Below are 72,089 nucleotides of genomic sequence, written 5' to 3' on the forward strand. Positions count from 1 at the left end.
AGGTTACTTCGCTAACACTTGCCTCCCGGTTGCCATGGCGACGTGGCAGCACAGAGCAGGAGATCCTAACATACAGTAGTACTGGATGAGTGTGTCTATACAATGTATAAATGTCATGTAAGTCCAAATAAAAATGATTTTGTAAATGGTATAATAGATTCTAAATTATAATGAGGACAAAAACTTGAACAATAATGTAGCATTGACCCCACACACACACAGACACACACATACACAATGGCCAGTATTTACTAAAAATCCGAGTTTGGCCGATTTGTGTTTTTTTTTCTAAGTCCCAATCCGGGAATTCACTAAGCACCAATCTCGGCAGTGTCTGGTCTATTCGTAATGGTTTGAATGACAACGTTCCGAAATACGAATGAATAGACCATCGGTAAGACACGGCTGTTATTTCATAGAATACGGGAATTCACTATTCATTCGTATTTGGGTGTTAGTCTTTGAGTGCTCAAATGTGGTCGTAATTTTTTGCGATTCGTTAAAAAAAGCGGCAAAAAAATAGACCTGCTTTTTTCAGTCGTGTTTACATGTGTTGCAAATAAAAAATCACTCACACCTGAATTAGGATGCCTATAAAAGGTTGTTAGGCCCATTTCAATACACCTACACTCAGAAATGGCAGCAGGACTGTGGGCCAGTGATCTTTTGTGTCCTGTGGGATTCCTCAGACTCAGACATCAGCCTGTAAGTACCCAGGGCCAAGAAACTGAACATGGTCAGCAGGTTGTACAGGTTCCGCGGAGGCCTCGTTTTTTTAGGGGGCGTTTAAACTTGAACGCATTGTCCGATGATAAGGTCATACAGATGTTCCGTCTAAATCGTAACAACATTTTCCGTCTGTATGACCTTGTCAAACTGGGCCTAGACCCTGAGACAGCACGCTCTCGCCCTGTCTCAGGCCTGCACAAACTCCTGGCTGTGTTGCACTTTCTGGCTACTGGCAGCTTTCAGGCTGTGTCTGGGGATGTCATAGGAATTTCACAGCCCTCATTTTGCAGAATCTTAACACAGGTGATGTATACCTAACTACCTCTTCTGTTTTGTGTTTGTTTTAATTTCTCGGTGGCCAGTTCTGTCCTACAATCTCATGTTTATTGTTCTTTAAAATGTACACACAGGTGTTGGCTGTTTTGCAGCCCCACATCGAGGCCTCAATCTGCTTCCCTACCCAGGAGTCTCAGTGGCATGCCGTCAGGGTAGATTTCTATGAGCTGGCTGGCATGCCCAATGTGCTTGGAGCCATAGATTGCACACACATTAAGCTGAGACCACCTAGGGGCAGGCAGCACATATATACAAACCGCCATTTCGAACTCTCCACAAATGTGCAGGTGGTTTGTGATGCAAATCTCAAAATAATGAGTGTTGTTGCTGGTTACCCTGGGGGCTGCCATGACTCCTTCATCCTCAGTCAGTCATCCCTCTTTGATAAGTTTGAGGATGGACAAATGCCAGATGGATGGCTGCTGGGTATGTCATTTGATATGTGTAGGCCTGCTGTCAAAGTCGAAAAATATCGTGATTCACAATGCCTTGTACTAACCCCAATGCACATGCCCGCTGCTCGTGTACCCACTCCCCCGTGCGTACGCATCCCCTCAGTTTGCGTAAGGGACGCTCCGCCGTCTCCTGCGCATGGAGATGTGTATTTACGGCGGAGTTTGTGAGTGTCTAGCGAGCGACTCGATCGCTACATATTTAACCTAAATAGTGTGTTTTATAGATAGTATCTCCCTTAACAATCTCATAAAGTATGTTTAGTATAAACGGTTCTTGGACAGAGAAATTCCTCTTTGCATAATATGAAGGGTCAGACAAAGGTAGAACGGTGATGTCTAGTATCCAGCTGTAGAGTATTTTAAATGTAACATTTCGGTGTTGGTTAGGAAGAGATTGTTCGCTCCTGCGTATAGTTATGTTTAAAAGTAGTTTCTAGACATTTACTGTATTTACTGTTCATTATCCATGCGGCGGGAATCCTGAGGATACCTCCCACCTGAGCAGTTGGAAATAGACACAGCCCACCTGTTCGAACCCACCTATGACCTTTTGTTATAATGCAGAGACACATTCCTGTGTCCAATGAACAATGAGATTGTAGGGACCATTGTATCGTACTGTATGCTGTGTATATAAAAGCCACCATTGCTGGACCAGCACTCACTCTCTCTACAAAGGTTTTCACACTGAAGGCTGAGGGCTGGTCCAGGACGCGCTTGCGAATCATTCCCACTTGTGTAAGTTTCTCTGTAGCCATTTTGTTATTCCTTGTGTACGCCATTCGTTCTCATTCTGTTATCCTTTAAGTGTTTGCCATTTTATTCTCTTTGTGTTTATTCTGTTTGCTATCGTTCGCTATTGTTCACATATATTTCTTGTTATTCTGTTTAGATATTGATGTTAGGTCTGTAGTGTATAAGCTGTAACTGTTTTTCCCCTTTTTATACTAAAGTATCTTCTACGAAGGTGTTGGAACCTTACCAGGTCTTGTGTGTTTCACCAGTTATTATATAGGGTTTCTGAGCGTCTCAATCGCTCAAACAGCTTTTATATTATCAAGGTCAATAAGCGTTACATTGTGGTAATATTACAGTACTAAGGTTTACAGTATAAGCATACCCTTACAGTGTGTTGTTAAACAAGGTTTACAGTGTGTCATTCAGTGAGCGTCAGCGCCGCTCGTGTCTCACTCTCACGGCACAGCGTCCGCTACGCCAACAGCGTAGCAGTACGGTACTCGGACCGCCTATAGCGTGCTCGATACCAAGCGTAAGCCCGTGAGCGTACGTGCCGCTCGTGCGTCGCGCCCACGGCTTAGCGTCTGCTACGCTAAGTGCGTACCCTTACGGTACTCCGTGCGCCAATTGCGTACTTAGTCCACAATAAGTATATAGCTTATTTTCAAAGGTAAATATTTGACTTTATCACTGCGTATACTTTGTCCAAATACAGGTGCAGATGTATTAACCTGTAGAAGGCATAAGGAAGTGTGAAACCAGTGATCTGTGCAAGGTGATAAAGGCACCAGCCAATCAGCTCCAATATGTAAATTAACATTTAGGAACAGATTGTCTGCTGCCTTTATTACCTTGCACATATCACTGGTTTTTCACTTCCTTATGCCTTCTACAGGTTAATACATCTGCCCCACAGTGTGTTACTTATGTGTTGCTGTGTCTTAACATGAATCACGTTACTATATCTGTCTTTTAGGTGATGGAGGATATGGCTGTTTCTCTTGGCTTCTAACTCCATTGTCCCGACCTGATACCCCTGCTGAACACAATTACAATCATGCACATAAGTCCACGCGGAATGTGATAGAAAGATGTTTTGGTGTGCTGAAATCTAGGTTTCGTTGTCTGGATAAGTCTGGTGGCCTTTTGTCGTATAGTCCCTCCAAGGTGACTCAAATTGTGTTCTGCTGCTGCTTTCTTCATAACATGTGTTTGCAACAACATCTGCCACATGTTGAGGAGGAGGAGGAGGAGGAGGAAGAAAGCAGCCAGCAAGCAGGGGAATTAGAGACATCTGGTGATACTTGGAGTACTGATGTAGGGAGGCAGGTTAGGCAACAGATCATCAATCGCTATTTCTAAGGTAAGCTTGGTTTGCTTATTTCATTTGTTGTGTAATCATAAATAGATGTTTTGCCTTTTTAACCAAAAACCATTACTCAGAATGTGTCTGTCTCCTTGACACATACAAACATACCCTCGCTATATGAAAAACAAATGTCGTATGTGTATTGTTTGTATTTTTAATCTCAAAACAACAGATTATGAGTGGCATGCATTAAGTCTGGATAAGTGATCGTAAACTTGCAGTGCTAATTTCTTACAAGCCCACATCATCCATTTAGTATGTCACTTTATCATTGTGTGTAACGTCCTAATGCACAGGTTCACAAACTCGGCCCTCAGGACCATACACAGTGCATGTTTTTCACGTAACCCAGTAGAAGCACAGGTGTATGAATTACTCACAGACATATGTTAAAAGGTTCACAGGTGGAGCTAATTATGTCACTTGTGATTCTGTGAGGAGACCTGCAAAACATGCACTGTGTGGGTTCCTGAGGGCCGAGTTTGAGAACCTGTGTTCCCAAAAAAACACTCCTCAACATATAATATGTTAGCCTTGAGGAATACATGTGTCCCTATGTGTGATGCACCATCATATTTAAGACTCACAAACTTACTGTAATCAGGAATAATTTATTTCCTAATGTTTGATGCTGTAAACTTGATGATGTGTAAGTACACAGTTTGCCACACATATACATTATTATACAGAGTTTGTGTTTTTTGTTGTAAAATTACATATTTGTTTGTTTCAGCATCACGTGTAAAAACATTCTTAATAATTTTTAACACACACAAACATGTCCCAACAATACTGACATTCATTTGGACAATGTTTTTCAAACAAAACAAAGGCAACATATTACAAGCTTTTTACGCAACTCAATTGTGTTCTTCTTGTAATGTTGTATAGATTAGATAGCTAAGATATGTATCACTAACATTGTAATTTGGATTGTCTGCAGGCAAAGAGAATGATTGGAATCTAGAAAGAGTAATGATTAGAAAAAAATCAAGTGGTCAGTTTACTTCCTGCTAAAGACATTCTGCCTGGCTTGCAATTATTGTATCTGCAGGCAAAGAGAATGATTGGAATCTAGAAAGAGCAATGATTAGAAAAAAATCAAGTGGTCAGTTTACTTCCTGCTAACACGTATGTGTGGCTCCATCAACATTTCCCTCCTCCAATACAAAAATAAAATGGTAATGAATAAATGTGCGTACTAAATTTATGGTTTTTTTTGGCCCACTTATAATTAATGATGTTGAAAAAAGGGTCAAGGAGCTAAGTGTTATATTATTTTAGCAACAAAAACACTTGCTAACTATTTTGAGTTACTTATCACAAATGTCTAACTTGTTTTTTTTCACGTTTTTTTGGGTGGCTGCTTGTCCTGCCCTTTGCCTTTAGCACTGTCATGTTGTCGTGCTCTGGTGGACCGTCTTGGTGGTGATGAGACTGGCGTGATATTTGGAGTAGTCGTACCAGAACTGCTGCTTGTTTGCTGTTGGTGCATGCATCTGAGTGTTTCATTCAGGTTAGTGAGGGTGGCATTGAGTTCACGTGTAGCAGCATTTTGATTGTCTACTATTTGGAATAAACTTTCATTAATCTTTTGATTGTTTTGAAAAATGCTCATATAACTTTGCTGTTGTCTGTGCTGTTCTTCCATTATGCGCTGTAAGTTGCCCATGACCTGTGTAATATCTGTACGCATGAGTTCCATGGTATTGCCTATTCTGGTTGTTTGTTCATTTTGTTTACTCAAATTTCTTGATATTCTTCTGAGGTGAGATGGTAGGCTTGCAAACATTTGTGTCTGCTTATGCAGGCAATCTTCATTAGTGGCCTGCTGTCTAGCCCAAATAGTCCAAAACACCTGATCAGGGCCTTGTGTTCCTGGTGTTGTTGGGCTGTGTTGTGGTCGTGGTGTGCTTTGCTGTGGGGGTGTACTCACAGGTGCTGGGGGACTCATTCCTTGCATTAATGGCTGCATTTCTAAGATGTTTGTCTCCTCCATGTCACTGTGTTGGTGTTGTTGCGTAGGGATGCTGTTCCCAGTACTCGAAGCTGAAATGTTAAACAAATCTCCGTTAGCTATCCATATGTTTGTGAAATGTTTAAAAAACACTACACATGGAACACATGTCATTCACTGTTGCTTTCAACTATTCTGGCTAGCAACATCATCACTCATAGCTTAAATACATACATATGCCTGTTTGAGGCAAATGTGTCTGGTTACTTAATTGGGAAAGCAAACACTTTATTTTTATTGTAGCTCACACATACTCCACCATAAAAACACATTGGAATACATAATGTGTTACCTTATAGCTTTGTTCAAACAAACATAATAATGTTTTTATATGTATTTTGCAATGTTACCTCAAGCACACGTGTGATATATGGAAAAACAACCTTACTTTTTGCAAACAAACCAACATGCTTTTTTTGTTGCAGCATCTTACACCCAATGTCATACTGTATGGCTCAAGTGGACATACATATCTTTACTGGATGTGGACAAGGCCATTTAGCTTGGATTCCATTTCAGCTTTTACGTACTGCGGTAAGTATTTTAGTTTTTGATGTGTTTTGACTTAATGCGGTTATGACTGATTTTGATTATGTTCTAACATTTAACACATTTTTTTCAGTTTGATACTCACAATCAAGATGAGGGGAGTGTGGATGACGTCTTGGAGGTGTGTCCAAAATTTGGAGTGGGGGTACAGAGCATACGGACGATAATCTTTGTGGCGGGGTAACCTGCTGTGTTTGTGCCGGGACATACGACCTTGCTTTCTTTTCGGCCACAGGTTTTTTTGTGGTGATGTCTTACAGAAGTGCCACTTCTGCTGCTCCATACTTCTTTTGATGGACCTTTTAATGAAAGTGCAATTTTGTTATGCCCATTCCTTTACAAGCATACCCTATACTACAATGGACACTTTACCTGCTTCTGCAGCGTCATCATCATCAGATGTGATAGGAGTTACTGGCCGACGAGTAGTACTGCTTTTTTCAGACACTGTATAAAAAAAATAAACAAAAAAATCATGCTATTGTGTATACATCCACCCATTATGCTTATAAACATTTATTCTTTTAGAAATGCTTGGTTTTTATTTAAAACAAACATAAGGACCAGAAATAATAAATAAAATAAAAACAATGACCAAAACACATATGCACTATGGCAACATCAACACAGGAAAACATGTACAGGACACTGACATAGGCCTGGTGATGAGCAGTGCTTGGTTTCCTCCAAACATGACTCCTGGCTTTCATGCCAAAGAGTTCAATCTTTGTCTCATCAGACCAGAAAATTTTGTTTCTGCTGCGGGGTACACTGGGATCCACAGGGAATGACATTGGGGTGTAGAGTAGGATCTTGATCCGAGGCACCAACGGGCTAAAAGCTTTGACTGTTCCCAGAATGCATAGCACCGCCTCCTCTATTACCCCGCCTCCGTGCACAGGAGCTCAGTTTTGTAGTTGATGCCATGCAGTGCAGGCATACAACAGGGGGGCTGCTCCAGCAGCCCTGAGAAAAGCTTTTAAAGTGAAAAATGAAGACTTCGAGGGCTGCAGCAGAGGCACTGTAAGTGTTAGATGTCAGTCAGACATCTCCTGCTGCAGCTCCATCACCTTCCCCAGCGGTGCTGTACACTCCCACGCCCTGGTTGCCGGGTACCTACAGCAGAGGCTCCGGTTTCTCTCAAGTTAGTCACACACACCACCGCTGCTCTCCAGGATCGCGTGGCTGCACTCAGGGAGGAGGTAAGTGGGTTCCTCAGATGGGACCCGTTGGAAATCGTGATCCCACGCGGCCGGTGGGAGGCGGGCCGTGCGCACTGGCGTGGACACTGTGGCAGTACAGAGACCCCACTAGACCACCAGGGCAAGGGCACAGGTCGGTTTTGATAAAAAAAACATTTATTATATAGCCCACAGTACCCGGTGGTGAAGTCCAGCAGGGGGATAAGGCTTTGACCTGTATCCCCTCCCCCAGCCCTAGGGCGCCATTTAGAGTAAATGTTCCCTCCCTGGAGCTGCATATATCTCTCTCCCTCACTCCCTGTCAGCGTTTGGGCGCCATTAGTACAAGCTGAGCTGGTTCTGGGACTGTTTGGGCAAATCCTCCTCTGTAAAGCCGCCTGCATGTCAGCGCTGTGCATTTTACAGGACACTTAAGTATTCTACATGTCTGCTGACAGTGTTAGTTTAGAAAGAGTGCATTTAGTCAGGGTTATATAGTACAAGTACCCTGTGATATTCATCCAATCTTTACTGTGCATTGTTATATCTACTGAGTGTATAGCTATACTTAGTACTACTTTGTATTGCTAGTCCAATGCAGTTTTATTGCATGTCATAATTTCTGCATTGTATAATGTGACTATGTGTGTGTGCATATAGCTGCTGTGTGACCTCCATTTCGTGTATCTCACTCAGATTGCTATCCCTATATTCTATAACCTGAGGGGGCTAAGTGCATCAAGTTTAACATTTAATATAGGTTTTTCACAAGATATACTCAGTGTGTATTTTTCTCTGTGATTTTTAGTCACCATATACCTCTTGAATTCCCTGTTTGTGCTGTTACACTGCACAGGGGGTTCTTGTCAGGTATTGTGCTGCTGATATTGTACTGGGTTGCCCTGCATTGAGCTTTTGAATATGTCAGCTACAAAGGGCAATGGTTCTGGGGCTGATCCCACATTGTGTGGTGGTGACGCTGCAGACATATTTGAGGAAAATATAGCAGCTGAAGGTTCTGGTTCTGGGGGCTCCTTACCCCCCAGTGGGATTGTAGCAAAGGGGGTTCAGAATGACTCACCTTGGACTACTTTCTCCACGCTATTGAATACGCTGGTAACTAGACTAACGCCCCCTATGGGACCTCCTGTGCTGGTACAACCGCTTATGGTCTCCGCGGTTAACCCGCCATGGGCAGATCAACTGTCTGCTCAGTTACAGCAATTGAACCAATCACTGACTACTCAGAAGTCTAACCCTCACCCGCCTAAGACCAAGGGGTCCTCTAAGTGGGCCATTACTTCCTCACAATCCACCAACGTCCCAGACACCTCGTCTGATGAGTATGGCATTTATACTGACCCCACAGATTCTGATCCTGATGCTTCTGATAGGCAATCTGTTTCACAGGTGGATGTTCCTGACTTGTTGGAGGCTTTAAGGCTCATTCTTCAAATTACTGATGACCCGGAGCCTGATGCTGCCCCTAAGAAACCGGACAGATTTAAATGTCAGAAAGTGGTTAAACAAGGTTTGACTCATTCTGATCATTTAGTTAACATACGTCAGGAGTTCTGGGAAAATCCAGGAAAGAAATTCATGCCTCACAAGAAGATGCTGGCTCGCTATCCCCTCACTGCAGAGCTAAATAAAATTGGGAAACACCCCCACCAGGTGACGCGGCTAGTGGTATTCTCAGCTCTGCCAGTAACTACCGTCATGTCTCTGAAAGAACCGACAGATAAGCGCGTGGAGGGTTGTTTAAAGGCGATTTACACCCTAGCAGGTGCTGCGCATCTGCCCACCATTGCAGCAACATAGGCTGCAGAAGCTATTGAAGCATGGGCTCAGAAGTTGGAAGCTGAGATGTCTTCCAATGCTTCTGATCATGCTAGACAATGCTTATTGTATATTGTCACAGCTTCCCATTACATTGAAGAGGCGGCTTCTGATGCTGGTATTCTGGCGGCCAAGGCTTCTACTGCGCCCATACTGGCTCGATGGATTCTATGGTTGCGGTCCTGGTCCGTGGATCTGGACTCTAAGAAAACCCTGGAGGTACTCCCTTTTAAGGGAGACATCTTTTCGGAGAAGACCTCAACAACATAGTGGCTGACTTAGCTTCTGCTAAAACAGCTTGTCTACCTAGTACTGCTCCTTCGGTACCGAAGGCTAAGAGTACTTCCTTTTGCTCCTTTAATCCTTCAGGGAAAGCAAAGGGTCAGGCGTACCTGAAACAGGCTTGCACTTCCAAACCCAATAAGCCCAAACGGGCCTGGGCTGCCCATCAGCCTGCTTCCAAGACTGATAAGCCTGCCGCATGATGGGGCAGGCCTCCCTCTGGGCGATCCCAGGGTGGGGTCCGACTTCTAGGGTATACCAAGGAATGGTTGAAGACCACTTCCGATGCCTGAGTACGGGAAGTCGTCACTCGAGGTTACGCCACATCCTTCAAAAATCGTCCCCCTCATCGATATTGCCTGACAGACGTCCCTTCAGATCAGGTGAAGGAAAAAACTCTTCATTCAGTGGTACAGTCCCTCCTGGACACAGGAGTGGTAGTACAGGTGCCTCTGGCTCAGAGAGGCAAGGGGTACTATTCACCGCTGTTCCTAGTCCCGAAACCGAATGGGTCATCTCAGCCCATTCTCAACCTCAAGTCCTTGAACAAATTTTGTATGGAAACTCTTCGCTCTATTGTTCTGGCATTGGAACCTGGGGATTATATGGTCTCTCTGGACATACAGGATGCAGTATCGCATCAGCAATACTTGAGGTTTGCGGTTGGCAACCTCCATTACCAATTTCGGGCACTACCTTTTAGTTTGACCACGGCTCCGCGAGTCTTCTCCAAGGTCATGGCGGTAATGATGACTGTGCTCCGCCATCAAGGGGTCAGGATCCTACCGTACCTGGATGACTTGTTGATCCTGGCAAATTCCCCAGAAATTCTCCTACGCCATCTGGATCTGACTATCCAGTTTCTGCAAGCCCACGGGTGGCTCATCAACTGGAAGAAATCTTCCCTGGTCCCTGCTCAGAGCATGGTGCACCTGGGGGTGTTGTTGGACACTCACAACCAGTGGTTGTTCTTGTCTCAGGAGAAAGTCCTGAAGCTTCAGGACAGAATTCGATGCTTCCTATCTCGTCCGCAAGTGTCGATACATTCTGCATTGCAAGTGCTAGGTCTCATGGTGTTGGCTTTCGACATGGTGGAGTACGCTCAATTCCATTCCCGCCCTCTGCAGAAGCTGATTCTTGCCAAATGGGACGGCCTGCCTCACCGAATCAGGTCTCAAATGATCTCCTTGTCTCTGGAAGTCCATCTGTCACTGAGCTGGTGGCTTCAGGACCAACGATTGAGCAGGGGTCGTCCCTTCTGAATCTCCAACTGGGTCCTTCTGACGATGGACACCAGTCTGAGAGGTTGGTGCGCGGTGTTGGAGCAACATTCCCTTCAGGGTCGGTGGAACAGGGAGGGGTCTCTCCTCCCGATAAACATTCTGGAATTGCGGGCGGTGTTCAACTCATTGAACTTGGCCCAGCATTTAATACAGAACAGACCTGTTCAAGTACTGTCGGACAACGCCACCATGGTGGCATACATCAATCATCAAGGCAGCACTCGAAGCTGCATGGCAATGAGGGAAGTATCAAGGATTCTTCAGTGGGCGGAACGCCATCTTCCAGCCATAATGGCAGTATTCATTCCAGGGGTCCTAAACTGGAAAGCGGACTTTCTCAGTCATCAGGACGTACACGCCAGAGAATGGTGCCTCCTTCCAGAAGTGTTTCAACTCCTCGTGGACAGGTGGGGCCTTCCAGATGTGGACATGATGGCGTTTCAACACAATCACAAGGTTCCGGTCTTCGGAGCAAGGACTAGGGATCCTCTAGCAGCGTTCGTGGACACACTGGCAATTCCATGGAACTTTCAGCTGCCATACGTGTTCCCTCCGGTGTCACTCCTCCCCAGAGTAATAAGGAAGTTCAAGCAAGAAGAAGGATTCCTACTTCTGATCGCTCCCACGTGGCCCAGACGGCATTGGTTCTCAGACCTTCAGGGTCTCTCGATAGAGCGTCCCCTTCTACTTCCACAGCACCCAGATCTCCTCGTTCAGGGCCCCTGTGTATATCAGGATTTAGCCCGGTTGGCATTGATGGCGTGGCTCTTGAAGCTTCCATCTTCAGGGCCAAAGGATCTTCTGAGGCAGTCATTCAAACCATGTTGAAGGGCCGGAAACTGGCTTCTGCTCAGATTTACCATAGGGTCTGGAATTCTTACTTTGCTTGGTGTGCATCTAACAATCATGACGCTTACAAGTTTAGTACGGCCAAACTTTTGGCCTTTCTACAACAGGGCCTGGACTTGGACCTTCATCTGGCCTCCATCTAGGTTCATATTTCTGCCTTGTCGGTTTGATTCCAGAGAAAAATTGCGACGTTACCTGATGTACATATGTTCACTCAGGGTGTGCTGCGGATTCAACTTCCCTATGTCCCGCCTGTGGCCCCTTGGGACTTGTCGTGGTTTTGGAGGCGTTGCAAGGGTCTCCGTTTGAGCCTCTTGAATCTGCAGACCTTAAGTGGCTTTCTCTTAGGGTGTCGTTTCTGCTGGCTATTGCCTCTGCTAGATGGGTGTCGGATTTGGTTGCCTTATCTTGTAGGTCACCATATCTGATTTTTCACCGTGGTCGGGCAGTTCTTAGAACACGTCCTGGGTATTTGGTTCCGGCCTATGCCTCTCCTGAATTGTCTTCCAGAGAGCGGTCTTTGGATGTGGTACAGGCTCTCCGTATCTATCTGAAGAGAACTGCCTCCATCAGGAAGTTGGATTCTCTCTTTGTTCTGTTTGGTTTTCGCAAACGTGGCTGGCCTGCTCACAAGCAGACCCTAGCCAGATGGATTAGAATGATGATTGCACATGCTTATGTACAGGCTCACTCCTGCTACCATAAAGACCCATTCTACTCGGTCGGTTGGACCTTCTTGGGCGGCCCACCGTGGTGCAACCCTTGAACAATTGTGCAAGGCGTCTACGTGGTCCTCAGTGAACACGTTCATAAGGTTCTATGCCTTCAATACTTCCGCCTCCCAGGATACTTACTTTGGATGCCGGGTTCTTGTGCCCGCTACAGTGCGTCCCCTCCCATAAGGAACTGCTTTAGGACATCCCCAATGTCATTCCCTGTGGAGCCCAGTGTACCCCGCAGCAGAAAACGAGATTTATGGTAAGAACTTACCGTTGTTAAATCTCTTTCTGCGAGGTACACTGGGCTCCACAGGGCGCCCACCCTGACGCACTTTGCTTCTTTGGGTTGGTATGGCATTAGCCGCTGACACTTTCTCTTGTTGTGAGAGTGTGGTGTATGTGGCTACTAACAGTTGTCGTCTCTTTTGCCTGCTACTGCATTGGACTGGATTACAAAAACTGAGCTCCTGTGCACGGAGGCGGGGTTATAGAGGAGGCGGCGCTATGCATTCTGGGAACAGTCAAAGCTTTTAGCCTGTTGGTGCATCGGATCAAGATCCTACTCTACATACCAATGTCATTCCCTGTGGAGCCCAGTGTACCTCGCAGAAAGAGATTTAACAACGGTAAGTTCTTACCATAAATCTCATTTTCTCATGGTCTGAGAGTCCTTCAGGTGCATTTTGGAAAACTCCAAGCGGGCTGCCATGTGCTTTTTACTAAGGAGTGGCTTTCGTCTAGCCACTCTACCATACAGGCCGTATTGGTGGATTGCTGCAGAGATGGAAGGTTCTCCTTTCCCCATAGAGGAATGCTGTAGCTCTGACAGAGTGACCATTGGGTTCTTGGTCACCTTCCTGACTAGGGCCCTTCTTCCCCAATCGCTCAGTTTAGATGGCCAGACAGCTCTAGGAAGAGTCCTGGTGGTTCCAAACGTCTTTCATTTACGGATTATGGAGGACACTGTGCTCATTGGGACACTCAAAGCAGCAGATATTTTTCTGTACCCTTCCCCAGATTTGTGCCTCGAGACAATCCTGTCCCGGAGGTCTACAGACAATTCCTTTGACTTCATTCTTAGTTTGTGCTCAGACATGTACTGACAAGTGTTGGACCTTATATAGCCAGGTGTGAACCTTTCCAAATCATGTCCAATCAACTGAATTTACCACAGGTGGACTCTAATTAAGCTGTAGGAACATCTCAAGGATGATCAGTGGAAACAAGATGCACCTGAGCTCAATTTTGAGGTTCATGGCAAAGGCTGTGAATACTTACGTACATGTGATTTCTTAGTTTGTTATTTTTAATAAATTTGCAAAAAACTTTTTTCACATTGTCATTATGGGGTATTGTGTGTAGAATTTTGAGGGACAAAATTAATTTATTCTATTTTGGAATAAGGCTGTAACATAACAAAATGTGTAAAAAGTGAAGCACTGTGAATACTTTCCAGGTGCACTATATATAGAGTATATATATATATATATATATATATATATATATATACACATTGTATGTATATATATATATATATAACAATTCAGAGCCCGGCACTCCAAGTAGAGTAAGATAGCTGCATTGGTGCCCTCATGAATAATTTGTATAATACATCAAACCTTGTGTTTGTACTACAGGTTGAGTATCCCATATCCAAATACTCCGAAATACGGAATATTCCGAAATACAGACTTAGTGAGATAGTGAAACCTTTGTTTTTTGATGGCTCAATGTACACAAACTTTGTTTAATACACAAAGTTATTAAAAATATTGTATTAAATGTAGTGATGAGCGGGTTCGGTTTCCGAGAAACCGAACCCCCCCCGAGCTTTACCTTTTTTACACGGGTCCGAGCAGACTCGGATCCTCCCGCCTTGCTCGGTTAACCCGAGCGCGCCCGAACGTCATCATCCCGCTGTCGGATTCTCGCGAGATTCGGATTCTATAAGCAGCCGCGCGTCGCTGCCATTTTCACACGTGCATTGGAGATGATAGGGAGAGGACGTGGCTGGCGTCCTCTCCGTTTAGTAGAAGACAGTTGATTTGATTGCTTGTGCTTGTTTATTACTATAATTATGGGGAGGATTGAGGAGCAGCTGTTAGGAGGAGTACAGTGCAGAGTTTAGTTTTTATCCGTTCTCTGCCTGAAAAAAACGCTCCATACCATATCTGTGCTCAGTGTGCTGCATGATATATCTGTGCTGAGTGCTCACACTGCTTAATTGTGGGGACTGGGGAGCAGCTATAGCAGTAGTACAGTGCAGAGTTTTGCTGACAGTGACCACCAGTATACGTTTGTCTGCCTGAAAAACACTCCATATCTGTGCTCACAGTGTGCTGCTTTATTGTGGGGACTGGGGACCACCAGTATAATTAATATTATATAGGAGGAGTACAGTGCAGAGTGCACTGCTGTACCTACCTCTGTGTCGTCATCCATTAAGTATACTATCCATCTACATTCCTATACCTGTGGTGCATTTTAGTTTAGCAGTTTGCTGACAGTGTCCACCAGGTCCAGTATACTATATATAGCAGTACGGTAGGCCACTGCTGTACTTACCTCTGTGTCGTCACTCATCATCCATTAAGTATACTATCCATCCATCTACATTGTATACCTGTGGTGGCTTTTTTTTAGACTAGTTTAGCAGTTTGCGGACACTGTCCACCAGGTCCAGTATACTGTATATAGCAGTACGGTAGGCCACTGCTGTGTACCTACCTCTGTGTCGTCACTCGTCATCCATTAAGTATACTATCCATCCATCTACATTGTATACCTGTGGTGCCTTTTTTTTAGACTAGTTTCGCAGTTTGCTGACAGTGTCCACTAGGTCCAGTATACTGTATAAAGCAGTACGGTAGGCCCCTGCTGTGTACCTACCTCTGTGTCGTCACTCGTCATCCATTAAGTATACTAGTATCCATCCATCTACATTGTATACCTGTGGTGCCTTTTTTTTAGACTAGTTTAGCAGTTTGCTGACAGTGTCCACCAGGTCCAGTATACTGTATATAGCAGTACGGTAGGCCACTGCTGTGTACCTACCTCTGTGTCGTCACTCGTCATCCATTAAGTATACTATCCATCCATCTACATTGTATACCTGTGGTGCCTTTTAGTTGTGCGCAGTAAATATAGTAGTAGGCCATTGCTATTGATACTGGCATATAATTCCACACATTAAAAAATGGAGAACAAAAATGTGGAGGTTAAAGGGAAAGATCAAAATCCACTTCCACCTCGTGCTGAAGCTGCTGCCACTAGTCATGGCCGAGACGATGAAATGCCATCAACGTCGTCTGCCAAGGCCGATGCCCAATGTCATAGTAGAGAGCATGTAAAATCCAAAACACAAAAGTTCAGTAAAATGACACAAAAATCAAAATTAAAAGCGTCTGAGGAGAAGCGTAAACTTACCAATATGCCATTTACGACACGGAGTGGCAAGGAACGGCTGAGGCCCTGGCCTATGTTCATGGCTAGTGGTTCAGCTTCAAATGAGGATGGAAGCACTAGAAAAAAGAAAAGACTTAAGCTGGCAAAAGCACAGCAAAGAACTGTGCGTTCTTCAAAATCACAAATCCCCAAGGAGAGTCCAATTGTGTCGGTTGCGATGCCTGACCTTCCCAACACTGGACGGGAAGAGCTTGCACCTTCCACCATTTGCACGCCCCCTGCAAGTGCTGGAAGGAGCACCCGCAGTCCAGTTCCTGATAGTCAAATTGAAGATGTCACTGTTGAAGTACACCAGGATGAGGATATGGGTGTTGCTGGCGCTGGGGAGGAAATTGACAAGGAGGATTCTGATGGTGAGGTGGTTTGTTTAAGTCAGGCACCCGGGGAGACACCTGTAGTCCGTGGGAGGAATATGGCCATTGACATGCCTGGTCAAAATACAAAAAAAATCAGCTCTTCGGTGTGGAATTATTTCAACACAAATGCGGACAACAGGTGTCAAGCCGTGTGTTGCCTTTGTCAAGCTGTAATAAGTAGGGGTAAGGACGTTAACCACCTCGGAACATCCTCCCTTATACGTCACCTGCAGCGCATTCATCATAAGTCAGTGACAAGTTCAAAAACTTTGGGTGACAGCGGAAACAGTCCACTGACCACTATATCCCTTCCTCTTGTAACCAAGCTCCTGCAAACCACACCACCAACTCCCTCAGTGTCAATTTCCTCCTTACCCAGGAAAGCCAATAGTCCTGCAGGCCATGTCACTGGCAAGTCTGACGAGTCCTCTCCTGCCTGGGATTCCTCCGATGCATCCTTGAGTGTAACGCTTACTGCTGCTGGCGCTGCTGTTGTTGCTGCTGGGAGTCGATCGTCATCCCAGAGGGGAAGTCGGAAGACCACTTGTACTACTTCCAGTAAGCAATTGACTGTCCAACAGTCCTTTCCGAGGAAGATGAAATATCACAGCAGTCATCCTGCTGCAAAGCGGATAACTGAGGCCTTGGCAGCCTGGGCGGTGAGAAACGTGGTTCCGGTATCCATCGTTAATTCAGAGCCAACTAGAGACTTGATTGAGGTACTGTGTCCCCGGTACCAAATACCATCTAGGTTCCATTTCTCTAGGCAGGCGATACCGAAAATGTACACAGACCTCAGAAAAAGACTCACCAGTGTCCTAAAAAATGCAGTTGTACCCAATGTCCACTTAACCACGGACATGTGGACAAGTGGAGCAGGGCAGACTCAGGACTATATGACTGTGACAGCCCACTGGGTAGATGTATTGCCTCCCGCAGCAAGAACAGCAGCGGCGGCACCAGTAGCAGCATCTCGCAAACACCAACTCGTTCCTAGGCAGGCTACGCTTTGTATCTCCGCTTTCCAGAATAGCCACACAGCTGAAAACCTCTTGCTGCAACTGAGGAAGATCATCGCAGAATGGCTTACCCCAATTGGACTCTCCTGGGGATTTGTGACATCGGACAACGCCAGCAATATTGTGCGTGCATTACATCTGGGCAAATTCCATCACGTCCCATGTTTTGCACATACCTTGAATTTGGTGGTGCAGAATTATTTAAAAAACGACAGGGGCGTGCAAGAGATGCTGTCGGTGGCCCGAAGAATTGCGGGCCACTTTTGGCGTTCAGGCACCGCATACCGAAGACTGGAGCACCACCAAACATTCCTGAACCTGCCCTGCCATCATCTGAAGCAAGAGGTGGTAACGAGGTGGAATTCAACCCTCTATATGCTTCAGAGGATGGAGGAGCAGCAAAAGGCCATTCAAGCCTATACATCTGGCCACGATATAGGCAAAGGAGGTGGAATGCACCTGACTCAAGCGCAGTGGAGAATGATTTCAACGTTGTGCAAGGTTCTGCAACCCTTTGAACTTGCCACACCTGAAGTCCGTTCAGACACTGCCAGCCTGAGTCAGGTCATTCCCCTCATCAGGCTTTTGCAGAAGAAGCTGGCGACATTGAAGGAGGAGCTAAAACAGAGCGATTCCGCTAGGCATGTGGGACTTGTGGATGGAGCCCTTAATTCGCTTAACCAGGATTCACGGGTGGTCAATCTGTTGAAATCAGAGCACTACATTTTGGCCACCGTGCTCGATCCTAGATTTAAAACCTATGTTGTATCTCTCTTTCCGGCAGACACAAGTCTGCAGAGGTTCAAAGACCTGCTGGTGAGAAAATTGTCAAGTCAAGCGGAACGTGACCCGTCACCATCTCCTCCTTCACATTCTCCCGCAACTGGGGGTGCGAGGAAAAGGCTAAGAATTCCGAGCCCACCCGCTGGCGGTGATGCAGGGCAGTCTGGAGCGAGTGCTGACATCTGGTCCGGACTGAAGGACCTGCCAACGATTACTGACATGTCGTCTACTGTCACTGCATATGATTCTCTCACCATTGAAAGAATGGTGGAGGATTATATGAGTGACCGCATCCAAGTAGGCACGTCAGACAGTCCGTACGTATACTGGCAGGAAAAGGAGGCAATTTGGAGGCCCTTGCACAAACTGGCTTTATTCTACCTAAGTTGCCCTCCCTCCAGTGTGTACTCCGAAAGAGTGTTTAGTGCAGCAGCTCACCTTGTCAGCAATCAGCGTACGAGGTTACTTCCAGAAAATGTGGAGAAGATGATGTTCATTAAAATGAATTATAATCAATTCCTCCGTGGAGACATTCACCAGCAGCAATTGCCTCCACAAAGTACACAGGGACCTGAGATGCTGGATTCCAGTGGGGACGAATTAATAATCTGTGAGGAGGGGGATGTACACAGTGAAAGGGGTGAGGAATCGGAGGATGATGATGAGGTGGACATCTTGCCTCTGTAGAGCCAGTTTGTGCAAGGAGAGATTGATTGCTTCTTTTTTGGTGGGGGCCCAAACCAACCAGTCATTTCAGTCACAGTCGTGTGGCAGACCCTGTCGCTGAAATGATGGGTTCGTTAAAGTGTGCATGTCCTGTTTATACAACATAAGGGTGGGTGGGAGGGCCCAAGGACAATTCCATCTTGCACCTCTTTTTTCTTTCATTTCTCTTTGCATCATGTGCTGTTTGGGTACAATTTTTTGGAAGGGCCATCCTGTCTTGATTGACACTGCAGTGCCACTCCTAGATGGGCCAGGTGTTTGTGTCGGCCACTTGGGTCGCTTAGCTTAGTCACACAGCGACCTTGGTGCGCCTCTTTTTTTCTTTGCATCATGTGCTGTTTGGGGACTATTTTTTTGAAGTGCCATCCTGTCTGACACTGCAGTGCCACTCCTAGATGGGCCAGGTGTTTGTGTCGGCCACTTGGGTCGCTTAGCTTAGTCACACAGCCACCTTGGTTCACCTCTTTTTTTCTTTGCATCATGTGCTGTTTGTGGAGTATTTTTTGGAAGGGCCATCCTGTCTTGATTGACACTGCAGTGCCACTACTATATGGGCCAGGTGTTTGTGTCGGCCACTTCTGTCGCTTAGCTTAGTCACACAGCCACCTTGGTGCGCCTCTTTTTTTCTTTGCATCATGTGCTGTTTGGGGACTATTTTTTTGAAGTGCCATCCTGTCTGACACTGCAGTGCCACTCCTAGATGGGCCAGGTGTTTGTGTCGGCCACTTGGGTCGCTTAGCTTAGTCACACAGCTACCTCATTGCGCCTCTTTTTTTCTTTGCATCATGTGCTGTTTGGGGCACTGTTTTTTTGAAGTGCCATCCTGTCTGACACTGCAGTGCCACTCCTAGATGGGCCAGGTGTTTGTGTCGGCCACTTGGGTCGCTTAGCTTAGTCACACAGCGACCTTGGTGCGCCTCTTTTTTTTCTTTGCATCATGTGCTCTTTGGGGAGTATTTTTTGGAAGGGCCATCCTGTCTTGATTGACACTGCAGTGCCACTCCTAGATGGGCCAGGTGTTTGTGTCGGCCACTTGGGTCGCTTAGCTTAGCCATCCAGCGACCTCGGGGCAAATTTTAGAACTAAAAAAAATATTGTGAGGTGTGAGGTGTCCAGAATAGACTGAAAATGAGTGGAAATTATGGTTATTGAGGTTAATAATACTATGGGATCAAAATGACCCCCAAATTCTATGATTTAAGCTGTTTTTGAGGGTTTTTTGAAAAAAACACTCGAATCCAAAACACACCCGAATCCGACAAAAAATTTTCGGTAAGGTTTTGCCAAAACGTGTCCGAATCCAAAACACGGCCGCGGAACCGAACCCAAAACCAAAACACAAAACCCGAAAAATTTCCGGTGCACATCACTAGTTTCGACACAATCACAAGGTTCCGGTCTTCGGAGCAAGGACTAGGGATCCTCTAGCAGCGTTCGTGGACACACTGGCAATTCCATGGAACTTTCAGCTGCCATACGTGTTCCCTCCGGTGTCACTCCTCCCCAGAGTAATAAGGAAGTTCAAGCAAGAAGAAGGATTCCTACTTCTGATCGCTCCCACGTGGCCCAGACGGCATTGGTTCTCAGACCTTCAGGGTCTCTCGATAGAGCGTCCCCTTCTACTTCCACAGCACCCAGATCTCCTCGTTCAGGGCCCCTGTGTATAACAGGATTTAGCCCGGTTGGCTTTGATGGCGTGGCTCTTGAAGCTTCCATCTTGAGGGCCAAAGGATCTTCTGAGGCAGTCATTCAAACCATGTTGAAGGCCCGGAAACTGGCTTCTGCTCAGATTTACCATAGGGTCTGGAATTCTTACTTTGCTTGGTGTGCATCTAACAATCATGACGCTTACAAGTTTAGTACGGCCAAACTTTTGGCCTTTCTACAACAGGGCCTGGACTTGGGCCTTCATCTGGCCTCCATCTAGGTTCATATTTCTGCCTTGTCGGTTTGGTTCCAGAGAAAAATTGCGACGTTACCTGATGTACATATGTTCACTCAGGGTGTGCTGCGGATTCAACTTCCCTATGTCCCGCCTGTGGCCCCTTGGGACTTGTCGTGGTTTTGGAGGCGTTGCAAGGGTCTCCGTTTGAGCCTCTTGAATCTGCAGACCTTAAGTGGCTTTCTCTTAGGGTGTCGTTTCTGCTGGCTATTGCCTCTGCTAGATGGGTGTCGGATTTGGGTGCCTTATCTTGTAGGTCACCATATCTGATTTTTCACCGTGGTCGGGCGGTTCTTAGAACACGTCCTGGGTATTGTCTTCCAAAGAGCGGTCATTGGATGTGGTACAGGCTCTCCGTATCTATGTGAAGAGAACTGCCTCCATCAGGAAGTTGGATTCTCTCTTTGTTCTGTTTGGTTTTCACAAACGTGGCTGGCCTGCTCACAAGCAGACCCTAGCCAGATGGATTAGAATGATGATTGCACATGCTTATGTACAGGCTCACTCCTGCTACCATAAAGACCCATTCTACTCGGTCGGTTGGACCTTCTTGGGCGGCCCACCGTGGTGCAACCCTTGAACAATTGTGCAAGGCGTCTACGTGGTCCTCAGTGAACACGTTCATAAGGTTCTAAGCCTTCAATACTTCCGCCTCCGAGGATACTTACTTTGGACGCCGGGTTCTTGTGCCCGCTACAGTGCGTCCCCTCCCATAAGGAACTGCTTTAGGACATCCCCAATGTCATTCCCTGTGGAGCCCAGTGTACCCCGCAGCAGAAAACGAGATTTATGGTAAGAACTTACCGTTGTTAAATCTCTTTCTGCGAGGTACACTGGGCTCCACAGGGCGCCCACCCTGACGCACTTTGCTTCTTTGGGTTGGTATGGCATTAGCCGCTGACACTTTCTCCTGTTGTGAGAGTGTGGTGTATGTGGCTACTAACAGTTGTCGTCTCTTTTGCCTGCTACTGCATTGGACTGGATTACAAAAACTGAGCTCCTGTGCACGGAGGCGGGGTTATAGAGGAGGCGGCGCTATGCATTCTGGGAACAGTCAAAGCTTTTAGCCTGTTGGTGCATCGGATCAAGATCCTACTCTACACACCAATGTCATTCCCTGTGGAGCCCAGTGTACCTCGCAGAAAGAGATTTAACAACGGTAAGTTCTTACCATAAATCTCATTTTCTCATGGTCTGAGAGTCCTTCAGGTGCATTTTGGAAAACTCCAAGCGGGCTGCCATGTGCTTTTAATAAGGAGTGGCTTTCGTCTGGCCACTCTACCATACAGGCCGTATTGGTGGATTGCTGCAGAGATGGAAGGTTCTCCTTTCCCCATAGAGGAATGCTGTAGCTCTGACAGAGTGACCATTGGGTTCTTGGTCACCTTCCTGACTAGGGCCCTTCTTCCCCAATCGCTCAGTTTAGACGGCCAGACAGCACAAGGAAGAGTCCTGGTGGTTCCAAACGTCTTTCATTTACGGATTATGGAGGCCACTGTGCTCATTGGGACCCTCAAAGCAGCAGATATTTTTCTGTACCCTTCCCCAGATTTGTGCCTCGAGACAATCCTGTCCCGGAGGTCTACAGACAATTCCTTTGACTTCATTCTTAGTTTGTGCTCAGACATGTACTGACAAGTGTTGGACCTTATATAGCCAGGTGTGAACCTTTCCAAATCATGTCCAATCAACTGAATTTACCACAGGTGGACTCCAATTAAGCTGTAGGAACATCTCAAGGATGATCAGTGGAAACTAGATGCACCTGAGCTCAATTTTGAGGTTCATGGCAAAGGCTGTGAATACTTACGTACATGTGATTTCTTAGTTTGTTATTTTTAATAAATTTGCAAAAAACTTTTTTCACATTGTCATTATGGGGTATTGTGTGTAGAGTTTTGAGGGAAAAAATTAATTTATTCTATTTTGGAATAAGGCTGTAACATAACAAAATGTGTAAAAAGTGAAGCGCTGTGAATACTTTCCAGGTGCACTATATATATATATATATATATATATATATATATATATACACATACACACATTGTATGTATATATATATATAACAATTCAGAGCCCGGCACTCCAAGTAGAGTAAGATAGCTGCATTGGTGCCCTCATGAATAATTTGCATAATACATCAAACCTTGTGTTTGTACTACAGGTTGAGTATCCCATATCCAAATATTCCGAAATATGGAATATTCCGAAATACAGACTTTTTTGAGTGAGAGTGAGATAGTGAAACCTTTGTTTTTTGATGGCTCAATGTACACAAACTTTGTTTAATACACAAAGTTATTAAAAATATTGTATGACCTTCAGGCTGTGTGTATAAGGTGTATATGAAACATAAATGAATTGTGTGAATGTAGACACACTTTGTTTAATGCACAAAGTTATAAAAAATATTGGCTAAAATTACCTTCAGGCTGTGTGTATAAGGTGTATATGAAACATAAATGCATTCTGTGCTTAGATTTAGGTCCCATCACCATGATATCTCATTACGGTATGCAATCATTCCGAAATACGGAAAAATCCGATATCCAAAATACCTCTGGTCCCAAGCATTTTGGATAAGGGATACTCAACCTGTACTTGGATTTTGGAGCTGAGTGCCATATGTATGTATGTATGTATGTATGTATGTATGTATGTATGTATATATTAGAGATGAGCGGGTTCGGTTTCTCTGAATCCGAACCCGCACGAACTTCATGTTTTTTTTCACGGGTCCGAGCGACTCGGATCTTCCCGCCTTGCTCGGTTAACACGAGCGCGCCCGAACGTCATCATGACGCTGTCGGATTCTCGCGAGACTCGGATTCTATATAAGGAGCCGCGCGTCGCCGCCATTTTCACACGTGCATTGAGATTGATAGGGAGAGGACGTGGCTGGCGTCCTCTCCATTTAGATTAGGAGAGAGAGAGAGAGATTGACCTGAGGCTGATACTGTAGAAGAGAGTGCAGAGTTTAGTGACTGACCACAGTGACCACCAGCAGTGCAGTTGTTTTATTTAATATATCCGTTCTCTGCCTGAAAAAAACGGTACACACAGTGACTCAGTCACATACCATATCTGTGTGCACTGCTCAGCCCAGTGTGCTGCATGCCTGCATCATCTATGTATATATTATATATCTGACTGTGCTCAGCTCACACAGCTTATAATTGTGGGGGAGACTGGGGAGCACTGCAGTGCCAGTTATAGGTTATAGCAGGAGCCAGGAGTACAAGACAGTCACATACCATATCTGTGTGCACTGCTCAGCCCAGTGTGCTGCATCATCTATGTATATATATTATATATCTGACTGTGCTCAGCTCACACAGCTTATAATTGTGGGGGAGACTGGGGAGCACTGCAGTGCCAGTTATAGGTTATAGCAGGAGCCAGGAGTACATATTATATTAAAATTAAACAGTGCACACTTTTGCTGCAGGAGTGCCACTGCCAGTGTGACTGACCAGTGACCTGACCACACTGACCACCAGTATAGTTAGTAGTATACTATATTGTGATTGCCTGAAAAAGTTAAACACTCGTCGTGTGACTTCACTTGTGTGGTGTTTTTTTTTTTTATTCTATAAAAAACTCATTCTGCTGACAGACAGTGTCCAGCAGGTCCGTCATTATATAATATATATACCTGTCAGGCTGCAGTAGTGATATATATATATTTTTTATATCATTATTTATCATCCAGTCACAGCAGACACAGTACGGTAGTTCACGGCTGTAGCTACCTCTGTGTCGGCACTCGGCAGTCCATCCATAATTGTATACCACCTACCCGTGGTTTTTTTTTCTTTCTTCTTTATACATACATACTACTACATCTCTTTATCAACCAGTCTATATTAGCAGCAGACACAGTACAGTACGGTAGTTCACGGCTGTGGCTACCTCTGTGTCGGCACTCGGCAGTCCGTCCATAATTGTATACCACCTAACCGTGGTTTTTTTTTCTTTCTTCTTTATACATACATACTACGACATCTCTTTATCAACCAGTCTATATTAGCAGCAGACACAGTACAGTACGGTAGTTCACGGCTGTGGCTACCTCTGTGTCGGCACTCGGCACTCCGTCCATAATTGTATACCACCTAACCGTGGTTTTTTTTTCTTTCTTCTTCATACATACATACTACGACATCTCTTTATCAACCAGTCTATATTAGCAGCAGACACAGTACAGTACGGTAGTTCACGGCTGTGGCTACCTCTGTGTCGGCACTCGGCAGTCCGTCCATAATTGTATACCACCTAACCGTGGTTTTTTTTTCTTTCTTCTTCATACATACATACTACGACATCTCTTTATCAACCAGTCTATGTTAGCAGCAGACACAGTACAGTACAGTAGTTCAAGGCTGTGGCTACCTCTGTGTCGGCACTCGGCAGTCCGTCCATAATTGTATACCACCTACCCGTGGTTTTTTTTTCTTTCTTCTTTATACATACATACTATGACATCTCTTTATCAACCAGTCTATATTAGCAGCAGACACAGTACAGTACGGTAGTTCACGGCTGTGGCTACCTCTGTGTCGGCACTCGGCAGTCCGTCCATAATTGTATACCACCTAACCGTGGTTTTTTTTTCTTTCTTCTTCATACATACATACTACGACATCTCTTTATCAACCAGTCTATATTAGCAGCAGACACAGTACAGTACGGTAGTTCAAGGCTGTGGCTACCTCTGTGTCGGCACTCGGCAGTCCGTCCATAATTGTATACCACCTACCCGTGGTTTTTTTTTCTTTCTTCTTTATACATACATACTACTACATCTCTTTATCAACCAGTCTATATTAGCAGCAGACACAGTACAGTACGGTAGTTCACGGCTGTGGCTACCTCTGTGTCGGCACTCGGCAGTCCGTCCATAATTGTATACCACCTACCCGTGGTTTTTTTTTTTTCTTTCTTCTTCATACATACATACTACGACATCTCTTTATCAACCAGTCTATATTAGCAGCAGACACAGTACAGTACGGTAGTTCACGGCTGTGGCTACCTCTGTGTCGGCACTCGGCAGTCCGTCCATAATTGTATACCACCTAACCGTGTTTTTTTTTTCTTTCTTCTTCATACATACATACTACGACATCTCTTTATCAACCAGTCTATATTAGCAGCAGACACAGTACGGTAGTTCACGGCTGTAGCTACCTCTGTGTCGGCACTCGGCAGTCCGTCCATAATTGTATACTAGTATCCATCCATCTCCATTGTTTACCTGAGGTGCCTTTTAGTTGTGCCTATTAAAATATGGAGAACAAAAATGTTGAGGTTCCAAAATTAGGGAAAGATCAAGATCCACTTCCACCTCGTGCTGAAGCTGCTGCCACTAGTCATGGCCGAGACGATGAAATGCCAGCAACGTCGTCTGCCAAGGCCGATGCCCAATGTCATAGTACAGAGCATGTCAAATCCAAAACACCAAATATCAGTAAAAAAAGGACTCCAAAACCTAAAATAAAATTGTCGGAGGAGAAGCGTAAACTTGCCAATATGCCATTTACCACACGGAGTGGCAAGGAACGGCTGAGGCCCTGGCCTATGTTCATGGCTAGTGGTTCAGCTTCACATGAGGATGGAGGCACTCAGCCTCTCGCTAGAAAAATGAAAAGACTCAAGCTGGCAAAAGCAGTAGCACCGCAAAGAACTGTGCGTTCTTCGAAATCCCAAATCCACAAGGAGAGTCCAATTGTGTCGGTTGCGATGCCTGACCTTCCCAACACTGGACGTGAAGAGCATGCGCCTTCCACCATTTGCACGCCCCCTGCAAGTGCTGGAAGGAGCACCCGCAGTCCAGTTCCTGATAGTCAGATTGAAGATGTCAGTGTTGAAGTACACCAGGATGAGGAGGATATGGGTGTTGCTGGCGCTGGGGAGGAAATTGACCAGGAGGATTCTGATGGTGAGGTGGTTTGTTTAAGTCAGGCACCCGGGGAGACACCTGTTGTCCGTGGGAGGAATATGGCCGTTGACATGCCTGGTGAAAATACCAAAAAAATCAGCTCTTCGGTGTGGAACTATTTCAACAGAAATGCGGACAACAGGTGTCAAGCCGTGTGTTCCCTTTGTCAAGCTGTAATAAGTAGGGGTAAGGACGTTAACCACCTCGGAACATCCTCCCTTATACGTCACCTGCAGCGCATTCATAATAAGTCAGTGACAAGTTCAAAAACTTTGGGTGACAGCGGAAGCAGTCCACTGACCAGTAAATCCCTTCCTCTTGTAACCAAGCTCACGCAAACCACCCCACCAACTCCCTCAGTGTCAATTTCCTCCTTCCCCAGGAATGCCAATAGTCCTGCAGGCAATGTCACTGGCAATTCTGACGAGTCCTCTCCTGCCTGGGATTCCTCCGATGCATCCTTGCGTGTAACGCCTACTGCTGCTGGCGCTGCTGTTGTTGCTGCTGGGAGTCGATGGTCATCCCAGAGGGGAAGTCGTAAGCCCACTTGTACTACTTCCAGTAAGCAATTGACTGTTCAACAGTCCTTTGCGAGGAAGATGAAATATCACAGCAGTCATCCTGCTGCAAAGCGGATAACTGAGGCCTTGACAACTATGTTGGTGTTAGACGTGCGTCCGGTATCCGCCGTTAGTTCACAGGGAACTAGACAATTTATTGAGGCAGTGTGCCCCCGTTACCAAATACCATCTAGGTTCCACTTCTCTAGGCAGGCGATACCGAGAATGTACACGGACGTCAGAAAAAGACTCACCAGTGTCCTAAAAAATGCAGTTGTACCCAATGTCCACTTAACCACGGACATGTGGACAAGTGGAGCAGGGCAGGGTCAGGACTATATGACTGTGACAGCCCACTGGGTAGATGTATGGACTCCCGCCGCAAGAACAGCAGCGGCGGCACCAGTAGCAGCATCTCGCAAACGCCAACTCTTTCCTAGGCAGGCTACGCTTTGTATCACCGGTTTCCAGAATACGCACACAGCTGAAAACCTCTAACGGCAACTGAGGAAGATCATCGCGGAATGGCTTACCCCAATTGGACTCTCCTGTGGATTTGTGGCATCGGACAACGCCAGCAATATTGTGTGTGCATTAAATATGGGCAAATTCCAGCACGTCCCATGTTTTGCACATACCTTGAATTTGGTGGTGCAGAATTATTTAAAAAACGACAGGGGCGTGCAAGAGATGCTGTCGGTGGCCAGAAAAATTGCGGGACACTTTCGGCGTACAGGCACCACGTACAGAAGACTGGAGCACCACCAAAAACTACTGAACCTGCCCTGCCATCATCTGAAGCAAGAAGTGGTAACGAGGTGGAATTCAACCCTCTATATGCTTCAGAGGTTGGAGGAGCAGCAAAAGGCCATTCAAGCCTATACAATTGAGCACGATATAGGAGGTGGAATGCACCTGTCTCAAGCGCAGTGGAGAATGATTTCAACGTTGTGCAAGGTTCTGATGCCCTTTGAACTTGCCACACGTGAAGTCAGTTCAGACACTGCCAGCCTGAGTCAGGTCATTCCCCTCATCAGGCTTTTGCAGAAGAAGCTGGAGACATTGAAGGAGGAGCTAACACGGAGCGATTCCGCTAGGCATGTGGGACTTGTGGATGGAGCCCTTAATTCGCTTAACAAGGATTCACGGGTGGTCAATCTGTTGAAATCAGAGCACTACATTTTGGCCACCGTGCTCGATCCTAGATTTAAAGCCTACCTTGGATCTCTCTTTCCGGCAGACACAAGTCTGCTGGGGTTGAAAGACCTGCTGGTGAGAAAATTGTCAAGTCAAGCGGAACGCGACCTGTCAACATCTCCTCCTTCACATTCTCCCGCAACTGGGGGTGCGAGGAAAAGGCTCAGAATTCCGAGCCCACCCGCTGGCGGTGATGCAGGGCAGTCTGGAGCGACTGCTGATGCTGACATCTGGTCCGGACTGAAGGACCTGACAACGATTACGGACATGTCGTCTACTGTCACTGCATATGATTCTCTCACCATTGAAAGAATGGTGGAGGATTATATGAGTGACCGCATCCAAGTAGGCACGTCACACAGTCCATACTTATACTGGCAGGAAAAAGAGGCAATTTGGAGGCCATTGCACAAACTGGCTTTATTCTACCTAAGTTGCCCTCCCACAAGTGTGTACTCCGAAAGAGTGTTTAGTGCCGCCGCTCACCTTGTCAGCAATCGGCGTACGAGGTTACATCCAGAAAATGTGGAGAAGATGATGTTCATTAAAATGAATTATAATCAATTCCTCCGCGGAGACATTGACCAGCAGCAATTGCCTCCACAAAGTACACAGGGAGCTGAGATGGTGGATTCCAGTGGGGACGAATTGATAATCTGTGAGGAGGGGGATGTACACGGTGATATATCGGAGGGTGATGATGAGGTGGACATCTTGCCTCTGTAGAGCCAGTTTGTGCAAGGAGAGATTAATTGCTTCTTTTTTGGGGGGGGTCCAAACCAACCCGTCATATCAGTCACAGTCGTGTGGCAGACCCTGTCACTGAAATGATGGGTTGGTTAAAGTGTGCATGTCCTGTTTTGTTTACACAACATAAGGGTGGGTGGGAGGGCCCAAGGACAATTCCATCTTGCACCTCTTTTTTCTTTTATTTTTCTTTGCGTCATGTGCTGTTTGGGGAGGGTTTTTTGGAAGGGACATCCTGCGTGACACTGCAGTGCCACTCCTAAATGGGCCCGGTGTTTGTGTCGGCCACTAGGGTCGCTAATCTTACTCACACAGTCAGCTACCTCATTGCGACTCTTTTTTTCTTTGCGTCATGTGCTGATTGGGGAGGGTTTTTTGGAAGGGACATCCTGCGTGACACTGCAGTGCCACTCCTAAATGGGCCCGGTGTTTGTGTCGGCCACTAGGGTCGCTAATCTTACTCACACAGTCAGCTACCTCATTGCGCCTCTTTTTTTCTTTGCGTCATGTGCTGATTGGGGAGGGTTTTTTGGAAGGGACATCCTGCGTGACACTGCAGTGCCACTCCTAAATGGGCCCGGTGTTTGTGTCGGCCACTAGGGTCGCTAATCTTACTCACACAGTCAGCTACCTCATTGCGCCTCTTTTTTTCTTTGCGTCATGTGCTGATTGGGGAGGGTTTTTTGGAAGGGACATCCTGCGTGACACTGCAGTGCCACTCCTAAATGGGCCCGGTGTTTGTGTCGGCCACTAGGGTCGCTAATCTTACTCACACAGTCAGCTACCTCATTGCGCCTCTTTTTTTCTTTGCGTCATGTGCTGATTGGGGAGGGTTTTTTGGAAGGGACATCCTGCGTGACACTGCCGTGACACTCCTAAATGGGCCCGGTGTTTGTGTCGGCCACTAGGGTCGCTAATCTTACTCACACAGTCAGCTACCTCATTGCGCCTCTTTTTTTCTTTGCATCATGTGCTGATTGGGGAGGGTTTTTTGGAAGGGACATCCTGCGTGACACTGCAGTGCCACTCCTAAATGGGCCCGGTGTTTGTGTCGGCCACTAGGGTCGCTAATCTTACTCACACAGTCAGCTACCTCATTGCGCCTCTTTTTTTCTTTGCGTCATGTGCTGATTGGGGAGGGTTTTTTGGAAGGGACATCCTGCGTGACACTGCAGTGCCACTCCTAAATGGGCCCGGTGTTTGTGTCGGCCACTAGGGTCGCTTATCTTACTCACACAGTCAGCTACCTCATTGCGCCTCTTTTTTTCTTTGCGTCATGTGCTGATTGGGGAGGGTTTTTTGGAAGGGACATCCTGCGTGACACTGCAGTGCCACTCCTAGATGGGCCAGGTGTTTGTGTCGGCCACTAGTGTCGCTTAGCTTAGTCATCCAGCGACCTTGGTGCAAATTTTAGGACTAAAAATAATATTGTGAGGTGTGAGGTATTCAGAATAGACTGAAAATGAGTGGAAATTATGGTTTTTGAGGTTAATAATAATATGGGATCAAAATGACCCCCAAATTCTATGATTTAAGGTGTTTTTTAGTGTTTTTTTAAAAAAACACCCGAATCCAAAACACACCCGAATCCGACAAAAAAAATTCGGTGAGGTTTTGCCAAAACGCGGTCGAACCCAAAACACGGCCGCGGAACCGAACCCAAAACCAAAACACAAAACCCGAAAAATTTCAGGCGCTCATCTCTAGTATATATATATATATATATATATATATATATAATGTATATATTAGTGATGTGCACCGGACATTTTTCGTGTTTTGTGTTTTGGTTTTAAATTCGGTTCCGCGGCCATGTTTTGGATTCGGACGCGTTTTGGCAAAACGTCACCGAAATTTTTTTGTCGAATTCGGGTGTGTTTTGGATTCGGGTGTTTTTTTCAAAAAACCCTAAAAAACAGCTTAAATCATAGAATTTGGGGGTCATTTTGATCTCATAGTATTATTAACCTCGATAACCATAATTTCCACTCATTTCCAGTCTATTCTGAACACCTCACACCTCACAATATTATTTTTAGTCCTAAAATTTGCACCGAGGTCGCTGGATGGCTAAGCTAAGCGACACAAGTGGCCGACACAAACACCTGGCCCATCTAGGAGTGGCACTGCAGTGTCAGGCAGGATGGCACTTCAAAAAAATAGTCCCCAAACAGCACATGATGCAAAGAAAAAAAGAGGCGCACCAAGGTCGCTGTGTGACTAAGCTAAGCGACACAAGTGGCCGACACAAACACCTGGCCCATCTAGGAGTGGCACTGCAGTGTCAGGCAGGATGGCACTTCAAAAAAATTGTCCCCAAACAGCACATGATGCAAAGAAAAATGAAAGAAAAAAGAGGTGCAAGATGGAATTGTCCTTGGGCCCTCCCACCCACCCTTATGTTGTGTAAACAGGACATGCACACTTTAACGAACCCATCATTTCAGCGACAGGGTCCACCACACGACTGTGACTGAAATGACTGGTTGGTTTGGGCCCCCACCAAAAAAAGAAGCAATCAATCTCTCCTTGCACAAACTGGCTCTACAGAGGCAAGATGTCCACCTCATCATCATCCTCCGATTCCTCACCCCTTTCACTGTGTACATCCCCCTCCTCACAGATTATTAATTCGTCCCCACTGGAATCCAGCATCTCAGGTCCCTGTGTACTTTGTGGAGGCAATTGCTGCTGGTGAATGTCTCCACGGAGGAATTGATTATAATTCATTTTGATGAACATCATCTTCTCCACATTTTCTGGAACTAACCTCGTACGCCGATTGCTGACAAGGTGAGTGGCTGCACTACACACTCTTTCGGAGTACACACTGGAGGGAGGGCAACTTAGGTAGAATAAAGCCAGTTTGTGCAAGGACCTCCAAATTGCCTCTTTTTCCTGCCAGTATATGTACGGACTGTTTGACGTGCCTACTTGGATGCGGTCACTCATATAATCCTCCACCATTCTTTCAATGGTGAGAGAATCATATGAAGTGACAGTAGACGACATGTCAGTAATCGTTGTCAGGTCCTTCAGTCCGGACCAGATGTCAGCACTCGCTCCAGACTGCCCTGCATCACCGCCAGCGGGTGGGCTCGGAATTCTTAGCCTTTTCCTCGCACCCCCAGTTGCGGGAGAATGTGAAGGAGGAGATGTTGACGGGTCACGTTCCGCTTGACTTGACAATTTTCTCACCAGCAGGTCTTTGAACCTCTGCAGAATTGTGTCTGCCGGAAAGAGAGATACAATGTAGGTTTTATATCTAGGATCGAGCACGGTGGCCAAAATGTAGTGCTCTGATTTCAACAGATTGACCACCCGTGAATCCTGGTTAAGCGAATTAAGGGCTCCATCCACAAGTCCCACATGCCTAGCGGAATCGCTCTGTTTTAGCTCCTCCTTCAATGTCTCCAGCTTCTTCTGCAAAAGCCTGATGAGGGGAATGACCTGACTCAGGCTGGCAGTGTCTGAACTGACTTCACGTGTGACAAGTTCAAAGGGTTGCAGAACCTTGCACAACGTTGAAATCATTCTCCACTGCACTTGAGTCAGGTGCATTCCCCCTCCTTTGCCTATATCGTGGCCAGATGTATAGGCTTGAATGGCCTTTTGCTGCTCCTCCATCCTCTGAAGCATATAGAGGGTTGAATTCCACCTCGTTACCACCTCTTGCTTCAGATGATGGCAGGGCAGGTTCAGGATTGTTTGGTGGTGCTCCAGTCTTCTGTACGCGGTGGCTGAATGCCGACAGTGACCCGCAATTCTTCGGGCCACCGACAGCATCTCTTGCACGCCCCTGTCGTTTTTTAAATAATTCTGCACCACCAAATTCAATGTATGTGCAAAACATGGGACATGCTGGAATTTGCCCAGATGTAATGCACGCACAATATTGCTGGCGTTGTCCGATGTCACAAATCCCCAGGAGAGTCCAATTGGGGTAAGCCATTCTGTGATGATCTTCCTCAGTTTCCTCTTCTGGAAAGCGGTGATACAAAGCGTAGCCTGCCTAGGAACGAGTTGGCGTTTGCGAGATGCTGCTACTGGTGCCGCCGCTGCTGTTCTTGCTGCGGGAGGCAATTCATCTACCCAGTGGGCTGTCACAGTCATATAGTCCTGAGTCTGCCCTGCTCCACTTGTCCACATGTCCGTGGTTATGTGGACATTGGGTACAACTGCATTTTTTAGGACACTGGTGAGTCTTTTTCTGAGGTCTGTGAACATTTTTGGTATCGCCTGTCTAGAGAAATGGAACCTAGATGGTATTTGGTACCGGGGACACAGTACCTCAATCAAGTCTCTAGTTGCCTCTGAATTAATGGTGGATACCGGAACCACGTTTCTCACCGCCCAGGCTGCCAAGGCCTGAGTTATCTGCTTTGCAGCAGGATGACTGCTGTGATATTTCATCTTCCTCGCAAAGGACTGTTGGACAGTCAATTGCTTACTGGAAGTAGTACAAGTGGTCTTCCGACTTCCCCTTTGGGATGACGATCGACTCCCAGCAGCTACAACAGCAGCGCCAGCAGCAGTAGGCGTTACACTCAAGGATGCATCAGAGGAATCCCAGGCAGGAGAGGACTCGTCAGACTTGCCAGTGGCATGGCCTGCAGGACTATTGGCTTTCCTGGGTAAGGAGGAAATTGACACTGAGGGAGTTGGTGGTGTGGTTTGCAGGAGCTTGGTTACAAGAGGAAGGGATTTAGTGGTCAGTGGACTGCTTCCGCTGTCACCCAAAGTTTTTGAACTTGTCACTGACTTATGATGAATGCGCTGCAGGTGACGTATAAGGGAGGATATTCCGAGGTGGTTAACGTCCTTACCCCTACTTATTACAGCTTGACAGAGGCAACACACGGCTTGACACCTGTTGTCCGCATTTGTGTTGAAATAATTCCACACCGAAGAGCTGATTTTTTTTGCATTTTGACCAGGCATGTCAATGGCCATATTCGTCCCACGGACAACAGGTGTCTCCCCGGGTGCCTGACTTAAACAAACCACCTCACCATCAGAATCCTCCTTGTCAATTTCCTCCCCAGCGCCAGCAACACCCATATCCTCATCCTGGTGTACTTCAACAGTGACATCTTCAATCTGACTATCAGGAACTGGACTGCGGGTGCTCCTTCCAGCACTTGCAGGGGGCGTGCAAATGGTGGAAGGCGCAAGCTCTTCCCGTCCAGTGTTGGGAAGGTCAGGCATCGCAACCGACACAATTGGACTCTCCTTGGGTATTTGTGATTTCGAAGAACGCACAGTTCTTTGCTGTGCTTTTGCCAGCTAAAGTCTTTTCATTTTTCTAGCGAGAGGATGAGTGCTTCCATCCTCATGTGAATCTGAACCACTAGCCATGAACATAGGCCAGGGCCTCAGCCGTTCCTTGCCACTCCGTGTCGTAAATGGCATATTGGCAAGTTTACGCTTCTCCTCAGACGCTTTTAATTTTGATTTTTAGGTCATTTTACTGAACTTTTTTTTTTTTGGATTTTACATGCTCTCTACTATGACATTGGGCATCGGCCTTGGCAGACGACGTTGATGGCATTTCATCGTCTCAGCCATGACTAGTGGCAGCAGCTTCAGCACGAGGTGGAAGTGGATCTTGATCTTTCCCTATTTTAGCCTCCACATTTTTGTTCTCCATATTTTAATGTGTGGAATTATATGCCAGTATCAATAGCAATGGCCTACTACTATATATACTGCACACAACTAAAATGCACCACAGGTATAGAATGTAGATGGATAGTATACTTAATGACGACACAGAGGTAGGTACAGCAGTGGCCTTCTGTACCGTACTGCTATATATAGTATACTGGTGGTCACTGTGTCAGCAAACTGCAAAACTAAAATGCACCACAGGTATAGAATGTAGATGGGTAGTATACTTAATGACGACACAGAGGTAGGTACAGCAGTGGCCTTCCGTACCGTACTGCTATATATAGTATACTGGTGGTCACTGTGTCAGCAAGCTGCAAAACTAAAATGCACCACAGGTATAGAATGTAGATGGATAGTATACTTAATGACGACACAGAGGTAGGTACAGCAGTGGCCTTCCGTACCGTACTGCTATATATAGTATACTGGTGGTCACTGTGTCAGCAAAACTCTGCACTGTACTCCTCCTATATAATATTATACTGGTGGTCCCGACTCCCCAGTCCCCACAATAAAGCAGCACACTGAGCACAGATATGGAGTGTTTTTCAGGCAGACAACGTATACTGGTGGTCACTGTCAGCAAAACTCTGCACTGTACTCCTGCTATATAATACAGCTGCTCCCCAGTCCCCACAATTAAGCAGTGTGAGCACAGATATATATGCAGCACACTGAGCACAGATATGGAGCGTTTTTTTCAGGCAGAGAACGGATAACTGGTGGTCACTGATCAGCAAAACTCTGCACTGTACTACTCCTATATTATACAGCTGCTCCCCAGTCCTCCCCACAATGAATTAAGCAATAATGCACAATCAAATTCAACAATAATGGAGAGGACGCCAGCCACGTCCTCTCCCTAACATTTGCAATGCACGAGTGAAAATGGCGGCGACACTGCACTGCACTATATATTTTCTCTTTGTCTTTGTGTCCAACCACCGTTAACCATTGTGTGGAGGTGGTCACTAGTCTCTATGTCTATTACAGCAACGGTGGACCATTATCATCTGGAATACTTAGGGTGATTATCATCTTAGTATTATTTCTGATTTATGGTGGAATAATTTGTCCTTTGAGCGCCACATGTCTGTGTAACACTTTTTTTTTTATACCATTTGATCTCAGTGCTTTGGATGTGCACTTTTGTTATACTCATTTGGGCTGCATCTCTGGTCTTTATTGCTCACTGGAGTTCTCACTTTTTCTAATATTTTAAAATTGCCAATGCACACCATCAGTTACCCACAGAAAAAAAAACCCACACATTGGCCCTCACAGTAAAAAAGACAACACACATACATTGGCCTACACAGAAAAACCAATTACATTGCTCCCCACATAAATCCTATTGCTCCCCACATAAATCAATCACATTGCTCCCCACGTAAATCATGTTGCTCACACATAAATCAATCACATTTCTCCCCACATAAATCCTGTTGTTTCCCACATGAATTATTCCCATTATTCCCCAAATAAATCCTTATTCTCCCCACATAAATCCTATTGTTCCCTACAGGAGAAATAAAATAACAAATATTAGCTCCTACCGGTCAGCTGTCCTACTCCCTGTCTCTCAGTGGCGGGGGTTGTGCATAGTGGAGTGTGCGAATACTGAGCAGCGGGCGGTCGGGCAGGTGTGGATGTGGGTGGGCAAGGAAAGCTGTGTATGCAGGCAGGAACTGGAAGATGTGTAGGCAGGTGGGTGGACTTGCTGGTGAGATGCAGCATCCGTGACCTATGATATCACACCGCCGCGTTTTCAAGGCATAGGTCACAGTTGGAATATGACTGATCCTCTAAAAAAAGCCCGGGCCAACAGTTCACTCTGAAGGTGCAGGAAGCTGCTCTGGCTCCGCGGCACACCTTGCAACTGGTTGCGGCACACTGGTAGAAAAAGCCTGTTCTAGAGGTCATACTTGACCTCTAGTGTCTGACTGCCGAAAAGTGGTGCCGGGACCCGGGAGTGCGTAGTGCTAGTGGCTGTGAAATCCCTGGCAACGAGCATTATCCCCTAGCAATGTGCATGATACCCAGTGCATGAGACCCCTGGCAAGAAGCATTAACCCATGGAAACAAGCATGACACCCAGCGCATGAAACCCCTGGCAATGAGCATTACTCCCTATCAATGAGCATGACACCCAGTGCATGAAACCCTTGGCAACAAGCATTACTCCCTGGAAACAAGCATGACACCCAGAGCATGAATTCCCTGGCAACAAGCATTACCCCCTAAGCAATGAGCATGACACCCAGTGCATGAAACCCCTGGCAACAAGAATTACCCCTGGCAAAGAGCTTGATACCCAGCACATGAAACCCCTGGCAACGAGCAATACTCCCTGGCAACAATCATGACACCGAGCGCATGAAACCCCTGGCAACAAGCATTACCCCTTTCAATGAGCTTGATACCCAGCACATGAAACCCCTGGCAACAAGCATGACACCCTGAGCATGAAAACCCCTGGCACTGTGCATGGAACTAAGAGCATGAAACCCCTGGCAATGAGCAGGCAATTTAAAAGTATTAATAAGCCTTATGGGCCATCATGACTGCACGATATGAACGATCTCGTTCATTAATGAACGAGATACCGTTCATATCGTGCAGTGTGGAGGCTCCAGCGATGAACGATGCGCGGCCCTGCGCTCGTTCATCGCTGGTCCCCTGTCGGCTGTACATGCAGGCCAATATGGACGATCTCGTCCATATTTGCCTGCACTTCAATGCAGCCGGGTGACAGGGGGAGTGAAGAAACGTCACTCCCCCCGTCACTGCCCCCCCGCCGCCGGGTCGCCCGTCGGCCGTATCTGCCGTCGGGCAGCTCGGCAGCAGATCGGCCAGTGTGTAGGGCCTATTACTGTGGGGCATAATGCGTAATGGGCATTGTGGTGTGTGGCATAATGTATCACAGGCATTACAGTGTGTGGTATACTGTATCACGGGCATTGTGGTATGTGGTATGTGGTATAATGTCTCAGGGGCAGTGCGGTGTGTGGCATAATGTATCATGGACATTGCGGTGTGTGGCATAATGTGTAACGGGCATTGCACTGTGTGTCATAATGTGTCACAGGCATTACAGTGTGTGGTATACCCTATCATGGGCATTGCAGGATGTAGTATAATGTCTCAAGGGCATTGTGGTGTGTGGCATAATGTATCACAGGCATTATGGTGTGTGGCATAATGTATCTTAGGAATTACGGTGTGTGGCATAATGTGCCAGGGGCATTGCGGTGTGTGTCATAATATATCACAGGCATTACGGTGTGTGGCATAATGTGTCTTAGGCATTACGGTGTGTGGCATAATGTGTCAGGAGCATGGCGGTGTCTGGCATATTGTGTAATAGGCATTGCAGTGTGTGGCATTATGTGTAAGGGGCATTACTAGAAGGAGGAAATATTACAAACAATGTAAGGGGCATGAATCAGGTTTTTATTTCCTGTAGTGGCCTATGTCTCGTCGTGCAGGTTGCAAAACTGGGGTATAAGGTAGTCTTTTCATGCAATGCCATGCCCCTTGCAGTGAAGCTACACCCATTTTAGTGAAGTCACAGCCCTTTTTGAGGGGCACGTGCCAAAAATCTTCACTTTTCTAATGGCAATGGGGGGGGGGGGGGGAGGTGTCAGAGAATTTTTTGGCTTCAGACGTCAACCACCTGTTGCCTCAGAGGAACATCCACTGAAACTCCTCTCTGTGTCCACATCTGATCTGAGAATGCGGTTGCTGAATCACAACACATTCACAGTGCAACTCAGGTGCATGCACAGTACAAAGAACATTGGGGAACTGTGTAAGTATCGCCATGATGTCCACCACTGAATTAGGCCCACAGTTTCCCAATGCTCCCATGTCCTATGCACAATATTTATGATAATGAGAGTTTCTTTGCTATTTAAGCATGGTGTTGATTTTGTTACCTAAAATTTTTATTAATATTTACATTTTTAAATACTCCATTTTAGTGCAAGTTGTTTGTAACCTAATTATTCCTACTGGCTGTCCCAAACTTCATCTCTATTCTTAGCGACGTTGGGTCTGCTATTGAGTCGCACACAGTGGCGATGTCGGATGGAGTGGAGTAATGTTTTTGTATGCACATGCTTCTGAGTCACAACACAATTTTTTCCCACAGTGTCGCAGATCAAATCTGGATGCACTGAAGCAGAAACAAGGGGGGTCATTCCAAGTTGTTCGCTCATTGCCGATTTTCGCAACGGAGCGATTAAGGCAAAAATGCGCATGGTTCGCAGTGCGCGTGTGGTTAGTATTTTAACACAAAACTTGTTGTTTACTCACGTCCGAATGAAGAATTTTCATCGTTGAAGTGATCGTAGTGTGATTGACAGGAAGTGTGTGTTTCTGGGTGGAAACTGGCCGTTTTCTGGGAGTGTGCGGAAAAATGCAGGCGTGTCAGGGAAAAACGCGGGAGTGTCTGGAGAAACGGGGGAGTGGCTGGCCGAACGCTGGGCGTGTTTGTGACGTCAAACCAGGAACGAAACAGGCTGAGCTGATCGCAGTGTAGGAGTAAGTCTCGAGCTACTCAGAAACTGCTAAGAAATTTCTATTCGCAATTCTGCTCATCTTTCGTTCGCAATTCTGCTAAGCTAAGATACACTCCCAGAGGGTGGCGGTTTAGCGTGTGCAATGCTGCTAAAAGCAGCTAGCGAGCGAACAACTCGGAATCACCCCCAAGGTGCGGTCCTGGACCGTGACTGGAAGGTAACATGGTGGTGGCTAAAACAACGCACAGAGATGATACATCTTAATGGAGTGTCACAGGCGTGTTGTGGAAAAGTCACTGAAAGCGGTTGCGTACAGAGATGCATATAGGAGATGAGACGGCGTCTGTGTCTGACTCAGAATGAGGCCCATTGATTGCAGTAGTTGAAGACAAGCACACGTATAGGCAATTTCATAAATTTTCAGCATTTGCTCTGAGAAAAATGTGCATTGATCACTACTATAATCTTAAATGACTTCAACTGGGAGTTTGGTGGAACTGTATCATCATACGTGACCAGTGTTTCTCTTCTGGCTCTGTGTATGGGTCTGGATACTTTTAAAGTACACAAACAACAGTGGATCCACTTACCACCATATTGCATTTATTCAGAAAAATACACTTTAATATAAAAAAAAATTAAAGCAATTTTATTGACAGGTATGCAACATGAACAGAAAAAATTACACATTTGGGTTTGCAAGAAATAAAAGAAAAAGTATATTGATACCAATAGAAAACAATGAGAGTGGAATATGTAGGGCGCAGAATTACAAGGTGCAGAAATTAGGACACGCACAGTGCAAGAACAATTTCTCGAATATATCCAAATACATATAACAGCAAGTCAAATGTCATCACAATAAGAATATGAAAAAGAAAACTATAGATTGACATCAAAAGGGGGCACCCGTCTCAGGAGTTTAATATAATTTTTATATTAAAAATGTGAGGGTCCTTGCTGCCCTAAGCGCCAACCCCTCGGATTTAGTATTATTAATGTGTACATATCACAAAGTGTCCATAGAGCCGTACACTGAAAATATAGTAGTACACACAAGTAAAACAATATATTCAAAGAGACAGTACAGGGGACAAAAAACTACCAATGAGATCTCTATGCAGTTGACTGACAGGAGGCAACAATGGCGGTCAGTGACCCAGTTCCCTGGGAGAGCAGATATACAGGATCAGAGATGCTGAGTGATTGGGGCCACACTGGAAACTTGAAAAGTGCAGGGTAGAACAAGAAGGTGGAGGGCCCTACCATGACAGCTTTCAGAATAAGGGAATGGGGCTACAATGGGCGGTGAATTGGGTAGAGATAAGGAAGTAAGCTTTGATAAACAAGGCAAGAGAAGAAACACATATACAGTAAGAGAGGAGTGGTTGGATAGAGGAAGTCCAGAGAAGAGGAAGTTGCAATTGTCAATACAGCAGTGCATGACGGTTGCTTCCCTGTCACTGGGCAGGGCTACCAAGAAGGAGGGGAGGAGTGGGTACTAATTATCTGGGCCAGGGCATGTTGGAGGTGCCTGGCAGAGGCCTTGGTCTGCCATTGCAGCCCCTGCCTGCAAGAAGCAGCAGCCTCTCTCCCCAGCCCAGCACATGTGCTACAGTAACTTTTTTCTATTTTTTTCTAAGAGGACGTGGTTACATCTCCTGTAATTATGCCGCCACCCCCAAAAAGTACCCAGGTCCGGCGAAGCTCTCTATGGGTCAGCCACTGGATATACCACATAGCATATCACTTCTTAACTAGACATCATAGCCAAGCATCACACTTTCAACCCATACTAACATGGTGAGGCAGCATCTGGTACCTACACAGGTTATAAGTTGCCAGCTGTTGTCCTTCTTTTGGCAATCCTAGTGTGACTGTGTCAAAGTGGTAAGACTGAATGATTAATATTGCCTCATGTATTGAGGTTTAGCTGTTCCCTACAGCCTGGCACCCTATGTGACCACCTAGGTTTGAAAAACTTGTTTTAAGTAGGATCTGAGAGAACCTCAAGCACCCATGTCTATTTAAGTACACAGTTCTAATTTATTAAGTCAATATTTGTTAGATATTTAATACTGCACATTTTGCTGGTTTGTGCTCGCTGTGAATCTGTAAGGGGTTCAGGGTGTGCAGTTCAGACATGCCTGTGAGTCTAGGGGGCCCACACTGTTGACCCTGCACCCAAAGACTATACTTATCTGTCTGCTGTTGCTGCTAAAAAACAAAACACCGACTTTGCCACAGAACCAGAGTCAACTCAGTACAGACACAAGAGGGAGGGCCTACACAGAGACTGCCTAGGGGCCCCTCTTCTCTTAAAATGCCATGTTTGTCCTCTTTGTCAGGGGCGGTTTAAGAGAGGAGGGGGTCCATGTGCAGAATCTGTGCAGGCCCCCTCCTCTCTGTGGTGCAGAATACTTTGACATTCTGCCAGAGTCTACTGCGCATCCAGCAGGTCTCTGGAAACATGGCTTCTGCGCCTTGCTCCTGGTCAAATTTCTACTGCGCATGCACAAATCTTCAGGAAAATGGCCACTTCACCATTTGTCCAGTGATTTGTGCTGCTGCATGACGCTCCAGAGGAGGTAAGTATTAAACGTGAGTGCAGGGTGTATGGTAGGGGTATCCAATACAGATACACCAATGCTCTTTGTCTCTAGCCAATGACTAACAACATATCTAGAATATTAATTGTAAACACTATGGTAATATAAAACTTTAATTACAAGTAAATATGTTAATTATAAAAAGCTGAAGTTTGTGTTGAATATGACGCGAAAGAAAATGTACAATTTCTTTTGAAAATGACGGAGAACTCACGTAGTCAGGTAAATGTATAGTCTCCATAACTTTGTACTTGTCTTGCTGTGGGTATATTCTGAAGCCAAGAACTCTGTGCATGTTATAGATTTAACAGAAGACTAGTACAATACGCACACATCTCATAGTGAATGAGAGGACTAAGACATCTGTCTTCATGTGTTGTCTGTTTGACTTTTGCCATCATAAAAAACATACATGTATCAACATATTTGTAAACTCAACTTGTGGAAGGATCCAAGCAAACCTCTTTATTCTCCCTTCTGGCTCTATTTGCTCAATATCATGCATGGAAATGTAATGAGACCCAATAAATAAAACTCTTCATGGTTTGTGCTTTTTGCTGCATTTGCAAACAACCTTGTCAGTTTAGAGATACCCACTAAACGTGAAGGGTGTGAGTGTTTAAACAACACATTACACACCTTGTTGTGCTTTGTTGCTGGCTTGACCCATTGCAACCTACTGTAGTCAACTGTTTGTTGATCTTTGCAGATTTTCAAAAGCCTATATTCTTTTTCCTTTTGCACATCTGTGGGAAAAGCTCATTTATATAATAGTCATTCTTGAGTTTACTCGTTTTTCCTTCTATAGAATCCGGTTTAACTACAATGACATCAAACATTTTCTCACTTTATATGTGCCAAGTATAATGGTAATTGCTGAATGGTAATCTTGTGGAAATGATCTACAGTAAATGCAATATTCAATTGACAATGTGCTTAATGACATCATTTGTATGCTGAGATTCATTACGTATCTTGTATTCATTTTCATGTCTACAATAAGTTACCCCCAATGAGGATAGCAGAGGTCACTTGATGCAGGGCCGGATTAAGCCTTGGGGGGGCCCAGGGGACTTAAAACAGGGGGACATGGGAAGAGAGGGGTGTATATTGGATTGTGTATATTAAATTCAAACCAATAGTTTAGATTAGATTTAAAGAAATAGTTGAATATTGCCTGGGTACTCTTTATAGCTCTATCTAATTAAGAGACAACTATTTTTTAAAGTTTTTGTGTAGTCTAAGACAATTCAAATTACCTTAAAATACACAAAGAAAAAATATAATCTATAATTTATCTTGACACATGCTAGAATAGCTGTAGCCTCTTTACTACTTACACACTGGGACAGGACTCAGGAGGACTTTCTGTGTGTGTGTGTGTGTGTGTGTGTGTGTGTGTGTGTGTGTGTGTGTGTCTCTCTACACCTGAATGCTCTCAATAGATAACATGTTACAGCTGGGATACCTGTGTCACTTACAGCTCTGGTTCTGCTGCTCAAAGGGAGAGCTAGTGATGTCAGTGTGCTTTGGCTAGGGTGCCCCCTGACAGAGGGGCACCTGGGGTACAGTATCCCCTGTGGTACCCTCTTAATCTGGCTAAGATTTGGTGCATTCGGTTTGCAGTCTATGAAGGGAATTCATTCTGCGTGTTGGGTCACCAGACATCACTGCTGTACACTTTGGGTCGTAGGACGCAGCATCAGATAACTGACACACCATCGGGCAGTGGCATGCATGGTGCCGCGCAAGCTGGCCTTCACAGAGGCTGGGAAATCTCCATCCAATGGTGGAGATCCCTGGCCTCTTCCGACCGCCTAAACGGTGGCAACACACCCCCATTTTGGGAAATGGAGGCCGTTGCTGCCCCCTCCCCAGACGGCAGCAGACTGTCGATCACTGCTAGTCTGCTGCCATCCTGCATCCTGTGTCGAAGGACTAATTCGCACACATGCAGAAAGGGCCTGCGCTTGTGCAAAGTACTGATAATCTGTACTTTGTGCATCACGACGCAGCTCCATCCACATCTGAATAACCCCCTACATGGAAAAATTATTTGTTAAGTTCTAAAGTTCTCATTTCAGTGTTTACTCTTTGTGCCTTCTAAATATACATGAGGTCATTAACTGCATAAATTATGTTAAGAGATGCGTAAATTGTATAAACTGCCTGTTAATTATTTGCTTCTATTGTCATTACTTTAGTATTTGACTGTAAAACTTGATGAATAATGTACTACATATGTAATACTGTACTTTAATCTGCATAAAAAACACTCAGGGCCAGAGGCAGAATTACATGCATTTCATGGATAGAGCTTGTTATTTTGTGCACTGCACAAGAATACGCAACTACGACAGTTACGGGCAATTCAGAGTCCTACGCACCTCAGTTGCATCTTCCCTTGTGATTAAATGGGTGTAATTGTGTGGCAGCTTGAAAGTTGCAGGTAGGCTACTTATTCTGAGGGCTTGTCATGGGCATGAATTGAGGGCTAGTTAAGTATAAGCAGAGATCTATCTGATTTCAGACAGATCAGTACATTAGAATCTTTTATTTTTTAGGGTGCAATAGAGAAATAAAAAGCTATAATCTGATTGGTTGCTATGAGCAACACCACCACTTTTCATTTTTAGACACTTTAGTAAATCTACCCCTTTGTAGTTTTGTTCTTTTATATAGTTATGGATATTATGGCAAAGTCACTTCCAATATTGAATAAATATACACTAGGGAATCTTTTGACCTTGATAAAATGTTTACTGGTCATTTCAGCATTCACTCATTACCCTGAGGTATTACATAGAATAGCATAACCCCAATTTTAGGTAAGAATTCAGCTAGAAGTTACCAGGTTGATTGTTGCGTCATTATTCTCCAGCTCAGGGTATATTTTATTTCTTTTAAGCATACTTACTTTTATGTTCCAGGAAAAATAGTTATCAGAATTTATTTCAATGTGTCCTGTTAATTTGTATTGAAAAAAGTGAAATATTTTTCTGTGAAGTTATTTGCAAGTTGTTGAGGTTACTAGACAGATATGTTTGGGTACTTGGAACTATTGTATGTTGTAGCAGTTACTGAAGATTTGGCTTTATACAGTATGCTGATAAAAATATAATACTGTACTGGAGAATGCTCTAGTACTATGGGATACAACGTATGTGTGCTAAACTTTAATTTAATGTAAGTTGTATTAATTGTTCCTTTAATGTAGTTCTATACTATAACACAATGTGGGGGAAATGTACCAAGCCATGGAGAGTGATAAAGTGGAGAGAGAGAAAATACCAGCTCCCAACTGCCATGTTACAGGCTGTGTTTGAAAAATGAGTTAGGAGCTAATTGGTTGCTACTTTATCTCTCTCCACATCATCACATTCCATGGTTTAGTACATCTACCCCTATCTATATACCAATATTTATTAGAATTCTGTGTTGTTGTTGTTTTTTATATATAAGCTGGGGTCATGAAAAGAGAAGTAATTGTTTATGACCTGAGTGAGAATTGTTAGTTGGGTATCAATATTTTGTTACAATTTTGTGTATAGAATATAAGAAAAAATATAATTAAACTATGTTCTATTTCTCACTAAAGTTTTAAATGTAAATACATCTAGACATAGGATATGTTGTGTAAGGTAACCTAGACATCACTGCTTTTCTATCTCTGTTTATTTAGTCATAATTATCGCAAAGGATGGTAATCAGTTAAGTTTGCTGCAATCATGTATTATTACTATAGGACCCAAAATGTGATATACTGTATCTTTGTATCTAGAATAAATATTTTGATACTATTTATGTACCAGTTTTGAGAACAATTTTACTGTACATTTAGCTGTTTTCTTTAGCTGAACAAACAATTCATTAAATCATAACTGTGCTATAAAAACTAAATAGTGCTAGAATTTTTTTCCATGGCTGCGAAGGCTTTGCAACTGCTCTTACGTCTATCAGTATTCTCCAATAAAAGGAGTTAATAACTGAACATTTTAATTGCCCTCCCTAAATGGTTGGAGTCTCCATAGTTGAGCACACTATTATTGTACTAAACAGTGTCCTGATGCAGGAGAGATCCAACACAGTGGGCAGGATGGCATTTTTTGAGTTTTGACTGCATTTGTCATGTGTACAAAGCAGTGGCGTATCTATAATGGGTGCAGTGTGTTCAGTGCACATGGGCCCCTGGGTCCAGAGGGGGCCCACACTGCACCCATTTCTTCTATACTTACCTTCCTGGTGTCCATGCGTGGATCCCCTCCTCTCCCATCACTGTAGCCACAGCAGCAAAATGGTGTGGCGGCCATTTTTCCGGAGACCTGCGCATGCACTGTAGACTCTGGCACTGTGACAGAGTCTCTAGTGCTCAGACAGAGCGCTAACACCAGCACTGCTGCCAGCTACAGGACGGGAGAGGATGGGGCCCACACCCAAAGACTGCACACAGGTCTCCTCCTCTCTTATACACCCCTGGTGCAAAGCTTGTACTCAATAGCCAACACCATCTACAGATGGATTCAGTATTATTTACCAGGGCCCGGGATGCTGGCTGTCAATATACCGATAGCGGCATCACGGCCGCCAGTATGCCATCAGTGGGACAAGTGCAAACAGTCCCCTTGTGGGCTCGCTGCGCTTGCCACGCTGCAGGCTCGGTGACTAGCTGCACTCGCCACAGGGTCTGTTTCCACTCTATGGGTGTCATCAACAGCCACGATTGGAAATAGTCCTGTAGCGCCGGTATTCTGTCTGGTGGCATTGACGGATGGCAGGATTCCGGCGTTGGTATCCTGACCACCGGGATCCCGACAGCCAGAAAATTAAATGGATCCCCTATAGATGGCCTAAAAGATGCCTGTGGGTTTTTTTTTTTTTAACATAGTTCCTCAAGAAGGATCCAATAGGATTACTTCCAGAGGTCCCCACAGCTCATGCATGCACTGGCCAATGGCCGAACATGTGCAGAAAGATTCCCGGTTTGTAAACCCTGAAGTCCTCATATCACAAAGGACAGCTCTTATCAGAAGAACTGTCCTTTGTGATTTTAATCGCAACTGTTAAATGCAGGCCACAGTTATGTAATGCGGTAAGTGGCATCCAGTCCAGTGGCTGAATATTAAATACAAATGCTGTTTACAGGAAGATCATTTTCAAATCATTGCTAGCAAATGTTCTACTGAAAAAAAAAATGATATCCAATGTACAGAAGAACAGAGGAAGCTTTCTGCTTGCCAAGCTCTTTTTTTAATGATGTCATATTAAGTAAGGGGGATGTGAAAGTCCAGGTTAAATGAGTTGATTGGAAGGTTCTGCATGCAGAGTTGTGTCAAAACAGTTTTAGCATGTGCTCTATTTCCAGCATAAGGCAGCAAAAAAAAAAAATAAAAAAAAAAATAGTAATGATTTGTTATTTATGTAGCCATCATTTGGGATAAAATTAAAGAGGAAAAAGTTGTTGTCCATTGTTGTTCTATGTTCAAAATGATTATATGGTTACAAAAAAATGGACTATTGTTTTTAGTCTATAAGCAATTTGTAGCACGTATTAGAAATAGAGATGAGCGCCTGAAATTTTTCGGGTTTTGTGTTTTGGTTTTGGGTTCGGTTCCGCGGCCGTGTTTTGGGTTCGAACGCGTTTTGGCAAAACCTCACCGAATTATTTTTGTCGGATTCGGGTGTGTTTTGGATTCGGGTGTTTTTTTCCAAAAACACTAAAAAACAGCTTAAATCATAGAATTTGGGGGTCATTTTGATCCCAAAGTATTATTAACCTCAAAAACCATAATTTACACTCATTTTCAGTCTATTCTGAATACCTCACACCTCACAATATTATTTTTAGTCCTAAAATTTGCACCGAGGTCGCTGTGTGAGTAAGATAAGCGACCCTAGTGGCCGACACAAACACCGGGCCCATCTAGGAGTGGCACTGCAGTGTCACGCAGGATGTCCCTTCCAAAAAACCCTCCCCAAACAGCACATGACGCAAAGAAAAAAAGAGGCGCAATGAGGTAGCTGACTGTGTGAGTAAGATTAGCGACCCTAGTGGCCGACACAAACACCGGGCCCATCTAGGAGTGGCACTGCAGTATGTATGTATAAAGAAAGAAAAAAAAACCACGGTTAGGTGGTATATACAATTATGGACGGGCTGCCGAGTGCCGACACAGAGGTAGCCACAGCCGTGAACTACCGCACTGTACTGTGTCTGCTGCTAATATATAGACTGGTTGATAAAGAGATAGTATACTCGTAACTAGTATGTATGTATAAAGAAAGAAAAAAAAACCACGGTTAGGTCACTGGTATATACAATTATGGACGGGCTGCCGAGTGCCGACACAGAGGTAGCCACAGCCGTGAACTACCGCACTGTACACTGGTTGATAAAGAGATAGTAGTATACTCGTAACAACTAGTATGATGACGGTATAAAGAATGAAAAAAAAACCACGGTTAGATGGTATATAATACAATTATGGTTGGACGGACTGCCTGCCGAGTGCCGACACAGAGGTAGCCACAGCCGTGAACTACCGCACTGTACACTGGTTGATAAAGAGATAGTAGTATACTCGTAACAACTAGTATGACGACGGTATAAAGAATGAAAAAAAAACCACGGTTAGGTGGTATATAATACAATTATGGTTGGACGGACTGCCTGCCGAGTGCCGACACAGAGGTAGCCACAGCCGTGAACTACCGCACTGTACACTGGTTGATAAAGAGATAGTAGTATACTCGTAACAACTAGTATGACGACGGTATAAAGAACGAAAAAAAAACCACGGTTAGGTGGTATATATTATAATACAATTATGGATGGACGGACTGCCTGCCGAGTTCCGACACAGAGGTAGCCACAGCCGTGAACTACCGCACTGTACACTGGTTGATAAAGAGATAGTAGTATACTCGTAACAACTAGTATGACGACGGTATAAAGAACGAAAAAAAAACCACGGTTAGGTGGTATATATTATAATACAATTATGGATGGACGGACTGCCTGCCGAGTTCCGACACAGAGGTAGCCACAGCCGTGAACTACCGCACTGTACACTGGTTGATAAAGAGATAGTAGTATACTCGTAACAACTAGTATGACTGACTATGACGGTATAAAGAATGAAAAAAAAACCACGGTTAGGTGGTATATATTATAATAATACAATTATGGATGGACGGACTGCCTGCCGAGTTCCGACACAGAGGTAGCCACAGCCGTGAACTACCGCACTGTACACTGGTTGATAAAGAGATAGTAGTATACTCGTAACAACTAGTATGACTGACTATGACGGTATAAAGAATGAAAAAAAAACCACGGTTAGGTGGTATATATTATAATACAATTATGGATGGACGGACTGCCTGCCGACTGCCGACACAGAGGTAGCCACAGCCGTGAACTACCGCACTGTACACTGGTTGATAAAGAGATAGTAGTATACTCGTAACAACTAGTATGACACTATGACGGTATAAAGAATGAAAAAAAAACCACGGTTAGGTGGTATATATTATAATACAATTATGGATGGACGGACTGCCTGCCGACTGCCGACACAGAGGTAGCCACAGCCGTGAACTACCGCACTGTACACTGGTTGATAAAGAGATAGTAGTATACTCGTAACAACTAGTATGACTGACTATGACGGTATAAAGAATGAAAAAAAAACCACGGTTAGGTGGTATATATTATAATAATACAATTATGGATGGACGGACTGCCTGCCGAGTTCCGACACAGAGGTAGCCACAGCCGTGAACTACCGCACTGTACACTGGTTGATAAAGAGATAGTAGTATACTCGTAACAACTAGTATGACTATGACGACGGTATAAAGAAAGAAAAAAAATACCACGGTTAGGTGGTATATAATTATACAATTATGGATGGACGGACTGCCTGCCGAGTGCCGACTGCCGACACAGAGGTAGCCACAGCCGTGAACTACCGCACTGTACTGTGTCTGCTGCTAATATAGACTGGTTGATAAAGAGATAGTATACAACAATATACTACTATACTGGTGGTCAGGCACTGGTCACCACTAGTCACACTGGCAGTGGCACTCCTGCAGCAAAAGTGTGCACTGTTTAATTTTAAATTAATATAATATTATGTACTCCTGGCTCCTGCTATAACAACCTGCAGTGCTCCCCAGTCTCCCCCACAATTATTATAAGCTTTTATACATTGATGTGCAGCACACTGGGCTGAGCTGAGTGCACACAGACTGAGTCACACTGTGTGACTGCTGTGTATCGTTTTTTTCAGGCAGAGAACGGATATAGCAGAGAACGGATATATTAAATAAAAGTTAACTTAACAACAACTGCACTGGTCACTGTGGTAAACTCTGTCTGCACAATCTCTCTCTCTCTCTCTCTCTTCTAATCTATTCTAATGGAGAGGACGCCAGCCACGTCCTCTCCCTATCAATCTCAATGCACGTGTGAAAATGGCGGCGACGCGCGGCTCCTTATATAGAATCCGAGTCTCGCGAGAATCCGACAGCGTCATGATGACGTTCGGGCGCGCTCGGGTTAACCGAGCAAGGCGGGAAGATCCGAGTCGTTCGGACCCGTGAAAAAAAAAAGTGAAGTTCGTGCGGGTTCGGATTCAAAGAAACCGAACCCGCTCATCTCTAATTAGAAAAGGACATGGTAATGACGATTTATGTAGGGAATTAGTAATCAAATACACATTTGAGTCTTTAAAAGTAAGAAAGTTGCTCTGTATAGGAAAGCTCTGAAGTTATGACTGGTATATGTTAAAGATTGCCATATTAAATGAGTGCAATAAAAAGTACCTGCAGCATGCACCAATGGAAGTTATTTAATTATATATCTCAGCAGCAAAAATACCGGGAACACTCTTAGATAAGTGCAGGTGTAATGTGTCAAATTTCCTATTTACAATGTTATTAACTATTATTACCCTACTGATATGACAGATCAGGCATCACACAACTTGCTAAACATATCAAAATGAATGTTACCAGAGAGGTGGTTCCTTCATATAAATCTAATTCATTGCAGTTCTTTTCTCCAGTGTTAAAAAATTGAGCTGGAATAGTGTTTGGAGAAGGGCCAGGATCTGCTACAGACCATTTCTCTTAACACACACTGGTCTCTGTGAAAACTAGATTCTGTTTGTCATTTAGTTTCCTCTCCCAGCATTGTGTCATTATGATGGTAATGTTGATGGATTTCAAGCTTGCCTCATAGAGTAACGCACACGGTTTTCATAAGCACATTAATCTTGAAAGAAAAACTGTCAGCTAAACAAAATATCCCTGCAAATGATGATGTTAAGACACCATAGTTGCTTCATTTTATCAGTCAGTTAAAAAAAAAGGCTTCAAAATTCTGCATAATAGCAGTTTTCCTTCTTTTATTTTTTGACCATTTAGCAAATCTTATTTTTAAAGCCTGAAAGAAATCAGTTTGTTCAAAGCTACTTTTAAGGACATATGTTGAAAACGTAAATGCTATACCTTAAAATAATACACAAACACCAAATTAGTTAGATTTGTCCGAACGCTCCTTTGAACACTTCCTTGTTGGGCTTTGAGCCTCAAGCTTTTATGTGGTTACATTTATTCCATATAGACACCGATAGAGCCATTAAACCACTTTGCAGATGAAATATCTAATTTCTTACTTCTCCAGCTCTGAATATTATTTAAGCCAGATAGATAATAATATTTATGTGCATGCCCTTTTGTTTTATTGTATGAAAGAAAGATATTTGGTATGAATTAAACATCTGAGATTGTTTTGGGATTTTATTTTATTTTTTTGAAGTTGTGCCAGGTTCTAGGCAAGAACAAGCAAGTAGCTGAGCTTGTTTTAATTTAACGGTGTTAAAGTGTTCCACTGCAATTAGGTATCCCAGAGCTAAACAGAAACAGACCAGGCTATAGAGATGTAGTAGACCATAACCCATAAATTATTTGAAACTTTGAAAGTCTTACAAACTGTGTTTATGATGGCAATGGGGCATTTATTCATTATGAAGAGTTATTTTAGATGATACAGAAATAATCCTATCACAAGGAACGCCTACTACTGTTCCATTTTTGAAAGATTTAGTGTCAGGGAGATAATCTTGTATTTTTAACAGCAGATGAAGCCATGATGTTTTGATCTTTCCTACTTAACTGTTTTTTTTTTCAGTTACAGAAACCTCCTGATATTTCTTCACAACGCCAATAATCAGGGCCGGATTAACAATGGGGCGGATGGAGCTGCAGCTCCAAGCCCCCCATTGAAAATAGGCCCAGAGGATCCTCTGCAGTACAGGCAGCCAGTGCTGACAGGAAAAAACTATTTCCTGTCACCACATACAGTAGCTCACTCACCTCCTGATTCACCCCCACCCAAACTGGTTAGCTGTCCTGATCACCCAGATATAGCCTTTCCGTATCCGAGGCTCCGCCCCCGGGTCTGTCCGAAGCTCCGCCCCCATGCAGCCCGAGGCTCCGCCCCCATGCAACCCGAGGCCTTCCTCATCCAAAATAAATGCTTATGGTTACCATTCCTGCTGCAGTTTCCCAACTATAAAATGCCTCATGAGGAGGGGAAGGGTCTGTGCAGGAGGCTGCTGTCTTTCAGGAGAGCTGGGTCGGTGGATGTCAGAGCTGAGGGCATGCAAAACCATGTGAGTAGCAGCCCACACCAGGCCCTGAGGTCTCCTCTCTTCCTATGTAAGTGCATACCCTCAGTTTTGCGTTTTGTGTGTGTGTGTGTGTGTGTGTGTGTGTGTGTTTCAGTACTGTAAGTGGTGTCTGTGTCAGTAAGTTTTTGGTTTTGTGTGTGTGTGTGTCAGTAAGTAGTGTCTGTGTCAGTAAGTTTTGCGTTGTGTGTGTGTGTGTCAGTAAGTAGTGGCTGTCAGTAAGTGGTGTCTGTGTCTGTAAGTTTTACGTTGTGTGTCAGTAAGCAGTGTCTGTCAGTAAGTGGTGTCTGTCAGTAAGTTTTGTGTTGTGCTTGTGTGTGTCAGTAAGTAGTGTCTGTGTCAGTAAGTTTTGCGTTTTGTGTGTGTCAGTAAGTAGTGTCTGTCAGTAAGTGATGTCTGCGTCAGTAAGTTTTGCAATGTGTGTGTGTCGGTAAGTAGTGTCTGTGTCAGTAAGTATTGTGTTGTATGTGTGTGTGTGTCAGTAAGTGGGTTCTGGCAGTAAGTGTTGTCTGTGTCAGTAAGTATTGTGTTGTGTGTGTCAGTAAGTGGGTTCTGTGTCAGTAAGTTTATCTGTGTTGTGCATGTGTGTCAGTAAGTAATGTCTGTCAGTAAGTGGTGACTGTGGCAGTAAGTTTGTGTGTGTTGTGTCTGTCAGTAAGTTGTGTCTGAGGCAGTGTCAGTAAGGGGTAGCAGTCATTAAGTGATGTCTGTGTCAGTTTATCTGTGTTAGTAAGCAGTATATGTGTGTGTGTGTGTGTGTGTGTGTGTGTGTGTCTGTCTGTCAGTAAGTAGTATCTGTATCAGTAAGTTGTATCTGTGTCAGTAAGGGGTGTGTATTAGTATGTATGTATGTGCCAATAAGTGGTATCTGTCAGTAAGTATTTTCTGTGTCAGTAAGGTGTGTCAGTAAGTGTGTCTGTGTCAGTAAGGAGTGTCTCAGTAAGTGGTCTGTGTCAGTAGGTTGTATCTGTGTCAGTAAGGGGTGCCTGTCAGTAAGTTTGTATGTCCCAATAAGGGGCATCTGTGTCAGTAAGTGGTGCCTGTGTCAGTAAGGGCTGTCTGTGTTAGTAAGTGGTATCTGTCAGTAAATGTGTTTGTATCAGTAAGGAGTGTCTGTGTACAGTATGTAAATGTGTGTGTGTCAGTAAGTATATATCTGTGTGTTTGCGTCAGTAAGTGCAATCTGTGTTAGTAAGTGGTATCTGTCAGTGTGTCTGTCAGTAAGGGGTGTCTGTGTCAGCAAGTGTGTCAGTGTCAGTAAGAGGGGTCTTTGTCCGTAAGGGCTATCTGTGTCCATAAGAGGTGTCTGTATAGGTAAGTGGTGTCTGTCAGTAAGGGGTGTCCGGGTCCAGGGCTGCCATCAGGGGAGGGGGCTGCTGGGACAGGAGTACCTGGCCTGGATAGAGAGGGGGGCTACCTCTGGCTCCTATAGTAGGGGCTGACACTGCACTTAAACTCTGGCTGGCCCGCAAAGGGCTCATCTTTCAGCTCGGATGTGGCCCGGTAACCACCCTCTTGTGTGTTCCCAGCCAGCCTGGCAGCCCACCATGTGCAATCTGTGGATGCCTGAGATGTCCCTGGGCCAGTAGAGTGCTTTGCGGCCAGCATCAAATCACTGGTGAGGACCTTTGTATTAATGTTGCCGCTGAGAGGGGAGTGTGTGTGTGTGGTGGGGGGGAGGTCACTGAGAAACAGAGGGGAATGTCAGTAAGGGGTGTCTGTTATTAAATATATATGTGTCAATAAGTGGTGTCTGTGTCCGCAAGTGCCAGCTGTCAGTAAGTGGTCTGTGTCAGTAAGGTGCGTCAGTGTTTCTGTCAGTAATAGTGTTCCCTCTAGAAATTGTAGAGGGCAGGGCGCCGGCCTGCAGGGGCATATGTGTGCATGTGCGTCAGGAAAGGGGGCATGGCCATGCAAATTAGGGGGGGGGGTCAGCGAACGTCATTTAAGTGGGCGATGCGGCCCACAGACGTTACTACAGGGGGGCGTGGGTGGCCGGCGGCGTCACTGTTGGGGGCGTGCCCAACACCTACGGAGGTACTGCGCTTTCCCCAAGCTGTCTCCTGTAGCGTGAATGGATGCCATGCGCATTCACACGGCCTCTTTACACGCTGGGAGGGCAGGAAGTAGACGGCTGTTTTAGCAGGGCGCCACAGAAAGGGTGGATTTTGCCCTTAAAAAATCGGGCAGGGTGTGGCGCCCTGCTAAAACAGCCTAGCGTGAACACTAAGTAAGTGGAAAATTTAATTAAGGGGTGCCTGTGCCCATATGTGATATCTGTCAGTAAGTGGTGTCTATGTCAGAAATGTGTCTGTGTAGGTGTCAGTAAGTATCAGTAAGTGTGTCAGTAGGTGGTGTGTGTTAATAAGTGTGTCAGTAAGTGTCTGTGTCAGTAAGTGGGTCTGTATCTGTATTTATGTCAGTAAGGGGTGTCTGTTGGTAAGCGGTGTCTGTCTGCAAGTGTGCCTGTGTCAGTAAGTGGTATCTGCATCAATAAGTATCTGTATCAGTAACTGTGTGCCATGAGCCCTCAGCTGCTCTCTATTGCCCCCATCTTTTCTAATCTTTCCATACCTGCTCTGTTTTGCCCCATTGTTTCTCCCTTTTCCACCTAATTTGCATGTTGATACAGCTCTTTGTTTCATATGGCGGTCACTGTGATGCTCTCTGTATTATATGCTGGTCACTGAGATGATTTCTGTATCATATGGTGGTCACTGTGATGCTCTCTGTATTATATGCTGGTCACTGAGATGATTTTTGTATCATATGGTGGTCACTGATGCTCTGCATTATATGCTGGTCACAAACTTTTTCTTGTTATAGCGCCACTATTAAGTTTAAGGTAGGCACTAGCTAGGACCTCTATCGAGATAGCACAGGCTACACCCCCTATTTAGGCCACACCCACACCACACTGGTTACCCCCCACATCACTAGTCACACCACCACATCGCTTGTCACACCTTCTGCCTAGGCACACAATAGGCCCTTCCTAAATTTCAGCTCCAGGCCTATGTGGACCTTAATCTGGCACTGCCAATAATTCTATATGTAGAAAAGGACAGAGCAGGAACTGTAGTTACTACAGACTTTTACCTTTCTAACTGAATGCGGATACATGTAGTATTATTGTAGTTATTTCATAACTATTTTACAAATGGTATACATGTACTTCAAAACAATGCAAAGCAAAACAAGAAAAAAATAATCTATATATTAAAATTGCCTGCTGATAAAAATGATGTCATAAAATTGTAATGTATTGACAGTCCGAACAATGGCCTCTCCCACCAGCGTCAGAGATGCACAGGAGATAATGAGGAGGTAGAGATAGAGAGACAGTGGGGGAGTGAGAAGGAGAGGTGGGGAGAAAGTGTTTTATGGGAAAGAGAGCAAAGTAGATGGAAGAGAGTGAGGTGGAGAGAACGACAGAAAATGAAAGGGAGGCAGAGGAGTAATTGGAGAGAAAGAGTGGGGGTAGAAACAATGAGAATAAATAAATAAATGCCAGGCAACATTACAATTGGAATTACAGTTATGCTGGATACAGTGGTGAATTTCCCATTAGGCACGTGCCTAAGGGAGCACTTGTTGGGGGTGTGGCACTTGGATGCATGTTTCATTACCGTCAGCCCAAAATTATCAGTAACTACAAAATATTTCCACTCTAACATACTGTACACAATATTGAGTGAAGTGAGAACAGGTAGGACATAGGCAGGCTTCCCTATAAGCTGTCCTAATTGGTAAATATGTATATACAGTATAATTAAATATAAATGCAATGTCATAGCGCATGGCTTATTTTATTATTAGATTATATTAGAGATGAGCGGGTTTGGTTCCCTGAGAACCGAACCCCCCTGAAGTTCATGCTCCGAGCCCGGATCCGAATCTGACTTGGGACTTCATGCCAGACTCGGAAATCAGAACGAGGCAAAACTTCATCATTCCGCTGTCAGAATCTCGCTGGTTTTGGATTCCATATAAACAGCCGCGCGTCGCTACCATTTTCACTCCGGACTTTTAAAACTGCCATCCTGTCTGCCACTGCAGTGCCACTCCTAGATGGGCCAGGTGTTTGTACAGTCCATTGTGTCGCTTAGCCTAGTTATCCAGCGACCTCTGTGCAACCTTTTGGCCCAAAAACAATACTGTGAGGTGTGAGGTGTTGAGAATAGACTGGAAATTAGTGGAAATGAATGTTATTGAGGTTAATAATACCATAGGATAAAAATAGGATTTTAGCTGTTTTGATGTTTTTAAAAAAATCATCCAGATCCAAAACCAAAACCCGAAAGAGTGGTTTTGGCAAAACCATTCCAGATCCAAAACACGAGTGGGGATCCAGATCCAAAACCAAAACACAAAAAGTGCCCGCCGCACATCTCTAGATTATATTATACTAAACTACCAACCAATCACAAAATTGAGGGCTTATAATCAAGCTTTGAAATTGGATGGCGGGATGGCCCATATTGTTGTGCCTAGGGGCGCCTTAACCCTTAAATCTGCCCCTGACTGGTTACATACTTCAATGATATATCATTAATTCGAGCAACAAATGATATATCGCTAGTTCATCTTACAGATATCTTGGCATGTCTTGCTGTGTGTATGGCCGAATCGCTGATCGCCTCATATGCTGGCTGCAGAAACTGCCGACATTGATGTCACAGATGGACAGGCAAATTCAGTGCCGACCCAGCTGTTATGTCTAGCCAGACATGTTGCATGGCTAATTGGTAAGTGTGTATGCTTACCAGATGGTCCACTCTACTGGTGTATCCGGTGGTTGTGGGATCTGTCGGCATAATGTATACCCAGCTATAGTCAATAATAAAAACACGGGCTAGTGTACTGCTGTATGTGGTCTGAAAATGGGTCCTGCAGCTCAGGCATAACACCTTGTAAAAGGACTGACTTCTTTTAGGTTAAGTATCCTGGAAAGATAAGAGACCATTCACATTACCAACTGGGTATAAATCCTGTCTCTGACTTGCATTTTGAATACAAGTGCACAGTATGCCACTGTATGGTAAATAAAACCAATGATGTGCTTATACAATTGTGTGCTTGCATCTGAATATGATTGTGTAATGGTTTGTATTATGGATGCTGTAATTCCATTTCTGTACATTCGTAATGTGCAGTGGTGGAAGTCCTTTCATGTCTATGAGAATACGATGTGTGCTTACTTACTCACTTGGGATTTACACAAGCAGTTTAACCAGCAGTATGCTTTATTTTTATTCATTGAATTGATGGCCCATTCATTCACAGAAGTCATTCATGTCAATGGAGTAGTACATACAGACCCGTCATCAGGGGTCCCATGCTGTCCCATGCCTGCCCTCTCTAACAGGGAGGTTTTTTTACTTGAAGTTGTGGAAACGTGGAATAGTCTGCTGCGGCTGCGTCAACGATGGCTTCAACAGCAGGGAGTCGGGGGGGAATCCCCTGACATTAAGCAGAACCCCTGGCAATGAGAAGAACCCATTAAAACGTACAGGTACTGCATCTACTGGTGACAAGGGCATTATTGTGGGGGCATAATATGTTGTCAGGGCATTACTGTGTGGGGCATAGGAATTGTATTGTATTTTTTTAAATATATATTTATTTTTATTATTTTTTTTGGGTGGGGGATCTATTTTGTCAGTCCCGGACGCCACAATTTCTGATGGCAGCCACGGGTACGTATAAAATGTACATAGAAATGAATAGGCCACGTTATTTTGCAATTTATTTGTGCATAATGGTTTATGTTACCATCATGTTACACAGCTTTAATAGTACAGAGAATATATAATCATTCATATCATTCTCTGCCCAGTCTATCTCATACAGTAGTTCATTTTTTTCAAACACACTAGGGACCATTTTGTATCAGTAGCTAACTAACCAACCAACCAACCAACCAACCAACCAACCAACCAACCAGAGCATCCACAGGAAATTCACACAAGAAACAAGAGAACACTATAATAAGTCCATTCTGCTGAGTGGAACATGTTGAATTGCCTATTATGATTGATTTTATTTCAGTGGATTGAAAGACATTTTTCTCAAAGATTACCTTTTGTGTAAAAATATTTCACTTTTGAATGACAATTTAAGGACATTTTACTTTGGATTAAAAGTAGCACATCTGGGTTGGCTTTCCTGTTTGCATTACATATTAAATACATTACACTTTGGATTAAAAGAAGTCTTGCTATGTCTTTTTTTTTTTTGTATTACTAAATGAAGATCTTTCACTTTGGACATTCCACTAGATTGTGGCAGTATAAACGTTGAAACTGTTTTAGACTATATTTGTATAATATGCAATGATAGGGGTTCAAAAACATTATAGTGGGTTTTTATTTTATAACCACAGCCTGTGGGTGCTGGTAAAAGGCCCAGAGTTTTGTAGTGCAGTCCTAGTGGGTTTTGCTTTTGGCTAAAAACAGCTAAAAGGTGGGTCCAGTTCTCAGAGAAACAGATCCGCTCATCTCTATTTTAGCGTGACTGCAGCTAGTAAAGACACACTTCTGCAGTGCTAAAGAATCCTTTGGTGATTTGCACACAGACCACTTTAGATGGTGTCAGAAGTCTGGCTATGATGGCAAAAGTTCTCCGATACATAGATCCGCTGGTTTTCCACAAGGCCATTGCATGGCTTAAGTTCAAGAAGGATTGGCACATATACTGCTGTTTGTGCCATCTCTTAGGGATACCTCCATGTCACCTGACTAAGGGGGATATGTACTGAGCAGCGATAAATGTGGAGAAGTGAGTCAGTGGAGAAGTTGCCCATGGCAACCAATGAGCTGCTCTGTATAATTTGAAAGTATGCAAATTATAAATGTTATGTCAATGCTATTTGGTTGCCATAGGCAACTTCTTCACTGGCTCCCTTCTCCTAGTTTAACACTGCTTAGTACATTTCCCCCTGAGGGTGTTAGAATGACATCAACTCGACTAGGATGCACTAGGAGACTGTGCTGATTAATGTGAGACTTGTATAGCTGTATGAGTCTCTGAATCTATATACGAAGTGCTACAATTTAGTGACCGTGGCTTTTGCCATGTCAAGTTTCTTTATGCTTCATATACAGACTCAGTTGCACACAGATATGCAAATATTGCATATCAAATGAATCAGTAGAGTCTCCAGGTGCATCCTAGATGCATCGCGTCAGGCATCTCCTGCTGTGTGGAGTATTGACATTAGATGTACTGTATGATGACACATCTGTACTTGTTAATTGTTCTTTACATACAGAAAAAGCAGGATGTAGATGTGTGCTCTAAATCAGGGGTGTCAAACTCGCGGCCTGCAAACTGCATGCGGCCCCTACCGCATCCTTTTACGGTCCATGGGCAGGGGTCAGGCAGGGGTCCTTTTGCGGCCCGACCGCCTTGTTTGCAGTGAGGGCAGGAGAGAGCAGCACGTGCCTCACCTGCTCCTCAGTCAGGTCACCAGTGGCAGCGCGGGTACCTTAAATAAGGCACTGGCTCGTGAGCCAATCAGAGCTCATGCGCCGGCAGCCAATCAGAAGCTGCCAGTCCGCAAGCTCTGATTGGCTCATGAACTGGCGCCTGATTTAAGATATCCGCGCCGCTGCCAGAGACCGGACTGAAGAGCAGGAGAGGTGCGCGCTGTGCTCTCCTGCCCTCACACACAGCCAGTCAGCAGATCCCAGGCAGCAGCAGGGTGAGCACATTGGGGGCATATGTTATCTGGCACTGTGTGGGCATAGGTTATCTGGCAATGTGGGGGCATATGTTATCTGGCACTGTGGGGGCATATGTTATCGCACTGTGGGGGCATATGTATATCTGGCACTGTGGGGGCATATGTGTATCTGGCACTGTGGGGCTATATGTATATCTGGCACAGTGTGGGCCTATGTGTATTTGGCACAGTGTGAGCATATGTGAATCTGGCACTGTGGGGGCATATGTGTATCTGGCACTGTGGGGGCATATGTATATCTGGCACTGTGGGGGCATATGTATATCTGGCACTGTGGGGGCATATGTATATCTGGCACTGTGGGAGAATATGTGTATATGCCACTTTTAGGCACATACTGTATGTGTATCTGGCACTATTGGGGGCATATGTGTATCTGGCACTGCACTACTGGTGTCATATGTGTATCTGGCACTATTGGTGGCATATGTGTATCTGGCACTGCACTACTGAGGGCATATTTGTATCTGGCCCCCATGTGTGTTTCTGGCCCCCATATGTGTATCACATGTGTAGGTACACATGTGGCCCACCACATGTGTACTGCATGTGTATCTGGCACTATTGGGGGTGTATGTGTATCTGGCACTGTCGGAGAATATGTGTATATGCCACTTTTAGGCACATACTGTATGTGTATCTGGCACTATTGGGGGCATATGTGTATCTGGCACTGCACTACTGGTGGCATATGTGCATCTGGCACTATTGGTGGCATATGTGTATCTGGCACTGCACTACTGAGGGCATATTTGTATCTGGCCCCCATGTGTGTATCTGGCCCCCATATGTGTATCACATGTGTAGGTACACATGTGGCCCACTACATGTGTACTGTATCTGTATCTGACACTATTGGGGGCATATGTGTATCTGGCACTGCACTACTGGTGGCATATGTGTATCTGGCACTGTGGGGGCATATGTGTATCTGGTACTGTGGGGGCATATGTATATCTGGCACTGTGGGGGCATATGTATATCTGGCACTGTGGGAGAATATGTGTATATGCCACTTTTAGGCACATACTGTATGTGTATCTGGCACTATTGGGGGCGTATGTGTATCTGGCACTGCACTACTGGTGGCATATGTGTATCTGGCACTATTGGTGGCATTTGTGTATCTGGCACTGCACTACTGAGGGCATATTTGCATCTGGCCCCCATATGTATAAACGTTTACCTGTAAATCCAAAATTCCAATATATTCACCTATTATCCAGTGATGATCGGTCCTCTTCTTTCCTGAAGAAATATTCGGCCTTGTTTAAATAAAAAAATGAAAGTCAGATCAAAGCCACTAAAGGGATTCCATGTTTACATACACATGAAACCCCTTTCCCCAAATGCCGGGACCCCATGTGACTCCTGTCACTGGAGATCCAGCAGGCAATCAGGGAGCGCACATCATGGCGCTCTCCTGCTTGGCTGTGCGGTACTAGCCTGTCAATCAGGCAGAGCACAGCGGCTAGAATGGAGCATAGCGCAGCTCCATTCTAGCTTATGATGGGAACTTTGAGGTCTGTGGCTAACTGCGGGGTTAATTGGGGTAACTTTTGTGGGTGATCCCAATTAACTTTGCGGTTAGCCGCAGACCGCAAAGTTCCCATCATAGGCTAGAATGGAGGAGCACGATCCTCCATTCTAGCTGCTGCGCTACTCCTGATTGACAGGCTAGTAGCACACAGCCAAGCAGGAGAGCGCCATGATGTGCACTCCCTGATTGGCTGCTGGGATCTCCAGTGACAGGAGTCACGGGGGATCCTAGCATTTGGGGAAAGACGTTTCATGTGTAAACATGGAACCCCTTTAGTGGCTTGGATCTGACTTTCGTTTGTTTTTTTTATCTACTCTTTGGATTACTACAGGACCGAAGAGGACCGAGCTTCACCAGATGGTCCGTAAGTATAATTTTATTCCTTACAGGTACCCCGTGGATTCTACTGGACAAGTGGATGTGATTCTCGGCGTGGAATGTAGGTAAGTATGTATGAGTGTGTAAGTGTGTTTGAATTAAGTTATACTTTCAAGGTGTGTGCGTGTTTTGTTTTATTTGGGTATTTTTCTTGTGGTAGAACTACAGGTAACAGCGGGCCTGTTATATCCCCGCATGCTGGTACTTGTGGTTCTCCAAGTACCAGCTTGCAGGGTAGGCTTGCTGGGACTTGTAGTTCTAAGACAAAAAATAATATTATTATTATTATCCTTTATTTATATGGTGCCACAAGGGTTCCGCAGCGCCCGATTACAGAGTACATAAACAAATAATCAAACAGGAAAACAGCAACTTACAGTTGATGACAATATAGGACAAGTACAGGGTAAATAAACATAGTTACATCAGCAGATGACACTGGAAAAAGTATCAGGTGGCAGAAGACTGCTGGATTTGGTGTAGTTGAAGATTATTAAAGTAAGAAAAAGGATAAGCACATGAGGGAAGAGGGCCCTGCTCATGAGAGCTTACATTCTAAAGGGGAGGGGTAGACAGACAGGGGTGACACAGATGGGGTACATAAAAAGCATGGAACAGAGGGTTAGGATGAGATTTGGCTGGGTTTGGTGAAGAAGTGGGTCTTGAGAGCCCGTTTGAAGTTTTGTAGAGAAGTGGAGAGTCTGGGGGGGAGAGGTAGGCAATTCCAGAGAAGTGGTGCAGCACGGGAAAAATCTTGGAGGTAGGAGTGGGAGGAAGTAATCCGTAGGCAGGAGAGTCGGCGTGCATTAGCAGAGTGAAGAGAACGGGTGGGAGTGTAAAGGGAGATAAGGTCAGAGATGTATATGGGAGAGGAGTAGGTGAGGGCTTTGTAAAGCAAGTGTGAGAAGCTTGAAATGGATTCTGAAAGGGAATGGGAGCCAGTGAAGGTCTTGTAAGAGAGGAAAGGTGGACGTAGTGCTTTTGGTGAGGAAAATGAGCTGGGCAGCAGCATTGAGGATAGACTGGAGTGGAGAGAGTTATTTGTCAGGAATGCCAGTCAGGAGGAGATTACAGTAGTCCAGTCTGGAGATGACCAGTGAGTGGATAAGAGTCTTAGTAGCATCCTGGGTCAGAAAGGGTCTGATCCTGGAAATATTTTTTAGATGAAAACAGCAGGTTTGTGAGAGGTGCTGAATGTGTAGTTTGAAGGAGAGGGAGGAGTCGAGGTTTACTCCAAGACAGCAAACTTGGGGGCTAGAGGAGATAGTAGTGCCATCAATAGATAATGAGATTGTAGGAAGTGAGGTTATGCGGGAGGGAGGGAAGATGATCAGCTCGGTCTTAGACATGTTAAGTTTAAGAAAGCACTGGGACATCCAGGAAGAGATAGCAGAGAGACAGTTGGAGATATGAGTGAGGAGAGCAGGGGAGAGGTCTGGGGAGGAAAGATAGATTTGAGTATCATTAGCATAGAGATGATATTGGAAACCAAAAGAACTAATGAGCTTACCTAGTGAGGACGTATATAGAGAGAAGAGAAGAGGACCAAGGACAGAACCTTGGGTACACCTACAGTTAGTGGAAGTGAGGGGGAGGTGGAGTCATGAGAGGAGACAGAGAATGAATGGTCAGAGAGGTAGGAAGACAGCCAAGAGATGGCAGTATCACGCAGACCAATGGAGTGAAGGATTTGCAGTAGGAGAGGATGGTCCACAGTTTCAAAAGCAGCAGAGAGATCAAGAAGAATAAGTAGAGAGTAGTGTCCCTTAGATTTAGCAGCATGAAGGTCATTGCATACTTTTGTAAGGGCAGTTTCAGTGGAGTGGAGTGGAGAGGATGGAAGCCAGACTGGAATGGGTCAAGCAGTGAGTGTGAAGAAAGAAAGGAAGTAAGGCGGTTGTAGACAATACGCTCAAGGAGTTTGGAGGCAAAAGGGAGGAGAGAGATGGGGCGGTAGTTGGAGAGTGTTTGGATCAAGGGTAGGTTTTTTAAGAATAGGAGAGATGATTGCATGCTTGAAGGCAGAGGTGACAGTGCCTGATGAGAGGGAGAGATTGAGAAGGTGGGAAAGATGGGAACAGGCAGAAGGAGAGAGGTAGCGGAGGAGACGGGAGGGGATAGGGTCAAGTGGGGATGTGGTGAGGGGACAGGAACGAATGAGGGCCATGACTTCCTCTCCAGATGCATGGGAGAAAGATGTCAGAGTTGGTGGGAGGGATGGGGAGGGGTGGTAGGGGATGGGAGGAGGCTGGTTACTGATGGTCTGGTGTGATGTGATATTCTGATGTATGGAGTCAATTTTGGATGTGAAGTGGCAAAGTCAAGAGCAGAGAGTGAGGAAGGGAGACGAGATGGAGGTGGGCAGAGGAGTGAGTTGAGAGTGGCAAAAGGCGCCGGGGGTTGGAAGACTGGGAGGAGATGAGGTTCTTGAAGTATGACTGTTTAGCAAGAGAAAGGGCAGCACTGAAGGATGAGAGCATAAGTTTGAAATGGAGAAAGTCTGCATTAGAGCGTGATTTCCTCCAGTGTTGCTCAGCAGTATGTGAGCATTTTTGCAGATATCTGGTGCATTTGGTGTGCCAGTGTTAAGGTGTTAATTTGCAAGGGTGAATAGTGGTTGGTGAAGCAACAGAGTCAAGAGCAGAAGTAAGGGATGCATTGTATATGGAAGTGGCTTGTTCAGGGAATGAGAGAGAGAATAGGAGAGAGAAGTTAGTCAAACAGGGAGGAAAGGAATGTGGTGTCAATAGCCTCAATGTTACGCTTAGTGATGGTAGCCATAGGAGGTAGAGATGGGGAAGTCGAGAGAGATAGGTTAAAGGAAAGCAAGTGGTGGTCAGAGATGGGAAATGGGGAGTTGGAAAAATCAGAAATATCACAGCGGTGAGTGAAGACCAGATCCAGTGAGCTCCATTCACATGGGAGGGTGAGGAGGTCCACTGAGAGAGACCAAGTGAAGAGGTGAGGTTAAGGAGTTTAGAGGCAGGTGATTGTGTGGGGATGTCAATAGGGATGTTGAAATCGCCTAGGATAATGGAGGGAATGTCAGAAGAGAGGAAGTGAGGAAGCCAGGAAGCAAAGTTGTCGATGAATTTGGAAGCAATGCCAGGGGGGCGGTAAATGACAGCTACTCTAAGATGGACTGGTTGGAAGAGGCATATAGTATGGACATCAAATCTAGAGAATGTAAGGGATGATTCTGGTGGTATGAGTTGGTAGGAGTAACTAGAAGGTAAAAGGACCCCAACACCACCCCCATGGCGACCCCCAGGGCGGGGTGTGTGTGTGAATGCAAGGCCCCCAGCAGAGAGAGCAGCAGGAGAAGTAGTGTCAGAGGGCGTAATCCAAGTTTTAGTAATGGCTAGTAGGTGTAGGGAGTTGGAAATTAAAAGGTCATGAGTGGGGACCAGTTTGTTACAAACAGATTTGGCATTCCAGAGGGCACAGGATAGGGGGTATGAGTTTGTGGGAGACATGAGATTATCAGGGTTGATGTAGCGAATCTAGCGATGAGGTGAGATTAACTTTGAGGGCAGGGATGATGAGAGAGTAGTGACGGTGCGGGTGCCTGAGCTAGGTGGGGAAACTGCAGGAGGTGGGCGGGGGGGAGGGGGTGAGTTCAGTGTGATGTGGATGGCGGTGTGGGGAGGTGACAGGAAAGGGAGGGAGCAGGGCTGAGTTGTGGGGTAGCGGGACCATGGGGCAGAGGTGAGTGAAAGTGGGGTAACAGGAAAGGAGGGTAAAGAATACAGAGAGATGGAAGGGAGACAGAGGAGGGGAGAGAGGAGGAGGTGTAGGAGACTAGGGGGGAAGGATAAAAGATACATTATTAGGTAGACACTGAGTGATGTGGGGAGTATAAGAAAGCCTTGACATAGTGTTAAGTAGGTAAATAGGTTGATGGAAACTGGAAGCAGGAGTGGAGGCTGTAAGGGAATCAGAGCAGAAGAATTGCAGAAATGCAGGTGAGAAAAGCAGTGTAGGCTCAATGGGTGTAGATTTAGTATGAAATGAATCAAAAGCATAGATAAAGTGGGTGCAGAAATATTTTTGGACTGTAAGAAATGAGAGGATTGTGAGAGGGTTAAGAAGCAATGGTAATTCTGTAAGATTTTCTAAGTGTTTGTAGGTAAAATTGCATTGGTACAGCTGTGCATAATTTTTTACAATAATACAGATATAAACATTTGTTGGTGAAATGGATGGTTTTTGAAATGTCCAAGTAAGGTAGTTCCGTGCTATTTAATCAGATGCAACAATCAGGAGGTGAGTGATCTGAAGAGAAAGTGACTAACATTTGTTATTAGTTCTTAGGTTTTATGTGTTTTGTTACATTGCTGTGCTTCTGTTTTCCTTCTTTTTCACTTCGATTTAACACTGATGGAACACTGCTATGTGTCAGTTTTATCACCCTTTGATAAAAATGCACACTTCGATAATAAATGCACAGCAAACCGGCTTTGCAGAGCCTACTGGATAGAACTTAAGTAGAGGAATACTACAAGTGAAACCAATAATTGAAATATGTAACCACACCCCACCCCCTCAAATGCCAGGCAGTAAATTACCTTACAAAAATAAACAGGCATACCACATAGATAACAACTGGGTCTATATCAGTTAAACTAAAGAAAGTACATCAGAATGAGATACTATGCAATAATGTTTCAATTTGCATTACCTAGCAAAATCAGCCTGGCCTATAGAAGTATAATGCAGCAGAATATATTGGTGGTTGTAATCAGTCAAGTAACCTAGCAAAATCAGCCTGGCCTTTAGAAGTACAGTATAATGCAGCAGAATATGTTGGCGGTTGTAATCAATCAAGTTAAGTAACAAAATCAGCCTGGCCTATAGAAGCACAGTATAATGCAGCATAATATGTTGGTGGTTGTAATCAATCAAGTTACCTAGCAAAATCAGCCTGGCCTATAGAAGTACAGTATAATGCAGCAGAATATGTTGGTGGTTGTAATCAATCAAGTTACCTAGCAAAAACAGCCTGGTCTATAGAAGTACAGTATAATGCAGCAGAATATGTTCTTTATTTTACACAAACAAAGGCTATCAGCCCCCCATCCACTGCCCAGGGATGGGAGGGACAGCCTCTAGCTTCACCCTTGGTCCTTGTGTGCCTGGAGGGGGGGCCCCTTGATTTAAGGGGCCCTACTCCCCCAGGGTACCCCAGCCAGGGGTGACTAGTTGGGGAGGTAATGCCACGGCCGCAGGGACCAGTATAAAAGTGTCCCCCGACTGTGGCATAATCTCTCTGGCTAGTGGAGCCCGGTGCTGGTTTTAAAAATACAGGGGACCCCTACATCTTTTGTCCCCCATATTTTTGGAACCAGGACCGGACACAGAGTCCGGTGCTAGTTGGCTAAATACGGTGAACCCCTGTCCAATTTCCCCCTGGTATTTAAACAACCAGGGCCAGCTCAAATAGCCCAAGGCTGGTTATGCTTAGGAGGGTGGACCCCACACATTTTTTTTAACACTTTTAACTCTTTTAATACTATGCACAAAGAAGCTCTGCATGGATCTCACTGATCCAGCCGGGCTTCATTGTGTTATGTCCGGCATAACACAATGATGGGGGATGGGGGTAGGGGGAGGTGGTAGGAAGGGGGATGGGGGTAGGGGGAGGCTGTGTAAAATACAGTGTTTTACGATATGAGCGTCTGAGTCCCCTAACAGCATAAAGGGGAGGGGGAATGGGGAGGTGGGGATTAACCAGCAGAGGTCAGAGACGCTGTCGAAAATATTAATTGTCTTTCAGGACCCAAAAAAAGAAACCAATAAATCAATAAATAAAAGTAGACTCAAATGAACGTGTTAAAGCAATGGTCCATTGACGTTCGGTTTATGTGAGCTATTAAATTAAATTCTATTAAAATGGGCTTAAAGCTTAATATCTCTGGTTCTGAGGGTCCAATCAGCTCAGAATTAGGTTGATATGGAAGGGGAGACACTTAGCTATCGAAGGATAGCAACCCCGAGTTTCTGTGATCCCCACAAGGCTCATGGCAAGCATCGGAACCCATGGTGGGTCTGAATTAATGGGCCCATTATAGTCTATGGGAAAATGGGTCCATTTTGCATACTGATATCTTTAGTTCTGGGTGTTCCAGAGACTCGGGACTGGTATCATACAAAAGAGGAGATTCTTGGCTTTCTGGGTAGCCCAACCACTTGTTTATGTGACACTGCAAAGGGAAACAGCAAGCAACTGTGTGTCGGGTCCCCTCCAGTTGTCCGCCCAGCTTGCATGGGATGCGGGGTTTCTGGCTAGACAGAAAATACTGTATAGAAATGCTAAGCACAGTAATTTAGCATCCAGGAACTTAGGGAGGAGCTTTTATCTGTCTCCATTATACTTAGAAATATTACACTTGCAGCTGTATTTTACAAGCTGTTCGTGCTATTTAGTACTCTAACAGAACATACTGTACAGAGATACTAAGGATGGTGATTTGGGATCCAGGAACTTAGGGAAGAGCTTTTATCTCTCTCCATTATACTTAGAAATATTACACTTGTCGCTGTACGTTACAAGCTGTTCGTGCTAGTTAATACTTTAATAGAACATACCATACAGAGATATTAAGGATGGTGATTTGGCATCCAGGAACTTAGGGAGGAGCTTTTATCTCTCTCCATTATACTTAGAAATATTACACTTGCCGCTGTACGTTACAAGGTGTGCATGCTATTTAGTACTCTAATAGAATATACTGTACAGAGATACTAAGGACAGTGATTTGGCATCCAAGAACTTAGGGAGGAGCTTTTATCTCTCTCCATTATACTTAGAAATATTAAATTTGCCGCTGTATGTTACAAGCTGTTCGTGCTATTTAGTACTCTAATAGAACATACTGTACAGAGATACTAAGGACGGTGATTTGGCATCCAGGAACGTATCAAGCTGTTCATGCTATTTAGTACTCAAATAGAACATACCATACAGAGATACTAAGGACGGTGATTTGGCATCCAGGAACTTAGGGATGAGCTTTTATCTTTCTCCATTATACTTAGAAATATTACACTTGCGCTGTACATTACAAGCTGTTTGTGCTATTTAGTACTCTAATAGAACATATTGTACAGAGATACTAAGGGCGGTGATTTGGCATCCAGGAACTTAGGGAGGAGCTTTTATCTCTCTCCATTATACTTAGAAATATTACACTTGCCACTGTACGTTAGAAGCTGTTCGTGCTATTTAGTACTCTAATAGAACATACTGTACAGAGATACTAAGGACGGTGATTTGGCATCCAGGACTGTTACAAGCTGTTCGTGCTATTTAGTACTCAAATAGAACATACTGTACAGAGATACTAAGGACAGTGATTTGGCATCCAGGAACTTGGGGAGGAGCTTTTATCCCTCTCCATTATACTTGGAAATACTACACTTGCCGCTGCACGTTACAAGCTGTTCGTGCTATTTAGTACTCTAATAGAACATACTGTACAGACAGAGATACTAGTAATCCAAAGGGTAGATAAAACCCCCCCAAAATCACGCTCCATGCCACTAAAGGGGTTCCATGTTTACACATGGAATCCCTTTCCCCGAAAGCCGGGAGTGACGCCAATTGGGGTCAAAAGAGTGACCCCAATTAACCCCACAGTTAGCCACAGACCGCAAAGGTCCATTCTAGCCGCTGCACTCTGCCTGATTGACAGGCTAGTAGTGCACAGCCAAGCAGGAGAGCACCATGATGTGCGCTCCCTGATTGTCTGCTGGGATCTCCAGTGACAGGAGTCACGGGGGGGGGGGGGGGGGGTCCCGGCATTCGGGGAAATACAAATTCTTAGTAAATGACTGAGTTGTATAAAGTACAACACAGATTCTCTAACGCCGACGATCCACAGTACTGTGTTGCTCAAAAAGTTAGTTGCGTCAGAATACACTAAGTTATATTTACTGGTACTGTATGTCTACGGGTGCTCATTACCACTGTGTATTTTATATAGCGGAATGAGTCGCTCCTGCAGATTTACTCTGATTTATGTGAAACCTGTGTGCACCCTTCCACTGAATGTATTACAAAGAAAAAAAATCAATAAAGTGAATGTCAGGGGGAAAAAAAAATATAGATTAGCACTTTGGGAATCGAACCCGGGACTCTCAACGTGGGAGGCAGGAGCCTTCACCGCTTGCTCACCGACATCACTGCATGGAAGTTACACAAGTTCATGTGTAAAAGTAATGCAAGCAGTGATTCCTTCGCATTTGTGTTTGTTTATGCTGTTAGGGGACTTGGACGCTCATAATCAAAACACGGTATTTAGTGCTCTGTACATACTTTAAAGTCAATGAGCTACATTATTCCTTTCACACATTAGTTGAGTCTGCATACACAAGTGTTTTAACACGTTCATTTGCGTCTGAATAAACTTTTTTTTTTACTCTCTCCGTCTGACCATTGGTCAGCATCTGTGTGTACACTATGCAGTACAGGACTGTATATTAACATTACAGTTGTCACTGACCATTTGCCAGAGCATGTACTGTAGATCAATCTGCTGCTATTCAAACTAAAGTACTGGGTTAGTGGAGCATTAGCCATCCAGTGGTGTAGATATGTATTGCATGCTCGTGCCTCAACGCGCCTGTCCGTGATTAAACTCAGCAACCTAAGCTATCGCCTAGGCATGACTAAACCTCCATCTAGGCACAGAAACAGCCAAGATAACGGAAGACCCATCTGTACTGTGATTTCTACTAATAGCTTCATCCCAGCTTATCACTCCACAGTAGATAGTTATGTTTTTTTAAGAAGTACAGATTGATCCACTTGACTCAGCTTTCAAGTTTTAGCCTTTTTCATACCTCCAAAAAGACCAGCTGCTACAGTACTTCCGAATGCCTAGTCCTACATTGTCCACCTACTATTCCTTATACCTCTCCACCATACCTTTCTCCTCCAAGCAGTCCCTGGTCTCCACCATTTTTAATCAACCATCCCTTGAACTCTACTCTTTATAAAACTATCAACTCATCTTCTGTCTTGCACATTAAGGGCCTGATTCAGTGGTGGATGCTGCTAATTCTACTGTAGTGTCTGTTACTTACTCTAACAAAGGAAACCCAGAAATGATTTCCAGAAGAAAAAAGTCCCTTTGTGGAGCACTCTTTTGTGTGTATAATTATTGATTTAATAAAACATAACTTTTATTCACTCTTGTTAAAAAACTAACTGGACATGAACATACAATACAAGTACAATAAACATCAATACAAGTACAATAAACATATATATAATGCGCTCACCAAATAATAATGGTAGTGGTGGTATTTTTAAAACATCAAACGGGTAAATACATGTAACACATTAATACACCAATTGTTAGATTTTAATTATAAAACTTTAGATGCTATTTCATAATCATCTCCAGCTAATGGTACCCTTGAAACGAATCTTAGTGAATTAAACATTTTTCATACAAATCATTCATAGGCTATCTGTTTATGATAACATATATTAAATCATAAACAATATGTCGCAGGTGCTGCATAAAAACATGATACCATGATCTACATAAAGCCATATAAAAATAAATCATAACTCATGCTCCCAATGATCAGAGAAGATTGTCATCCTGAACATATGACTTGAAAAATTATTATGCGAGCTACCCAAAAAGCCAAATATCTGCATTAAAGGTTGTTTCTTATAACAGTTATTGTCATAGCCTGGCTTCCATGCCCTCTCCCTTGTGTAAGTGTCATATATAGGTTTCAATGCACTAAAATAGGATAGAAAGAGACAGCATGAAGATATGCCGCCCCTTCTGCTGCCGCCGTCTTCCGTGAGCGGACGGGGGT

Source organism: Pseudophryne corroboree, chromosome 4 (assembly GCF_028390025.1).
Source record: "Pseudophryne corroboree isolate aPseCor3 chromosome 4, aPseCor3.hap2, whole genome shotgun sequence".
Taxonomy (NCBI): Eukaryota; Metazoa; Chordata; class Amphibia; order Anura; family Myobatrachidae; genus Pseudophryne; species Pseudophryne corroboree.